Source organism: Erinaceus europaeus, chromosome 7 (genome assembly GCF_950295315.1).
Source record: "Erinaceus europaeus chromosome 7, mEriEur2.1, whole genome shotgun sequence".
NCBI classification, from domain to species: domain Eukaryota; kingdom Metazoa; phylum Chordata; class Mammalia; order Eulipotyphla; family Erinaceidae; genus Erinaceus; species Erinaceus europaeus.
Window position 1 is genome coordinate 7,141,417 of NC_080168.1, and position 72,089 is coordinate 7,213,505.

Below are 72,089 nucleotides of genomic sequence, written 5' to 3' on the forward strand. Positions count from 1 at the left end.
TCATTAATTATCGAAAATATATGTTTTTGCAAATAAGAGAGACTGAAGATTGACCTAAGGTAGAGTGTAAAAAACTTTCAATCATGAGGATAAAAGTATAGTAAGAATTTCAGGAGTATGGTGGATAGGGTTTGAATACCAGGGGAAGTGATCTTTCAACTCTTGTAAATGTGTCCATTTTTCTTTCTTTCTTTTTTTTTTTTTTTTTTTGGTGCCACTATGATTATCACTGTGACTCAGAGCCTGTCACCACCATATAATTTTCTTGTGGCCATTTTTCATTTCATTTCATTTCTCTTCTTTTTTCCCTTTGACAGAAGGTAAGAGATAGAGCAGGGAAAGAGAGGAAGAGAGACAGCTGCAGCACTGCTGTGCCACTTGGGAGCCTTCTCCTCTGCAGGTGGAGACTGGGAGCCTGATACAGGTCCTTGTACTTGGCGACATATACACTCCACCAGCTGCACCACCATCCAGCCCCTTCGTGATAGAATTTTAAACTGTCTGAAAAAGATAAAAAAAAAAAAAAAAAAACATTTACATATCCATCTGTCTGAAAAGTCAGAGGGATTCCTTGCTTTCTTTTTTTTCTTTTTGTTAATTTTTATTTACTTACTATTGGATAGAGACAGAGAGAAATTGAGAAGGGAGAGGAAGCTAGAGAGGGAAAGACACAGAGAGAAACACCTGCAGAGCTGCTTGACCATTTGTGAAGCTCCCCTCTGCGGGTGGGGACCAGGAGCTTGAACTTGTGTCCTTGCACACTATAATGTGAGTGCTTAACGAGATGCTGGTGCACCACTGTTTGGCTCCAAGCAGAGGGATTTCTGGAGCAGTGTAATTTCGCAGAACCCCTTATATATGATGTCCCTCCCCGTCTTCAGTTCTATTTTCCTTTGTGTTGGCTTCATCCTTGGGCAAGTTCTCCTAGCTTGTAGTGAGAGAAATGGTATTATGGCAGTGTAGGCCTTCCGTAAGGCGCCAGGTGGTGGCGCACTTGTTACAATGCACGAGGGCCATGGGTTGGAGCCACTGGACCCCACCTGCAGGGGGAAAGCTTTGCGAGTGGTGAGGCAGGGCTGCAGGTGTCTCTCTGTCTCTCCCCTCTCTATCAGCCCCTTCCCTCTTGATTTCTGGCTGTCTCTATCCAATCAATCAATCAATCAATCAATCAATAATAATTTAAAACAGACTATCGCAATGTAGGTCAGCTTTCACAACAGTTTTGATCAAGATACACAGGCCATGTCTCTTTGCATCATCATGGATCCTGGATTGTTGTAAATTAAGAATTGGTTTTACGGGGGAGACGGGCTACTGGGGTTTGCGGCGCATAGAAGCAGGGAGCTGGGAACTGGTTTAATCAATACCCGGTGTATTAGGGTGAAACAGGTAAAAGGCAAAATAAGCACTTATCATCAAGGGTTACGCGTACGCTAGGTCTATAAAGTCTGAGTATGGTTAGCAAAGTTTAGTCCCATAAGATAAACGATTATCAGCTCTGGTAAAGGTTGCTCATGGCTGTAGAGGGGTCTAAAACTTTACCGGCTAGCAGAGTCACACGTGTTCAGTTCCCGCAAGTAGACATGGCGGATGGATGCCTGCAGCATCTCCACCGAGTTGCATCCGACCAGGAGAAGAAGCCGCAGCCAGAGAGAGCCAGAGTTCCGGCTGCTGCCCTTTTAAGTCTAGTCAGCCTACCCACAATGCTTTGCACACCAGCAGTCTGGCTTCACCTACAGTCCACCGTGCGCCTGCGCAGATCACTGCACACTGTCGGCCTTCTGTCGCCAAGGCTGACGTCACCACTGTGTTGGGGCTTCCGTCCATGGCATATTGCGTCACCACACTGGATCTGTCCCTGAATCAGTAATTGTGGTATGGAAAATGGAGTACCCTTATTTACTAATGTGAATCCCATGCTCACTTTAAAATCAGGGATTGGTGGGGGATGGGATCACCTCATTGAGTCCTGTGAGAAAGAGTTGGGAAAAGGACCGCTGGAAGAGTGGCCATGAAAAGTTGGGCAAGAGATAGTTCCCTGAAAAGACCAGGTGTTGACTTACAGAAAGGGGATCTGTTATATTGAACCAGGACACAACAACTGACCTCACCTGCAAGATGGCAAAGTCAAATGGGTGTTGGGGCCAGATTTTTTTTTTTAATTTTTTAATATTTATTCATTTATTTTCCCTTTGGTTGCCTTTTTTTGTAGTTATTGATGTCGTTATTGGTTAGGATAAAGAGAGATGGAGAGAGGAGGGGAAGACAGAGAGGGGGAGAGAAAGATAGACACCTGCAGACCTGCTTCACCACCTGTGAAGTGACTCCCTTGCAGGCGGGGAGCTGGGGGCTGGAAACCAGATCCTTGCACTTTGCACCACATGCGCTTAACCCTCTGTGCCACCGCCCGACTCCCGGGGACTGCTTTTTTTAAAAGAAGGGAAAATTAAAGTAAGCCTTATCACACTTTACAGGTGCAAATTCAATCCCTTGAATGAACTTAAAAATACACAAAGACTTTTGCAAAGGCAAGATAAGATTATGAGATATTTCTCTCAAGTCTATATCAATGGGAAATTACTAAAGCACAAATCATGCCCAATCTTTTTTATTTATTTGTTTTTTTTAAGTATTTACTTATTTATTTATTGGATAGAAACAGAAAGAGATTGAGAGGGAAGGAAGAGATAGAGAGCCGCCTGCAGCTCTGCTTCACTGCTCTTGAAGTTTCCTCTCTGCAGGTGTGGACCTGGGGCCTTGCTCATTGTAATATGTGCATTCAACCCAGCCCTTAATTTTCTTTATCTACTAATAGAGGCTTCGAAATAATCTAGAAGGAGTTTGGGGGCCTATCTGTTTGAATCGCCAAAGCAGTCAGACATTGGTCATATGCTAATAACTTAAGCAGAATATTTCTTTAGCTTCATTGACAAGAAAGGTGCAATGCATGACTGCTGGTCCTTGCCTTATCAGCCAAGAAATGACTTTTTGTGTGTGTGAGTTTTCAGATTCAAGGTTACAAGAGAGTTCCTTGCAAAGTAAATACCTTAACTTTTCTTTACTCTTTGTTAGGAGTTAAGCTTTCAGCATCTAATATGCAAAGAAGATAATTTGCTTGGGGATAATGGTAGAAGACACTTATTCTAAGAATGGCCATTAGCCAGGTTCTGCTTGCTTTTTAATAGTGTTCTTTCTTTCTTTTTTCTTTTGTAAAGAGTGTCACATTATGGGAGGATGTGGGGAAATTTAATTAATAAGTTGAACAATAAACTCCTTAAATTACTTAATTTCTAAGGCATTCAGAAACCTTATTAGTTGAGGTATAAACAAGGAATTAAAAACCTTGAAGCAAATGAAAAACCTTTGTACCAAAAGCAAAAGATTAGAAAAGGCTTAGTACCCTGGGGCTCAGGCAAACAATTAAAGGATGCATGTAGAAAAATAAGCTGTCTTACAAAGAAGGAGAAAACACCAAGGCTGTTGTTCTGTTTCTAGAAGCTTTCTCACCCAGAATACACTAGTAGGATCTGCATAATCTATAAGATTTCTTATGTTTGAATATATAGAGAACATGCTAGATTATGAGTTGTTCTGAAAAGGGTAAAAACCAGTGCTCTTATTTAAATCTAATCTATACGTCAGAATCTGTAGTCAAGGTAGAAAGTAGACAGATTGTCAGAACTGTGGGACAGAATGGAATATAACTGCTACTTGTTATCGTTGATTGACGTTGATAAATGTGTTAAATATGCCATTGTGTTAAATATGTCACACACATGTATCTCCTTAAAGTGTCATTGTAAATCTGAGAGAAGAATAGTAGTAATGATTTGTGTCTTGTTGATTTGGGTCATTCAAGAATTCTTACACTGATGAGTGTAAGATGTTCCCTTAGGGGGAGCAGGGAGGGGCATGGAACTTTGGTGGTGGATGTGATGTGGAACTGTATCCTTCAATCTTATGATCTTGTAAACCATTATTAATCTCTTTCTCTCTCTCTCTCTCTTACACACACACACACACACACACACACACACACACACACACACACACAAACCAAACAAACAAAAAATCCCAACTTGCACTGAAATTCTAACCTTCTGTTCCTCAGAAGGTTATCCTATTTGGGAACAAGGTAGTTGCAGATGAAATTAGATAAAATGAAGTCATTGTAGAGCATGTCGACTTCTTATTCTTAAAGGCTGTTGTCTTTATAAAAGCAGGAATTTGGATGCAGACATTCAGATAGAAGCACATCAATTTGAAAGCCAAGATCTACAAGCTGAGGAGTGCCAGGGTTTGTTAGCAAAGAACCGGAAGCTAGGAGAGAGACATGGGACTTGGTGTCCCTCACTGTACTCAAGAGGACTTAAGCGTGCCCTCTCCTTGATCTAGGACTTGTAGAACAGTGAGACACTGTGTTCCTGCTTGGTAAGTCACGAAAATTGGTGAGACCTAGCTATTGGAGCTCTAGCACACTAAGATAGCACTGTAATCCTCCCCCCCCCAATAGATAAACATTCTGAGACTCAAGATGAAAACTCAAGAGAGGGAAAGTTTCCACAAAGCAAATAGTTAAGGGCAGAGCTGAGACTGGTTTCAGGTCTTTCAAAGACCATTGCTGGGACTGTGGAGGGTCTACTTGACACATCAACCCAAAACCCCAAATCTAAGTCAAATTTGCTTTGTTTCTTCCTTATGCCATTTTAAACTTTACTAGTGATTTAATATTGATTTACAGCTTTATAAGTAAGATAACAGTATAATTCCACATCTTTCCTGCTAAGAGGTTTGCATCTAAGTGACTTACTTAGGAAGCTATATTAAATATGCTCCTGTCCCTACTATATATTTAAGAAAGCAGTAACAAGGACCTTTTATGTGCTGATTTTGGATAGCAATCACTGCACTACATTACTCAAGAGGGCAGCTTTACAATAACTGGCACATTGAGCTTGTGAACATATGTAGAGCTCATCTTGCTCAAAGGCAAAACAAATACAATCTGACAGAAACCACCCAAACAGCATTATGATTTTGAAAGAGGCTTCATGACAGACAGCTGTTAGTATTCAGTTTTCTAAAAGCAAAGAATTTTGGCTTCCTCATACAAACAAAATGGTGCTGTTATACAGAGTTTGTGTGTGCGTGTTTCTTTGTAAATGATTATTACAGTGGAAGAGACTCATGACAGCCCCACATGTTCCTAGAACAATCATTTTTTAAAAATTTCTTTATTGGGGGATTAATGTTTTACAGCCAACAGTAAATACAATAGTTTTTACATGCATAACATTTTTTATTTTCCCACACAACAATACACCCCCCACTAGGTCCTCTGTCATACTTTTCCAGAACCTGTACTCTCCCCCCCCAGGCCCTCCAATAACCACCGTCTTTGACTTTGGTGCAATACATGAACTCCAGTCCAGGTTCTGCTTAGTGTTTCTCTTCTGATCTTATTTTTCAGCCTGAGAGTGAGATCATCCCATATTCATCCTTCTGTTTCTGACTTATTTCACTTAACATGATTTCTTCAAGCTCCATTCCAAGATGGGCTGAAAAGGGTGAAATCATCACATTTTTACTCTGAAAATGTCTAATAGTTCTAGCTTATCTATCTCTTCATTTAGCTCCCTTGTTTCTTTATTGATTTTCTGTCTGGATGATCTGTCAAGTTGAGACAGTGTGGTGTTTAAGTCCCCTACTATGACTATGTTGCTGTTAACATATTGCTGTAGCTCTTTCTGTTAACATATTGCTGTAGATGTTTGATGTATATAGATGGTCTCTCCTTGGGTGCATAGATGTTGATAATCATTAAATCCTCTTGATTGATTGATCCTCTGAGTACTAAGTAATGTCTGTCACTATCTTTTTAAATTTTATTTATTTTAAGGTCTGTCATGTCAGATATGAGCATAGCTGTTCCTGCCCCTTTTTTGTGGTCCATTGGCTTGTATGGTAGTTTTCCATCCTTTCACTTTGATTCTGTGTTTGTTTTGTTGAGTTAGGTGGATTCCTGCAGACAACATATGGTTGGGTTATGTTTTCTGATCCATCTTCCTACTCTGTGCCTTTTAATAGGTGAATCCAGGCCATTGACATTTATTGATATTATAGATTGAAGGTATTTTAATACCATTATTATAGATTTTCAGAGAGTTCTGATATATGGCATGATTATGATGATCTGACTATTTATAGGAGACCTTTCAGAACTTTCAGAGCAGGCTTGGTGATAGTTGATTCCTTCAACTCTTGCTTGTCTGAGAAGGTTTTGATGCTTCTGTCTAGTCTGAATGGCAGTATATCAGGATACACAACTGTGAACTCTTTAATTACCTTGCTTAGACACAAGTCAATCCAGGCAAGAGTGATCAGTGGACTGAAAAGTACTGAGAGAAGGACCACTGATCACTCTTGCCTGGATTGACTTGTGTCTAAGCAAGGTAATTAAAGAGTTCACAGTTGTGGAAATGAACAGTTGTTTCAATGTTATCTCAACCACTGAGTTGAAGCACAGTGGCTGTTAAAGCCTCTTTTGTTCTTTTTCTTTTGTAGAATGGTAGCCTGAGGGCTTTTTACCTTTAAGTAGGTTTTTTAGCTTAATCGCTCACTCAGTTGCATTTGGTGTATCTTAGGGGGAGTCCTCTCCTCCCTTCAGCAGTCTTTTTGTTGGTAAAACAGACTGGAGGTGGTTCCTCAACTGGCAAACTGCCAGACTGTTACCAGCTGTTCGGGAGTAGACATAGGCTTTATCCGGAGGAATCACTCCTTAGGTTCCTCTCTGTCCACGAGCCACATGCGTTTTCACTCACCAGTGACTTGGTGGGCCCCCAAAGTAGTCCCGGTCTCTCTCGTCTTGTTGCAGTCTCAGGTGATCTTTGATGTTCCTTGTTCTTTAGAGAACTTTGTCCGCTGGGTAGAGCTGGAGGTCTTGGCAGAGTTGTGGTCTCTGGATGCTGTGGTGGTTTGACTGGTTCCCAAAACAGTTCTGGTCCTCAGAACAATTACTGTGTAAAAAGAGAGAATTATAAATAAATAATATTGATAGTAAAGGCCAATTCTATAGAAAAAAATTTGAAAGGATTTTTGACAATCAGGGGATTAGCTTCCCTACTTTTGACAGCCATTTGCTCAGATTAGTGCTTAGCTTCCTAGAGATCACTGCAAGTTCCTGTGATGCTCATTATAAGTTTCAGTCCCAGCTCTCTCATGGGCTCATTATGTTTCACTCATCACTCAATTGTTTGCACTTTGCCACTCTTCTAATTTACAGTCCTTAGAATTCCACCAGCTCATATAGTTTGCTTTCACTCAACTCACCAGTAAAGTTTTAGAATTAATGTTTGATGATAACAGCAAGGGTTGGAAAGGTAGACTCTGGCTTTGTATGTACCACAGTGATGCTCTGGCTCTCTCTCTCTCCTTCTCTACCTCCTCCTTCTTCTCCTCTCTATCATTAATAAATAAATGCAATAGGGACCAGGCGGTGGAGCACCTGGTTAAGCACACATATTACAGTACACAAGGATCTGGGTTCAAGACACCTGCAGGGGGAAGTTTCATGGGTAGTGAAGCAGGGCTGCAGGTGTCTCTCTGTTTCTCTCCCTCTCTATCTCCCCCTCCTCTCTCAATTTCTGTCTCTATCTAGTAAATATGGTAAGGCCAGCAAGAATCCACGTTATGGCTGTGATGGGCAGGCTGGTACCACTTCTGCCCTGGCGCTTTGAGCTGGTCCTGAAGAAGTCATTCCAGAGCACCAGTGTAGCACTCTGATGTGTATGCTGTCAGGGGATTGGACTCCGGTTCCTGCCCATGAAGTCTTGCATTTTTCCACTGAGGAAAAAAATCTCTTGGGACACCCATAATTTTGACCTTCATTTCCTCAAGGTCATTTTGCATCCTACTTACAGCAGCAATAATGGGAAAATAGTTCCTATGGGTTTGGTAGTGGGAAAATGACCATGCACAGCAGAAACAGAAATCATTCTCCCACGGTCAGGTGGTGGCACATGATTGTGCTCACACATTACCTTGCATGTGCTGGGGTTCACATCTCTGTCCACCACCTGCAGGGGGGGAATCTTCTTGAGTGGTGAAGCAGTGCCACAGTTTTCTCTCTTTTTCTCCTATCTCCCTTCCCCCTCTAAATTTCTGTTTGTCATAACAAGTGATATAATAATAATAATAACAATAATGTCATCCTCCCTTTTTCTTGGATCCTCTTCTCCAATTTATTCAAAGGTGCGTCCAATCTCCTCCTTTGACATCCATTCCTCAAAGTTCTGTCTGATTGTTCTCCTTGATTTTTTTTGTTTATTATATTTATTTATTTGATAGAGACAGCCAGAAATTGAGAGGAAGGGGGAAATAGAAAGTGAGAGAGACAGAGAGACACCTGTTTCCCTGATTCACCACTCTCAAAGATATCCCCCTGCAGGTGAGGATTAGGGTCTTGAACCCAGATCCTTGTACATTGTAACATGTGCTCAACCAGGTGTGTCACCACCTGGCCACCTGATTGTTTTCTGTCAAGCTCTCAGTGGATCTTGCCAAAACTTATTACAAGTATTTTATGCATTTTTCTTTTTGATCATTTACTTGCTTGATTACCTCTCTGTCTGCTTACCCAACCTGCCAGGGTCCAGTCTGTCTAGCTTCCTCAGTAAGCCCAACACTGGTGATATGCAGTACTTGATCTACTGTGGGAGCTCTACTTGGAGGTCCTGAATGAATGAGTAGGTTATTTTGGAAGGGCAAGCTGACAGCCACAACACACTGTTGTAGAGACCAATCAATGATGACATATGACTTGAGGCTCCTGAAAATCAAGTTTCTTTGATCAGATTTGAAAATAATAGACAATGCAGGACATGAATCATCTCTTATTTTTTAATCCCATCCCTTTGAAGGACTGTCCCATACAAAAGGTGTTGACTTTTCCAATGTGCTCAGCTTAGAAGACGTTTTCCTAAGTGGGCTTACCCTGGGGAAATCAGGTATACTTTCTTTCTATTTTCTGGGTCATCCTATTAGATCTGAGATACCTCTGAGCTGCCTCACTGGCTGGTTGACCTAGAAGTGGACTGGAAATTCTGTGACTCATTGGATTTTGATTCCTTTGGATTGGAGTCTCTTCATTTGGATCTTTCATAGCATCTCAGGATATCACCAAGTCCAGAAAAGACTGTGCTCCTTGTCTGTGCACAGCCCCATGGACACAATGGAGAAGTAGACTTATTTAAGATGGACTCATCATGGCCATGAGCTCTGCAGCTTGGGAGGCTACAGCAGTGGGCAACAAATGGTACAAGTGGTGGCTATTTCTGTGGAATTCAGACTGCCTCGGTTCAAACTCCATCAGTATCACTGAGTGGTGGTGTGACTTTGGGGAGTGACTCGTATTATCTAAATAATTACTCACCCATATTGATGAGATGCCATTCTCATAGAAGTCCCATCTCTCTGTGAACTTCTGAAACCAAAAGGCATTTTCCACACTCAGACATGCTGAGAAGTCATCTGACATCAATGGTTTACATGAACGTTTTTCTTTCTTGGGAAATACTAATGTTCAGGTTTAATATTGTTTATAATCAGCCGAGAAGCAAGACTGCTTCTAGTGAAAGATATTTGGCACCATGTCCAGGCTTAGGGGCATGCTGGGATCCAGATGGCTCAGGTCTCTAACAAGGCAGCAGGTGTACAGGTAAGTAGGATTAGGCTGGACTGGGGCCAGACGCATGGCTTTTTCCTTTATGTTGTTTTCTTAGCTTAATCCACTCAGTTTTTCTTTTCTTAAGCAAATGTGATCATAAATACTAGCTGAGTAGTGCAAATGTAACTGAGCCCATACGGTGGAATATTTATTTTCTTATTAAGCAAATACTGTTATTTTAAACAGTGAGTATCTGTTGAAAATACATTTTAATGTGACTAAGGAAAGGGCAAATGTTCTTTTCAGAATAAGACTGGCACCATTCTTTTCCACCTGTTTCCACTATTTTACCACGGTCTAGTATTTCTACGTTAAAATATTCAGTTCCACACATTTTTGAACCAGTTGTAAATTTAAATAGTGAGATCTAAATAAAAATCTCCAGGATTAAGATAATGATTTAGTTCTTGGCTGGCTTATCTAACTCAGGTTCAAGTTAACTACAGACTAAATGAACCACATCACCAAATATTAGTTAATATTCTCTTGGGTGGAGCTGTCTAAGGGAATGGCACAAATGCAGATGAACTGGTTCTTAAATTCCCTTATTTTACATGTTCACGTGACACCTTATAAAGATCTCTTATGGCCTTCAACTAAGTCAAAACAGAAATTTCAGTGTATCCTTTGCTGATAGATGGGATTAATTATATATGTTAGTGTGACTACTAAGCTAAACATTTGAATTGATAATTTGGATTTTGTGGGCTTCTGTCTAAATCCTGATGAGTTGTATTATAAGACTGATATCATCAGGATTCTTATCAAGATTTCTGCTTGAACTTGGACTGGAGTTGGTGTGTTGCACCAAAGTAAAAGACACTGGGGTGGCGGGGGAGGGTTCAGGGCCTGGAACATGATGGCAGAGGAGCACCTAGTGGGGACTGAATTGTTATGTGGCAAACTGGGAAATGTCATGCATGTACAAACGATTGTGTGTTGTTGTCAACCATTAATACCCCAGTAAAGAAAAAAAAATTCTGTGCAACATTTTTTTTCCCTTCCTTGGGAAACTTAATTTTCTTTTCTTCTTTTGTAATTTTAAAAATTTTATTAGTGATTTACTATTGACTTACAAAATTACATGTCAACAGGGCTATAATTCCACAGCATTCCTATCGCCAGAGTTCTGAGAAGTCTCCCAACTGCAAGCCACCACAGTTCCCCCAAGGTTGTAGACATGGGCCGGCCATCATCTCTACAACTGTCTGTCTACATGTGTACATGATTTCTCTTTCTCTTTCAGGTCCAGTCCTCTCTCCCCCTCCAAGCCACACATAACCCTATGACTACATCCAGATAGCTTTTTCCTTTTTGTCTATTCTCTCTGGGACCTGATGGAGCTGGAGTTCAGAGCTCTCCTATCCTCTTCCTCTAATCACTTCTCCCCCACTGGGAGTATGGATCAGGATTGTTTTTGGGGTGCAGAAGGTAGGAGCTTTGGATTCCATAATTGCTTCTCTACTGGACATGGGCATTAGCAGGTTGATCCATACCCCCAGTCTGGAAAACTTAATTTTCCATTAAGATATACACAAGTAAGTGCACACATCTTAACAAGTGTGGTAGCTTTAAGTTCTTGTTTATTAAACAATTTGTCCTGCATTCCATCTTACCAACTTTCAGCCACCAGGTTACAGATGTTACTGTGACACCATCCTGACTTCAATGTCTGGGCTTGGTTTCTATCTGCCACCATACAGTTGTTCCCCTTCACTCAATTTACCTGCCCCCTTTTCTTTATACAGCCCACCCTCCCCCTCCCTCCATGGGTAACCATCATTTAAACTTTGTCCTTTTAAAAAATTGCTTATTTATTTTGGACAGAGACAGAAAGAAGTTGAGAGGGAAGAGGGTATAGAGAGGGAGAGACAGATACTTACAGCCCTGTTTCACTGCTTATGAAGCTGCCACCTTTGAGTGGAGGTTGGGCACTTGAACTCAGTTTCCTGTGCACTATAACATGCATGCTCTACTGGGTACAGCACCACCCAGCCCCTGTCACTTTAATATTTATTTATTCATTCCCTTTTGTTGCCCTTGTTGTTTTATTGTTGTAGTTATTATTGATGTTGTTGTTGTTGGATAGGACAGAGAGAAATGGAGAGAGGAGGGGAAGACAGAGAGGAGGAGAGAAAGATAGACACCTGCAGACTTGCTTCACTGCTTGTGAAGCGACTCCCTTGTAGGTGGGGAGCCAGGACTCGAACTGGGATCCTTACGCCGGTCCTTGCGCTCTGAGCCACCTGCACTTAACCCACTGCGCTACCGCTGGCTCCCACTGTCACTTCGTTCTTATAATCTCAGATCTCATTTCTGTTTTGTCTTGTTTATTCATCCATTTACTTCATTTTTATCTTATTTTTCTATTTTCTTAACCCTAGTTGACAATATTCCATGATTTTAGGAGGACAGTTTCATACACATATATCTGTTGGTTTGTTGGAGATGGCATGGTGTATATTTGCACAGAAAAAGTTGCAAGATTCATTACATCTCTGACAGCCTAATATACACAAGTATGTGTGCGCACACATGTGTGTCTGACCCATCGCACTCCATGGCCTTGTTTCTTTGCCTTCCGTTCATGAGTGAAATCACAGTACTTACCTTTCTCTGTCTGACTTATTTTACTACCTTTTAGGTTCATCGTCGTCGTTGCAAATGGCAAAACTCCATTCCTTTTTCTAGCTGGATATGTGGACTTGCCTTCTTGCTAACACTCATTTACAAGCCCCAAATCAATGGTTATGGCCATCTGCAGACATGTGCAGAGAGACATAAGCACTGAGTCCCCTGAGGCTCATGTCCCCAGTCACAGAAAACAAGTTGACACCCTATCTCTTTTCTCAGTGCTCCAGCTATATCAAGTGTCCTTTCTTGTGTCTATTGGTGCCATTGTTTTCCACATTTTTGTGCCTTTTATTGGTGGTTTTGATGTCTAAACCACCCCCCCCCCATTCAATGTGGTACAAAGTGTAGCACTGTGTTCCTAGGGTCACATCACGGCTGTGATATGCCTTCCAGAGAAAAGCTCAAGACAGAGATTCTTCCTTCCAGTATTAGTTAGGTTTCTTTCTTTTTTTTTTTTTAAATCTTGATTATTTATGATTTTTTTTGGGGGGGTAGAGACAGAGAGAAATTGAAAGGCAGGGGGAAATAGAGAGGGAGAGGGGACAGAGAGATACCCTCAGCACTGCTTCACTGCTTGTGAAGCTTTCCCCTGCAGGTGGGGACTGGAGGCTGGAACAAGGGTCTTTATGCATTGTAACATGCTCTCAACCAGGTGCACTGTCACCTGGCCCCACATCAGTTATATTTCTATTGGCTCTGACTATAGTGTATAGAATCACAAGATTTATTAAATTTGTCTTCAGTTTTTTTAAACAATTTTAAAAATATTTATTTATTTTCACTTTTGTTGCCTTTGTTGTTTTTCATTGTTGTAATTATTATTGTTGTTGTTGGATAGGACAGAGAGAAATGGAGAGAGGAGGGGAAGACAGAGAGTAGGAAACAAAGACAGACACCTGCTGACCTGCTTCACCGCCTGTGAAGCGACTCCCCTGCAGGTGGGGAGCCGGGGGCTCGAACAGGGATCATTGTGCTTTGCGCCATGCCATGTGCACTTAACCCGATGTGCCACCTCCCGACTCCCTTGTCTTCAGTTTTTAAACTGAACATATCAAATGGATTAGCTAATGAAAAATTCGAGATCAGAGGCTTACAGGAATACAACCCTCTATTTCTCCTAGAGTAAATATTTGCAAATTCAATGGCCATAGTGATTTTCTAGAACACAACTTGTCAACAATGACCTACTCTATATAGGATACAGATCCTTGATTTCACTGATATCCCCTAGAAATTTTTATTTTAATTTTTTCTATTATTCTTCTTTTTTAAATTTTTATTTGTCAAAAGGAAACACTGACAAAAACCATAGGTTAAGAGGGGTACAACTTTACACAATTCACATCACCAGAACTCTGTATCCCATCCCCTCCCCTGATAGCTTTCCTATTCTTTATCCCTTTGGGACTGTGGACCCAGGGTCATTGTGGGATGCAGAAGGTGGAAGGTCTGGCTTCTGTAATTGCTTCGCCGCTGAACATGGGCGTTGGCAGGTCGAGTCATACTCCCAGCCTGCCTCTCTCTTTCCCTACTGGGGCAGAGCTCTGGGGAAGCAGAGCTCCAGGACACACTGGTGGGGTCGTCTGCCCAGCGAAGTCCAGTTGACATCATGGTAGCATCTGGAACCTGGTGGCTGAAATTAGAGTTAACATATAAAGCCAAACAAATAATCTAATCATGAACCTAAAGGCTAGAATATTGCAGATGAAGATTTGGGGGTCTCTATTTTGAAGATAGCTAGTAGGCCTATTTTAGTCATATTACAAAGGCACTATAAATTTTTAATGATTAGTTGTACAAAGCTAACGTAGAAACAAAAGGAAACAGTGAGTTCTCATTGGCCTAATGAAAGAATGTCTATAGAGTTTCAGCCAAACTCCATCTAAAACCATTCTGAAGTTTTTCAGGCTCAGAGAATATGCCTTCATAGTTTCTCATATCTTCTTCCTTATTAAAATAGATAGTAAGTTATGTTGGTGATCAGAGAAGCAGAGAAATTCAGTGACTGCAAGCCCTTCAAACCCATCAGTCCGTCTTCTCTTTTATAGGTGAGAAATGTGAAGTCTAGCTAGGAGAAGGTATTGCCATGGCCCAGAATTCCATCTGTCCTGCTGCCTTCATTGAATAAATATGAGTCAAGTTGAGGAAAGGAGGACATAATATAGCACTATATAAGTTCAACCCTAAAATCAATATAATAAGATAAATTCTATGTTATCAGCAGTGTGTGTACTTCACTGATAGCCATGAGACACATTAGTTTCTAAGATACTTTAGAACTCTCACTGAAAGTACAGTTCTGGTGGCCGGGCAGTGGTATACTGGGTTAAGCGCACATAGTTCAAAATGCAGGAACTGGCTCAGGGATCCTGGTTTGAGTCCTCAGTGTCCCGCCTGCAGGGGGTGGGGGGTGCTTCACAAGCGGTGAAGCAGGTCTTCAGGTATCTATCTTTTTCTCCCCTCTCTGTCTTCCCTTCCTCTCTCAATTTCTCTCTATTCAAAAATAACAGCAACAACAACAAAACATGCAAAAAATGGCCGCCAGGAGCAGTGGATTTGTAGCACAGGCACCAAGCCCCAGGGATAACACTGGAGGCAAAAAAAAAAAAAGAGAAAAAACACAGTTCTAACTAATCAATAATGATATACCACAGAGAAATCATCTGAGTAGATGTTTGTCATATTGCTTTGCATCTGTATGAAGAACACGTCTGCATTCATGAAGAGTTATTGGATCCAGGTTAGCCCAGAAAATACTGCAGGAAGCTCAGATTATCATATCATGAGCAGAGAACTGAATTTTTTTCTTTACCATCTTAGAGTAAATCAGACTGACTAAAATGTTGCTTTTGACCTTCAGGACACAGACATTTGAACTATTATTTTTTTTAATTGTACATCCTGAAATATAATAATCCAGTATCTCAGTAGTTATTAAGCAGTTTAATCAAAGTCAATGCTGAAAATTTTTGTTATATTTGTGGATGAAATTACATGTAACTGTTTGTTAAAACTGAGAGAAAGATGTTGCCACAGTCTTGAGAGAAATAGAAAGTACTGGGATATTCGAGTAATGTCTCATTATTCATTTATAAACATGATGCCGCCCACTCACCCATCAACACTACTTCAGTTGTGAGTTGTTTTTATGTATAATCAATAGCATTTCTCCCCGGTCATAAACTTTATTTTCATGAAAAATAAAGTTTCACTGTTATTTTAACTTTGGAAAATAAAATGATTAGGAAGAAAATAACTTATTCATAATTCTACCACTTAGAGATGAGCATTTGGCATTTGAAGGTCTTTTTATCATTTGTGTCTGTATGGCAAATGTGTGACAAATATCTCCTTCTTGTAATCTGCACCAACTATCCTTAACCTTTATCCTGGAACCTGTGGAGGTACTACGCTTTATGGGTTAAAGGAACTCTGTGGGTATGATTAAATGAAGGTTGCATTAATATAGGAGCATTATGCTGGTATATCTGCGGGGGTGGGCAGGTGGGCAATATAATCACAAGAGTCTCTTACAAGGGGAAGAAGGTGGCAGGAGAGTCAGAGTTAGAGAAAGCAATATAATGACAGAAGCAAATGAGGATGGAAGAGTGTCACAGATATGCAAATAAAATTTGACTCAGTCTCGGTACTTCATGAGTAGCTGTGGATATGGCCATTACCTGAAAGGACTGTAATCTTCTTTGGAAAACTCTGAATGCAGACTTCCTTCTAAAATGACCAAAATGTACTCATTTGCCTGTAACTCATACTCTCTTGAAGATAGATTTTGCTCCATAAATAGATTTCATTGACCTCTTCCAACTATTAGCTTATTCAGTTAATTACATTCCATTTGGCTCTTGGACCCGCTGAGCAGGAGGCAGATGACTGGACTCCCTGGCAGCAGGTAGTCTGCTTGGAAATGTGACTCAGAATCTTCACAAGGGAGGCACAACAGCTTCATCAAGTTCTCTGAGCTGCTTGGAGGCTTTGTAATTGATGTCCCTGTGGGGAGGACGGCCTTTGTGGCAGGACTGCATCTGATGAGAGTGGCCTGGTGTTAATTGAAACCTTTTGAAGCTGCTTCCATCTCCTGACCAGAAATGCAGTTTAAGTGTGCTATTCAAAAGGGAGATTTACAGCATCATATTTCCTATGGTAGAGAACTTTGCAGTTAAGTTCGCCCCTATTTACAGCATAAATCCTAGGCTGCTTCTCAGCAGAGACAGGAGGGAGGAACTCACCCAGGACAGAAGTGTGATGCACTGTGGACAGGGTGTTTGGCTGTGAGAGAAGGGTTGAAATTTCTAGGTATAGCCTGACACTCCATGTGTGCTGTGGAGCATTCCTGTCAGATTTACTATCTAACCGAGCACCTGAAGACTGTTTCCGGTAAGCTGTCTGAATATTCCTCAAGCATAGCTGGGTTTTGGGCAACAGCCCACAGGTTGTCAAAGTTCCTGGATATTTAATGTCTTAACTTTTGATATGGAAGAGGCTATCAGTAAGCTATTGATAAACAACAAACATATGCTGAGTTTAAAACTACTATCTTCAGATTCAGTAACTGCACCATGTGTTTAAAGCTACTTAATCATTTATACCATTGCTTGTTCTGCTTCTTGCCAAAATCTATCCATTTGTATCTGCAGTTCTTGATGTTTTATAAACCTTGTTATTAAAAGGATCTTGGCCCCAAGGAGAGGGCCTTTAAATAGCCTACTCTCACTCCTCTCTGGTGGCGTGGGTTCCAGGAGGAACACGTCCAGGCTCTCTGTTAGACAGAACTCTAGTCTCTGAGTAATCTTTTGGTTATCCAGTATTTCTGGCCACAACACATGTGTAAGGGCAGGGAGTGAGAATGAACCTTAACACAACTTTTTCTTCCTTTTTAAAAAATATTAAATTTGGGAGTCTGGCGGCAGCGCAGAGGGTTAAGCGCAGGTAGTGCAAAAGTGTAAGGATGCCAGTTTGAGCCCCAGGCTCCCACCTGCAGGGGAGTCCCTTCACAAGCGGTGAAGCAGGTCTGCAGGTGTCTATCTTTCTCTCTCCCTCTCTGTCTTCCCCTCCTTTCTCCATTTCTCTCTGTCCTATGTAACAACAATGACATCAATAATAACTACAACAATAAAACAGCAAGGGCAACAAAAGGGAATAAATGAATATTTTAAAATATTAAATTTATTTTATTATGTATATTTTAAACACACACACAGAGAAAGAGAGAGAGAGAACTGAGCACTGCAGCACAGCTCAGCTCTGGCTTACAGTGGTGCTGGGGATTGAACTTGATTATCTCAGAGTCTCAGGCATAAAAGTCTTTTACATGACCATTTTACTGTCTCCCCTACAGATGGGGACTAGGAGCTTGTACCTGGGTCCTTGTACATTGTAATGTGTGTTCTCAACTGTTTGGGAATCTCAGGACTCCCTGAATAGGGCCGCAGCTGATGGGGTGGCCTGTTAGTGACTAAAGAGTCATCATTAAAGTATGCCAGTCTCTTGCCTGTATTCAGCTTTTGCAGCCCTTGCTTTGACAAGATTAGCTTTGGAGTGAGTGAGGGAAGTGTAATAGGAAGTAGGTGAGGAGGGTATCTAAGTCTAAGTAGACACTATTTCATTGTGAACTTTATACTGACTCACTGCAGACTATTGTGCACTTTTGCTTTCAGGTATATATTTTGCTCTAATTTATGGATACATGTGAACATATGTTCTATCTCATGGGACCTGGTCTATATCTCAGTTTTGGGACTTTGTTAGGAAGTGAACCACCTGGAATGGAATTAGAGAAGCCTATTAAAGGACAGATCTCACCCAAGTAATGAGGCTGAAGGGCTGGCATTCCATGCCTGATATCTCTGGACACAGTCAGAAGTGAAGCATGCTGAGGTGGTACTCATTGTATTGATTAGGTTGGGATTGGTGGATGTAATATCACTTGGTGTGAATTGAGAGAAGCATGCAGGAAAATGAGGCTCACCCCAGGGGTTCCAGGACTAGGGGAAATATAGGCTCTATAGAAAAAGCAGGAGGTTCCTGCTGTCTTAGGGTTTAAGAAGGCAATAGATAGTTATTGCTATAATCATATTATTTGGCAATTGGTTAACTTAGAAAAATCCATTTGTTAGAATTTGCTGTATCACACACAACATCACCATAATTTATATCCTTTGACATTCCTTTGACATTATTTGTATATAGCTGTGCAACCAGTTGCTTCTGTTCTCCCTGGTCTAAGCTTTTAAGAAAGTCAACATATCAAAGACTCAGCCTATGGTCTATGCATTAAAAAGTTTGAGACATTCAATCAATTTTCCCCTCTCATATTAATTAAATAGTGATTTATAGGACTACAAATTAATAGGAGTGTACATAATCACCATTCCTACCACCAAAAGACTATGTCCCATCCCCAACCGCCCCCCTCTCCCCCAGTGAAGCCAAACTTCTGCCCTCGCCCTTAACCCAGAGATTTTTTGCTTTGGTGTCCTACTCCAAGTTCAGTCAAATCCTGCTTTGAATTTTCCTTTCTATTCTTCTTTCTCAACTTCTGTTTAGCTCACACTTTCCCACACTATGCTTTAGTTCTGTGAGCAGAGGTGTCTTTTTACTATTAGACAACATTTTTGTGAAGAAACTGAACTTCAGCCTTGTCTAAATATCCCTATCTTTTTTTTTGCCATCAGGATTCTTGTTTAGACTCTGTGCCTATACTACCATTCACAGTGGAATTTTTTTTTTTAAGACAGAAAGTGAGAGGCATAGATGGAGAGAGAGAAAGAAGGAAACCGATAGAGCAGAGACACCATAGCACAACTTCATTAGTTCCCCTGTAGGTGCTCTAGTGTGACATGGCCAGGGTCTCAAACTCAGGCCCTGAAATGTAGGAAAGCATGCACTGTCTCTGGTGAACCATCTCTTCACCCCATCTTCACTTCTTAGACCATCTTATCCTATTTTCCCAATCTCAAACTTCCTTCTATCTGTCCCACCCCCGAATTATAGCTTTCCAGGTCTGCTTTCTTGTTTAGGGTCTTTGTTTAGGAAATTACATTTAAGTCAGAGGCTGAACTATGGTTTCCTTCATCTGGTTCTTAGACATATTGTGTTTTGTTTTCAACATTTACAAACAAAAATTGAGCACATTTCCAGTATTTATGAATCAGGATATTTTGCATTAAATGCAGATTAGAACCTCCTGGAAGATAGGGCATGTGGCAATGCAATGTCTCCTTTTTGTGCCTAGTGTCACATAGGCAATGGTTGTAGGAGGCTGGAACAGCAGTAGAGAGACCCTGTATTGACATCAGGGACACTAACTGGCCTTGTGATTCAGGACAAAATCTCCTCACCCCTATCAAGATATATAAACAAGGAAATTGAACACTTTAGCCACAGAACCTTCTGCTGGCACAACAACAAAAGAATATTTAATGTGGAAACTGAGAAATACACAGACATCAATGTCAGAAAACCCAAATGACTAGATAGACACATATCTAGAAAAAAATGACAGAGATAGAGTTAAGAAAACTCACCATGAAATCACTTCAAGAAGCTGACGTTAAGATTCAAGAACTCAGTGATCATTTTACAAACTCCAGAGTTTCAGGGCCTAAAGGACAGCATTAAGGCAGTTCAGGTTGAGATAAGAGGTTTCAGAAGTAGTCTTACTCAGGTGGAAGAGAGAATATCAACACTAGAAGACACAACTACCACACTCTATGAATTTAAAACTCTTGGAGAATAAAGGCCTAGGGAAAAATGAAGCACTTTTCTTTGAAATAGCAGACTCCATCGAAAGATGAACATCAGAGTTATTGGGATTCCTGAGGAGGAAGAGAGGAAGAGAACATATTCAAAGAAATTTTAGTGGTAATGGCTGTGGGTTTTTCTGGTTGAGGTAGGCAAATGTTTGTTATCCAGAAGCCCTACTCATTAAACTACTTGTCTGTTCTTGAAAGATAGTTCAACAGATGACTTAAAAAAAAAAAACAGATGTGTAGAAGTCAAATATAATTGGTCGATCAAAGCACCACTGAGAGACATTACACACTCTTTGTAGTTCAGTATATTTAAACATATGCTCTGGGGGCCTAGGTAGTGTTGTACCTGGTAGAACACACACATAACTATGTGCAAGGACCTGGGTCCAAGTCCCCAGTTCTCTACCTGCATAGAGGAATTTTCATGAATGATGAAGCATTGCTGCAGGTGTCTCTCTCTCTCTCTCTCTCTCACTCTATTTTCCCTTCCCTTCTCAATTTCTCTTTGTCCTTTCAAATCAAAGAAATAAAAGAGAACAAAAAGGAAGTAAAATGGCCTTAGACACAGTAAATTTGTAGTGTAGGAACTAGACTCTGTAATCTTACAATCTTGTAACCCACTATTAATCACAAGTATAATAATAAAAAAAAGGTAAAAAGGGTTATTGGTATTAGAATGTGACTGTTATAAACCAGGAAGCAGAAATGTTCTCTTGACTAGAAGTTCAGGAATTGAGGGAATTTTGAGATTTCCAACCCCTAAATAAATAATATCTGAACATATTCGCCCAAGTTTACTTGAGAGCCTAACACTTTATCCTCTGCGTGCCCCCCTCCTTTGCAACCAAATCTAGTGTCTCTGCACACAGCCCATCTTAACACTGAGCCTATGGTACTGACTAGGGGAGTCTGGGCTTTGTTCATGTTACTCTGCCACAGGATGGTAAAGACAAGACAACTCACTATCAGTGAAATATATCAACAGCAGTGGACACTGAAGACAGTCATGATCGCATCTGTGCCCGTAGCCAAAGCAGCTTTTTGTTCTAAACTTGTTACAGTTTCATCTGCAAAGCGATGACAATTATAATGTGAAAAACTGCATGTCTTGATGGTTTAACACAGTAACTAGATAGTTTGAGTAGAAGTTAATTGAATTAATTACATTTAATTGCTCAGACTCTTCATAAAGACACCACACCAGCCACTGCACACACATCAGTGTGATTATTCAACAACTAAGTAAAGTCACTGCTTCCATTTCTTGGCCAAGTCCACTGACCTGATGCAGAGTCTTTTGAGAGTCTTAATTGGGCATCTTGCCAGAGCTCTCCATTGGGAGGGAAGACTCAGTCTACGAAGGCCCTAGAGTTCTCATCTTTTGGGAGTCAAACAACTACTTCTTGAATTTATATCTCACACATTCTATTTTGCAATGGTATTAAGCTCATTTGTGGTCTGATTTGGTGAATATTTCAAAGAACTGGAATTTTCGGAATGTGAGGACATGTTCGCAGGTAACAGGAAACTCACAGCTTTTATCTTGCCCCTAAAGAGAGCAGAATAAGAAGATGAATGAGCCCTTATACAAAACATTTATGATTTTCCCAGTCACCAGAGTATGCCTAAAGTGTCAAAAACTCGATATATGTAATTGTTTAGTAATTGGTTCAACAATTACACAAGAATATGTTATCAGAATTGACCTTTAAATCAAGTTCAATGAATAGTGCTGATCAAACTAAAATTCAAGACTGTCTGAGGCAGATTCTGTACATCTGAAGTGTAGTTTGATATTGGAAGAATGCCTCAGGCATTTTCACACCAAAGCTTTTATAGCTGAAATGAAACAGACATTCAAGGCAATTAGTTTATAATCTAGACCAATCCACAGCCACTGATTACCCATCATTCCTGAACAATCAAGGACAGAAAGGAGGAGTTATTGACCCTACAGTGATAATAATAGCGCCATGTAGAATGCTGACATCAACCAGGATTAATAGTTCTCTAGAAGAAGTCCAAAGAAAAAATTTAATGCTATTGCTCCTCCCCCATTCCTCCCCTTTTGTCTTCACATTGTGGTTAGATAAGGCTATAATTTCACTGAACAGCATTTAGTGGCTTTCATTTGGGGAAATGCAGCTACTTCCTCTCTTGAGAGGAAGAACAGTAGCTCCATATGACCATACATTGGATTATATGGTTTTATAATGTAGAGCTAATTACAATTACTATGTTTCATTTTTTCTTTTTATGGAAGAGTAAACTCGGGCACAAGACACAAAAATAATGTTTCTAAAGCCATATCCTCTGAAAGAAACCCCTTATTTATTTAATTATTATTGGATAGAGACAGGGAAAAATTGAGAGGGGAGAGGGAGATAGATAAAGGGAAAGAAACAGAGGGACACTTGTAGCCCTGCTTCATCACTTGTCAAACTTTCCCCTGTAGGTGGGAACCAGGGGCTTGAACCCAGTTCCTTGCACACTGTAATGTAAACTCTTAACCAGGTGCATAACCACCTGCCCCCCTAAAGTTCAAATGCTTTGTGAAGAATGAAGTTAGGATATTAGTTGCCTGAGTCCAGGAATTGCCTTCTTAATCCCTTTGTTTGTTTGACATATGTTTATTTTAATAACATGTAGTTTTGGCTCTTGATAACTGAATTTTCCTGTCTGTAACATGAATAGAGTAACATTTCTAATACTAATTGTCTAATCACAGATCTAAGCATGAATGCTTAGAAATACTTGACACTGTCACTATTCTGTAAAATGCATGTTCACTATAATTAAAGTTTTTAAATAAATGATGTATTGTGTCTAGTTGGCTCAAAAGTCACTTCAAAAATTGGTTCTTGATAAGTTTTTGAAAGGAAAGTATCTGAATTCAGCAAAAACTCAAAGAAATAATATAGTGATATGTTAACTTATTAGTTACACTCTAAAAATATAAGAAAAAAAAGACTACACAGACTCACAGTAGACTTTTAGCAGGAACCATGGAGGTCAGGATAGAGTGGGGCAACATATACAAGGCTGGTAGTCGGTGGTAGTGCAGCGGGTTAAGTGCAGGTGGCACAAGGCTCAAGGATGAGCATAAGGATCCCAGTTCGAGCCCCCACTTCCCCACCTGTGGGGGAGTTGCTTCACAAACGGTGAAGCAGGTCTGCAGGTGTCTTTTTCTTCCCCTGTCTTCCCCTCCTCTCTCCATTTCTCTCAGTTCTCTCCAACAACGACAACAACAATAATAGCTACAACAATAAAACAAGGGCAACACAAGGCAATAAATAAATTTTTTTTAAAAAGGAAATAATTACTGTCATTCATGCATACTTCACCCTGCAAGACTAGCATTCAAATATAAAGAAGCAATAAAAACAGCACCGGAAACAACAAAGCTTATGTCATTACCAGGCTTGCCTTGCGAGAGTTATTGAGAATAGTGCTACATAAAGAAAAAGAAACAAGGAACATTTACTTTCAACAAGGTGATTTGCAATAAAGCAGACCCAGAAATACAAGCCATTGAAACACAAGAAAACTAATTTAAGTATGAAAGGGGAGGAAGAAATAAACAGATGCTGTTCAGACAGAGAACAATGAGTCAAGAACACTTTTTTAAATTGTTGTTGTTGATATCGTTGTTGTTGGATAGGACAGAGAAATGGAGAGAGGAGGGGAAGACAGAGAGGGGGAGAGCAAGACACCTGCAGCCCTATTTCACCACCTGTGAAGCAATTCCCCTGCATGTGGGGAGCCAGGGGCTCGAACCAGGATCCTTACGCGGGTTCTTGCTTTTCACCATGTGCGCTTAACCCACTGTGCTACCACCCGACTGCCAAGAACATTTTTTAAAAAGACTTTCTGGGGGGCCTGGATGGTGGCACATTTGGTAGAGGACACATGTTACCAGGTGCAAGGTCCTGAGTTCAAGTTCCCAGTTCTCCACCTACAGGGAAGAGCTTCACAAACAGTGAGGCAAAGCTACCCTTGTTTCTCTTTCTCTCTCCTTTGTTCTACCTCTCTATTTTTGTTTGTTTCTCTCCAAATAGAAAGAAAAAAAGGGGGAAATGGCTACTGGAAGCCATAGAGTTGGTACAGCTATGAATTCACTGCTCCCGGCGGGACATTCTTTGAGGGCGGGGGAGACAGAAATGGAGAGAGAAAGAGAGACAGCTGCAGACCTACTTCACTGTTTGTGAAGTGTCCCCCGTGCGGGTAGGGAACTCACGTCCTTGTACATGGTAACAATGTGTGCACTTAACCAGGTGTGCCATTACTCAGCCCTTGAGACAAACTATTTTAAGAATATGACCTGAAGGAATGGGTGGGAGACAGGTTACCCAGTAGATTTTACCATTTCTGAGTCTTGGGTTTGAGCCTTGGTACTACAGGGAAACACCATGGAAGGCAGCAGGGGAGCTCTGGGGATGGTGGAGCAGTGCTGTGGTATGTCTAGGGTCTCTCCCCTCTCTCCTTTTCACCTACTCTTACTAAATGAAAAAATAAAGAATTTGGGTCCAGGAGACATGTCAGATGTATCCCGTATGCAAGTGATGGCCTTGACTTCATTTTGTTAGGGGACAGCTAAGGGAAAGACTCCTCTGAAGGAAGGACTTTAGCACCCCCTCCCCTGCACCCTGCAGGTGGCCTGGAAGAGGGGCCAGAAGCCAAGGTGTCTAGAGCCTGCATCTCTCTCTACCTGACTGATAAAGCCATAAAATGCAGATGAATGTAGTTGTGAGCACCTGGAGACAACTGAAGTGAATCCCCTCAGGGCTCCTCATATCCCTGGAACCCATTATAAAACTTAGAAGACTAGGAAACTCAGGCCCCTTCTCTCTCTCTCTGTTTCTCTCTCTCTCTCTTCTCTCCCTGTCCACATGCCTCTGAAGTGTGCATTTCCTTCTTTTTTCTATCTATCCTTATTTTGTCTCAATAAATTCTCATCTCCCTGAAAAATGACTCTCTCATGATTCTTCCATGTGGATGTCAGTCTAGAACCCAACCAGTGGAGCTTAGAGGGGGCCTCTGTGTCCTTTGCTTTGCTCTGTCCTTCCCCGTTACAATCTGGGTTTTGTTTCTTGTTTCTGTTCTTTTCCCTCTTTCCTTCCTTTCCGCGCCCCCTTCCTTTTTTCTTCCCCCCTCCTCCCTTCCCCTACCCTTAAACTCCCCTCTCCTCCCTCCCTCCTCTTCTCCTTTCATAGGATCTTTTATCTTTAGCTTTTTGTATTCAAGCTTTTATTTTTTTAAATAGTTTTACTTATTTATTTATTCCCTTTTGTTGCCCTTGTTATTTTATTGTTGTAGTTATTAGTGTTGTCATCGTTGTTGGATAGGACAGAGAGAAATGGAGAGAGGAGGGGAAGACAGAGAGGGGAGAAAGACAGACACCTGCAGACCTGCTTCACTGCCTGTGAAGCGACTCCCCTGCAGGTGGGGAGCCGGGGGCTCGAACCGGGATCCTTATGCTGAACCGGGATCCTTATGCTGGTCCTTGAGCTTAATCTGCTGCACTACTGCCCTACTCCCTCAAGCTTTTATTTTATTTTTTTCTCCACTAGGGTTATCACTAAGGCATTGAGCCTGCACACAATCCACCACTCTTGATGAGACCATGTTTCTCTCTCCCTTTTTCTCTTTCTTTCCTTCATTTTATGTGATAGGACTGACAGAAATTATAGAGGAGGGGGAGGTAGAGAAGGAGGGAGAACAAGAGATACCTACAGTTCTGAATCACTGTTTATGAAGCTTCTTCCCTATAGGTGGGCACTAGAGGGTTTGAACCTAGGTCCTTGAATAGGGTAAGCTGTGTTCTCAACCGGGTAAGCCACCACCCAACTTCTCAAGCACTCTTATTGCTATAGTTTATATCTGTTAGCAAATGGCCTGCATTTCTCTGACAGGCAACTCTGGGATGGTTCCGTTCATATGTGGAATCTAAAGAGCTGAAACGTATAAACTTGTAAAAAAAAAAAAAGTAGTAACTGTGCCTATGACTTTGTGAAAACTGTGGTGGTTATTCTTCGTAGAGGGGAGCACAGAGATGTGATGCTGAGTGCCAATGTGGAACTACAGCTCCTGCAATCTTCTGGTTCACTAAACCATTCTTAAATCCCGAATGAAAACATTTTATATAAAAAGAAAAACAGGAAAAAAAATAGCATCACAGAAAATACATACTTAATTCCTACCCACTAATTCTCTGTATTTGTTGACTTTTGTGCCAGCCCAGCTGTTGATTTTAAAACATTAACATATATCTTGCTTTAATATACTTCTACAATGGATTTAACCTTGCACATTCAAGTAAGTTGTAAACTAGAACTGGAACGCATTCAAAAGAGTTCATTTGTTGGCAGCTTGGATGTTGGAAAACATTTTGCTCTAGGAAAACCATACATTGTAAATGTTGGTCAGCATTTCAAACTGTCAGAAAAAATATGAATTGATATAGGAAAGTTAATATGATTCTATTTCTAAGCTAGCATGTCAGGTCTGTGAGACTGTAATGCAAACATCTGCAATTTTAATATATGCACTGTGGGACTTCAAGTCATAGAGATACAAGCATGGAGAGCTCTCCATCACTCGGTGGCTACTTAGGCAGTGGATTAGGAAAGACTTTCCTGGTTACTTTTTATTGCATTTAGACTTTGTGACTTTAGTTATTCTTATAATTAATATTTACCACTTTTATATACCTACTTTATATACACACAGAACAAATCATTTGCACATATGTGCATATTGTCTATATAATGAATACGCTTTCTTTCTTTTGTTAAACAAAAGACACATTTCTTCCCCTCCCCCCTTTTTGTTTTTAAACAGTTTAAACACTGCGACCCAGTGGTAGGATTTCTGTACTCAATCTTCTTGGCAATAACATATCCAAAACTACATCTGCTGTTACTATCTTTGGTCATGAAACATCTTTTGCCCACATCATGGTGATGATGGTCATCATTTTCTTTATCATCATCATCTTAGATTTCAGCCTACTATCTTTATTTTCTGTTCTGCTTTCTTTCTTTCTTTCTTTCTTTCTTTCTTTCTTTCTTTCTTTCTTTCTTTCTTTCTTTCTTTCTTTTTTTTGGAGTCTCAGGCATGAGAGTCTTTTTGCATAACCATTATGCTATCTACCCTCACCCTGTTCTGCTTCCTTGTACTCTTGTCAAGATAGTGTTCATAACATAACAGGACATAACATAAAACATAACATAACATAACATAACATAACATAACATAACATATCATAACATAACCTATTCATACACACACACACACACACACACACACACACACATATTTGAAATGACAGGAGTGTTATATGCCTCAAAACACAGAGACTAAATCTAGATGCACTGGAAAGGAGTAGAAGGCCACCCTTTGGTGTGTGCCTCCAACTCTTTCTGTTCTCTCAAAGGCTTATTTCCTGGCAGCCAACTCACCAGCCTCCCCATGGGGCTTCCTGGGGCTCCCATTCTCAGATTACTTCTGACTCAACACCAGTATTGTATTTTGCAGAACACCATTAGTGAATTCTCTATCTTTGTCTCTTGACTCTTTTGTGAGATATATATATATATATTCCCAGAAGTCCATTAAAACATCCTTCTGGGGGTCAGGTGGTAGCGCAGCGGCTTAAGCATGTGGCTTAAATGCAAGAACAGGCATAAGCCCCCGACTCCCCACCTGCGGGGGGGTTACCTCACAAGCATGAAGCAGGTCTTCAGGTGTTTCTCTCCCCCTCTCTGTATCCCCTCCTCTCTCGATTTCTCTCTGTCCTATCCAACAACAACAACATCAATGACAACAATAAAAATAATGGCACCAAAGTAAGAAAGCAGAAGTACACTAGAGTTTGCATCACCAGGTTCCAGGTGTCATCAGGATGCCGGCCAGACTTCCCTGGATTGAAGACCCCACCAATATGTCCTGGAGCTCAGCTTCCCCAGAGACCCACCCTACTAGGGAAAGAGAGAGGCAGACTGGGAGTATGGACCAACCAGTCAACGCCCATGTTCAGCGGGGAAGCAATTACAGAAGCCAGACCTTCTACCTTCTGCAACCCACAATGACCCTGGGTCCATGCTCCCAGAGGGATAGAGAATGGGAAAGCTATCGGGGGAGGGGGTGGGATATGGAGATTGGGCGGTGGGAATTGTGTGGAGTTGTACCCCTCCTACCCTATGGTTTTGTTAATTAATCCTTTCTTAAATAAAAAAAAAATTAAAAAAAAAAAGAAAAATTACAAAAACAAAAAAAAAAGAAGTTTGAGACATTCAATCAATTTTCTTCTCTCATATTGATAGTGATTAATAAAAAAAAAACAATAAAAATAATGACAACAACAAGGGCAACAACAACAAGGCAACAAAAATGGGAAAAAATGGCCTCCAGGAGCAGTGGATTCATAGTGCCCCAGAGATAACCCTGGAGGCAAAAAAAAAAAAAAAAGTCCTCCTGCAGAAGCTGTTCTCTTTCAGTGCTAACTCCTAGGGTAACTCCCTGAGACACAGTTCGTTGGCATGGGTGGTTGACTTGTATGTCTTCACCACTGACTACATGTGTTGGGCATGCCATTTTGCTTTGGCTGACTCTTGTATCGCTAATGTCTAGCTCAGATTGTGACTATTATCGGCTGATGAGTAAGTAAAGTGAATTAAGTTGCCTACTAGTGGCATCTAGTAAGGCATGCCACTTAATTCTTATGTTTCCTGGAATGAAATTAAATGAGATTATTTTGGAGTAGCTTATTTGACCTTGTTTTCGCCACTAAATCAAACCTTGCCTAGCCAAGGGAATATCTTAACATAGTCCGTGCCTGTAGACCAGCTCGAGGTGTATTATACAGTACCTGCAACCAAGACCGTGCTCAGGAGAGACTGTTTTACTAGAAGAATTGCTGGTCATGGTCTCTGCAGCGAACACCTTTTTTTCATTGTCTTGATTGTTAATTGAAGAACAGGCTGGTGATCTAACTGCTTCCCAGGATTCAAGAACATCATCATTTACAGATCTTTTTCCAACTTTCCAGGGATCTTTTGCAGCAGATGAGTGAAATGGTAGGGAAGCTGAATAGCGCCTAATGATCATGACATCATCTATGACAGAAGACACAAAGTCAAAATAAGAAATTCCCTCAAGAGGTTAAAAAATAAACCTACCACATGAGCCAGCAACTCCTCTTCCAGGTACCCGTCCAAAGACACAAAGATATATATTCAAAGTGACATTTGCAAACCCACGTTTACTACAGCACTACTCACATAGTCAGGACATGAAAGCAGCCCAAGATGGATGACTGCACCGTGAAGCTGTGGTATATCCCGCATGAAGACGCCAAGTTCCATCTTCTCTATTCCTACTTTTGGGTTTCTGTTTATTAGACAATTTGTCCTGCTTCATATCTTATTGCCTTTCAGTAACGAAGTTGCAGATGCTACTATGATTCCATCCTGACTTTCCTAGGTAGACAACCTCATCAAGTGTGTCTTGGAACCTCAACTCTCCAAAGCCCTACCCCCTACCCCACTACGGGACGATAGAAACTAGGGTTGACGTGTTTCTTCATGCACAGTGGAGAAGCAATTACAGAAGCCAGAACTCCCACCTTCTGCACTCCGTAAAGAATTTTGATCCATACTCCCAGAGGAATAAAGAACAGGGAAGTTTCCAATAGAAGGGATGGGACATAAAACTCTGGTGCTGGAAATTGTATGGAATTGTACCCCTGTTATCTTACAATCTTGTTAAACATTATTAAATCACTAGTGTTCTTGCTAGGGATTTGGTACTTGCATAAGGAACTCACTGTTCCTAGAAGACATTTTTTACCCTTTCTTTAATTTGATAGGATAGAGAGAAATTGAGATGGGAGGTGGAGATAGGGAGAGAGAAAGAGAGACACCTGTAGACCTGCTTCACTGCTTGTGAGCTTGTGAATTTTCCCCCATGAGATTCTATCACGATCTCCATTTACAGAGGAGGAGAGTAATCATAAAAGTATGGTTCTTTCAAAGAGTCACTGAATTTGGGATGGATCTCAGAAGACAGCTAGTCCAATCCACTCATTTGTATGTAAGATAGTAAGATCAGGAGTTTTATATAACCTTTGCAATACTGACCCACTGTTACAACATAAAACTACAGAAGATGTCTTCAGGCTCAGAACAATGGTCTTTATACTTAATGTTTCCCACATCAATAATACCGTATCACATGCAGAACACACTCAATATATAATCTTCAAGTAACTTGACTAAGTTTCAAAGCAGAAATTACAATCATATTCCATTCTTTCATTCACTTTATTGCTGCGATTGGTAAGAATGTTTAAAAAATTGACTGTTTTCAAACTGAAAAATAATATTCTCATTGGTAGCTCATTGATTGTGTACTTGTGTTATTTTACTTATTTACTTTAATTTTTTAGTTTTTCTTTTTAAAATATTTTATTCATTTATTTTAATACACAAGAGATACATAAAGAAAGATACAGAAAGAAAGACATTATAGTATTGCTCAGCTCTGGCTTAAGGTGGTTCTGGGTATTGAACATGGGACCTTAGAGCCTCAGACATGAAAGTCTTTTGTATAAGCACTATGCTACCTCCTAACCTTCAGTGTCCTTATTTTTAGAATAGCACAAGATGTACAAAACCCTATTTTTTCTCTTTAAGATAAGTACCACTGAAAACAATTTTAAAAAATTAGTGATTTAATATTTATTTACAAAATTATAAGATAACAGGGGTATAATTCCATATCAGTCCCACTACCAGAGTTAAGTGTCCCCTTTCTCTTCATTGGAACCTATAGTAGTTCTTCCAAAGTTGCAGATATGGGTTGACATATTATATTATATTATATTACATTACATTACATTATATTATATTATATTATATTATATTATATTATATTATATTATATTATATATTTTTTTATCCAGGGTTATTGCTGGGGCTCAGTGCCTGCACTATGAATCCACTGCTCCTGGAGGCTATTTTTTCTCCTTTTGTTACCCTTGTTGTTTATGATTGTTGTTACTGTTATTGTTGTTCTTATTTTTGTCATTGTTGTTGGATAGGACAGAAAGAAATCGAGAGGGGCTGGGAAGACAGGGGAGAGAGAAAGATAGACACCTGCAGACCTACTTTACCACTTGTGAAGTGACCTCCCTGCAGGCCGGGGCTCGAACAGGGATCCTTGTGCCAGCTCTTGCACTGACTTTTATTTCTCTGTCTATATTTACATATATTTGACCTTTTTTTTTTCCTTTCCTATGTTCCTGCCCTCTCTTCCTTTCCAAGTCACATCTACACTTACTTCTTAGTGTCCTTCCTCTTTTCTTATTCTCTCTCCAGGTCTTGATTGAATTGTAGTTCAGAGTCCTCTGGTCATCTTTCCCAACACCTAACTCTCAAGGAGTATAGACCAGAACTCTTTCTGGGGTGTGGAATGTGAGAGTTCTGGCTTCTGTAATTGCTTCTCCCCTGGATGTGGGCATTGTTTGGTCTATCCATACTCTTAGCATCAGAAAACAATTTTGAAGGAGTATGGATTATCTTTATTTTTTGATGCAAAGATGGGGAACGAACCCACAATTCTTTCAGAGAGAAGAGGAGAAGCAACACAGCACTTCTTCAGCATCTGTGGCACTTCCTTGGTGCCCCTGTGTCATACTAGAGATCAAACTGGGGCCCCCACACATAGCAAGATATTTTATATAGCTTCTTTATTTTTTTATTGCCTTCAGAAGCAAGAAAAGTTGTTTTCTTGTTTAAAAATTTTAAAATTAATTTTATTTGATAGAGAAAGCCAGAAATCAAGAGGGAAGGGGGTTATAGAGAGAGGGAGAGAGTCAGATAAACATCTGCAACACTGCTTCACCACTTGCAAAGCTTTCCCCCTTATAGGTGGGGACCAGGAGCTCAAACCCAGGTCCTTGTGCACTGTAATCTTTGCACTCAACTAGGTGCGCCACCACCTGGCCCCTGTTTTTCTTTTAAATGTTTTATTTTTATTTTACTTTATAAGGTGGAAAGAAATTGAGAGGGGGAGGGGAAATAGGGAGGGAAATAACACTATCACCATGTGTGGAGCTTCCTTGCCTGCAGGTAGAAACTGGGGGCTTGAACCTGGGTTCTTGAACATGGTAATACATGTACTCAACCAGGCAAGCTGCTGCCTGGCCTCTGGATATATATATTACAGAATTACATGTTGACAGGGGTTTGAATCCACACCATTCCCACCACCAGAGTTCTGAATCTTCACTCTCCCCACTGCAATCCACCACAGTTCCTCTAAAGTTGTAGACATGGGCCGACCATCTTCTCTACAACTACCTGTCCACATTGATACATAGTTGCCCCCTTCATCTTCTGATTCAATCCTCTCTTCCCCTCCAAACCACTCATAACATTATAGCTACCTCCATATGTCCCCCTCCGTTCCTTCTCTCTCTCTGGGCGCTGATGGAGCTGGAGTGCAGAGTCCTCTTCATCCTATCACTTCTCCCCCGCTGGGAGTATGGATCAAGGTTGTTTATGGGGAGCAGAAGGTAGGAGTTCTGGCTTCTGTAGCTGCTTCTCTGCTGAGCATGGGTGTTGACAGGTCGGTCCATACTCCCTGCCTGTTTCTATCTTTCCCTAGTGGACCAGAGTTCTGGAGATTTGAGGGTCCAGAACACATTGATGAGGTCGTCTTCCCAGAGAAGTCGGGGTGGAGTCATGGTAGCATCTGTAACTTGGTGTCTGGAAGGTGGCATGACCTGAGGCTGTGGGTTTTTTTCAGTTGTAGATTCGGTGTCCAGTTCAATCGCTTATTGTGCACAGTAGTTGTGTTGGCAGAGTGAAGGTCTGATTGCAGCTACTTAATAAACCATACCTCCCCACCTCTGGTTTTCTTTGTTTTTTAAAAAATATTTATTTATTATATTTTAACTACAGAGAGACAGAGACAGAGATATGGAGAGAGACCAAAGCATTACTCAGCTCTGGTTTGTGGTGATAGAGGGGTATTAAATCTGAGATTTTGGAACCTCAGACATGAACATTTTTGTATAACTGTTATGCTGTCTCCTCCACAAAAAGTGATTTTCAACTGCGGGAATTTTGTCTCCAACTTGTATGTGGCACTGTCTAAAGACTCTCCTCTTTCTCCTCCTCTTCTTCCTTTTCTTTCTTCTTCCCTCCTCCCCTAGCCCCACTCCCTCCTCCTCCTCCTCCTTTTTATTTATTTATTTTTTTCCCAGGGCCACTTGCATGTGTGATTTCAACACTCTAGGATGACTTTTTCAGATAGCTCCATAGCTAGATAAAAAGAGACTGGAACAGGGAGAAACACTACAGCACTAAAGCTTCTCTGGTACAACGGCACTCCTCTGGAGTATGCTTAGGCTCACACCTGGGCCCCCTGCATGGCTAAAAAGGCACTCTACCAGGTGAGCTAGCTTGCCAGCCTCTGAGAACAGAGATCAGAGGTTGAGAAGCCCTGGAATAGGTATCTCTTAAAAATGACAAGGATTGCAACTAACCTTGTAGGCTGTACAGTTTTCTTGGGCAGAGCCACTCAGATTCAGAAAGGTACTCAGCAAATTGGTAAAAGGCTCTGAGTGAAGTTTGTCCCTAAATTTGAAATCTGGTGATTATATATATATATATATATATATATATATATATATATATATATCCTCTAAAACTGAGCATAACAGCTGGCAAATGTGACATGTTCTGCTCTCAAGCTGTTCAGAATGTCTGAATGGCAATGCCTAAAGACTGTGGCAGATAATATTAACAACTCTGAGCACTCCATTGTGTATACATATTTTATTTGACTACTGAATTATGGGCAAACTCTGACAATTTAAATACAGAGTGAATATTTCACTGCTGGTTTATGACTTAGTGAATTGACTTCAGAATGCTTTCTCCAAAAAGGTCAGGCTATATCAGACATTCACTCTGAGTCTTGAAGTCTTAAATCTGTATGATAGCTTGAATTATGTACAGCATATATTCATATGTGACAGTAAAATGTTTTTGAAATCCTTTTTGCCGCCAGTGTTATTACTGGGACAGACACAGTGCCTGCAAAATAATGCCACTGTTACTGATGTTTCTCCCATTCTTCCTTCCTTCCTTTTTTTCTTCCTTTCTTCTTCCCTCCCTCCTTCCCTCCCTTTCCTTTCCCTTTCCTTTCCCTTACCTTTCCTTCCCTTTCCTTCCTTCCTTCCTTCCTTCCTTCCTTCCTTCCTTCCTTCTACCTTTGTAATAGAGACAGAAATAGAGAGGGAGGGAGGGAGGGAGGGAGGGAGGGAGAGAGAGAGAGAGAGTGAGAGAGAGAAGAGGAGAAGAGGAGAAGAGGAGAGGAGAGGAGAGGAAGAGAGATACCTGCAGCACTGTTGCACTGCTTATAAAGCTTCCCCCCTGGGTGCACCACTGCTCAACCTGTACAACCAAGTTATTGACAATGTGTATAGGAAACAGTGATTGCCATTTGTTGTGTTGGACAGACGTTGTAGTTCATCTTCAGTCAAGTGAAATAAGCACTGTAACACTTTCAAAGGAATAGTGTTAATGATGTTTCATAGTTGCTCAGTATCAAGTGACTAATGAGTGGTAAACCACTGGCAACCGTGTTTATTTGACTCTGATCTCCATGCATTTAACTGTTGTACAATACTGTTGCAGCTTAGCAAAGTGAGTCAACTGTTTTATATCAACCCAGCTGGTGTTCTATGTAGCATTTACATGCTTGAAGTCAAGCAATAAGAAGCACATTGCATTTAATGTGACCGATGTCCATACACTTGCCATTCTAATGTTTCCAGGACTATCTGGGGCTTGGTGCCAGTACTACAAATCCTCTGATTGTGGCAGGCATGTTTTTCCATTTTATTGGCTAGAAGAGAGAGAAACTGAGAGAGGAAGGGGAGATAGAGAGGGAGAGAAAAAGATGAGCACATGCAGACCTGCTTCGCCACTTGTAATGTGTCTCGGCTGCAGGTGGGGAGCAGGGTGGTGGTGGGAGGGTGGTCTTCAAATCCAGATCCTTGCTTGAGTCTTTGCACTTAGTAGCATGTACTCTTAACCACGTGTGCCACTGCCTGGCCCCCCTTTCTTTCTGTTTGTATTAGATAGGAGAGATAGAGAAGGAGAAAGAGATACATCTGCAGATCTGCTTCACTACTCATGAAGTGTCCCAGCTGCAGGTGGGTACAAGGGCTTGAACCTGGGTCCTTGGGCATGCTATTGTGTCCACTTAAATGGGTACACTACCACCCGCCCCCCCCAGCAATATTTCTAATGCTGCTAAAATGCTTCTTATGGATGCTAAGAATTCTTTTTCCTATGGCCTCCATGCTAATTTACTAGGAGAAAAGTTAAGTATCAACTTCTGCAGTTATGTGATAGACAAAATAAACCTAGTGTTTAGGAGATATTTATGAACGTGGACAACACACAGTGGATGTTCGGTACCTTGGTGTCCTTGTATAGCTGGTGCTGAACCAGTAGAAACGCTGTAAGGATGGGATGCGGGAGCCTGTTCAGATGCGTCTCCTAGGGCCCCAAGCTTTGCACCCTCCTCTTCTTTTTCATCTCCTGATTCTTCCTCTGTACCTTGGGCTCCCTGACTAGCTGTGGTCACCTTCTTCCGGAGAGCTTGATTCTCTTTCTCCAATTTGGTGATCTCGGCCTGCATTTGCTGGATAATTCCCATTAGCTGGAAATGAGTTTCCATCGCTTCTTGTCAACTCTCTCTGGTTTGCTTCTCCAACAAGTCACCTTTTACTTATGAACCAAATACACAGTTGTTACAGCAGAGTCACTTGGCCCCACCCATAGACCTTCCTGAACAATAGATGCTGCTCTTCTCTGAACCATCTTTCAGCACCCGGGGACTTAGGCTGTTATAGGAGGTCAGGGATCTCTATGACTTATTCATCTTGGGTTTTGTTTTTCATGACGGAGCTCCTGTTGGCATCTTTCATTTCATATCCATCGACACTTCTAGGATATTGCTTTATACTTGCAGAGAACACTCCAAAAATTTCCAGCAAGGACAAATTTCCCGTTTCTGCCATGAACTCTCCACCATGTCAGTTTCTTTCTTGCTAATTCTAGCATGAAATGTTTTATAGGGTCAAAAATTGCCACAAGGATATTAAACTTGTCAGAGTTAGCACTATTATTATTACTATTATTATTATTTGTAAATAGCTGATCTTGACATCTGTTAATTAAGGATAATACCAACCACAGGCAACAATAATCACATAAACTACTTTGATACTTAAATCCAATGTTAATAGTTACAATTAAATCCTTCAAGGTAAGGACTCAGTAGGTTACTATCTCAAACAATTTTCTTTTTTTTTTAATTAAAAAATTTTTTAAAAAATATTTATTTTATTTATTTATTCCCTTTTGTTGCCCTTGTTGTTTTATTGTTGTAGTTATTACTGTTGTTGTCGTTGTTGGATAGGACAGAGAGAAATGGAGAGAGGAGGGGAAGACAGAGAGGAGGAGAGAAAGACAGACACCTGCACACCTGCTTCACCGCCTGTGAAGCGACTCCCCTGCAGGTGGGGAGCCGGGGTTTGAACCTGGATCCTTATGCCGGTCCTTGTGCTTTGCGCCACCTGCACTTAACCCGCTGCGCTACAGCCCGACTCCCTCAAACAATTTTCTATTATTTGATCTTAGAGTGTTTGTTTGGGCAAAGGCTGCCAAGGGATATTTTGGGAATGTAAGAAGAGACAGGTTGAACATTAATCTTGAATGAGAGGGAAATGTAATGGTCAAAAACTTTCCTGATCTATTTCCTGAAGAGGATTCTTTTTGAGGGAAAGAAAAATAGGAATCTTAAATATCTTAAGTTTTTACTCTTTTTTGCCTCCAGGGTTATCTCTGGGGCTCAGTGCCAGCACTGCAAATCCACTGTTCCTGATGGCCATTTTCCCCATATTTATTGGATAGGACAGAAAGAAATTGAGCTGAGTGCAGTAGATGGAGAAGTATGCTAAGAATTCAATCTAGTTGGTTGCAACAAGTATCTAAATATCATGACAACTGCGGATATGTCATCACTCTGACAAGAAATTATTTCGGAAATTCATCTAGAAATAACAAAATACAGGGGGTTGTTGACAAGTAAAAGAACTGTGAGAGGGCCCAGAGAGTGGCACACCTGGTGGAGTATGCATATCACAGTGCAGATGGACCTGGGTTCAAGCCCCTGGTTCCTACCTGCAGAGGGGAATCTTTACAAACAGTGAAGTAGTGCTACTGGTGTCTCTCTCTTCCTATCTTCCCCTTCCATCTCAACTTCTCTGTCTCCACCAAAAAGAAATAAATGAAATCTTTTCAACAAGAGAAACAGGGGGGCCGGGTGGTAGCGCAGACGGTTAAGTGCAAGGGACCAGCATAAGGATCCTGATTTGAGCCCTCGGCTCCCCACCTGCAGGGGAGTCGCTTCACAAGCAGTGTCTGTCTTTCTCTCCCACTCACTGTCTTCCCCTCCTCTCTCCATTTCTTTCTGTCTTATCCAACAATGGCAGCAAATCACAACAACAGTAGTAACAACAACGATAAACAACAAGGGTAACAAAAGGGAAAAAATAGCCTCCAGGAGCAGTGGATTCATAGTGCAGGCACTAAGCCCCATTGATAACCCTGGAGGCAAAAAAAAAAAGACAAACAGACTGGGTTGGTGTATTGCTCCAAAGTAAAGTGCTTTGGTGGTAGTTAAGGTCCGGGTACACAGTGGTGGAGGAGGACATTCGTGGAAAGCATTAAAGTGTTTTGCAAAAAACCAAAAATTTTTGCATATGTACCATCAACTGAATCTACTGTTGACTGTAAATTATTAATCCCCCAAGAAAAAAATATATGTGCATATATATGCTCTGAACATTGCTTCTGTGATTCCATACTGAGACATGGCTTCTTTTTATTTTCTTCTGAGCTAGAAAAATCAAGAATCTAGATCTTTCTACTCAAAGTGGGATCTTTGGACCCCTCGGAACCACCTGGGAGTGCTTACTGAAAAGGAAATTCTAATGACTCAACCTTAGACCTGCTGTGAACTCTCTTGCAGTAAATTTGGTAAGTGACATTATAAGAAGCTCCTTAGGTTATGTTTATGCCTGTTTCAGTTTTTTTTTATTTTGTTTTTTTTTAGTATTTATTTATTTGTTACTAATAAGTTGTTACACAATTATAATATTACAATGTGTAGTTGTTCCACTTTACACCCACCACCAAAATTCTTCTTTTTTGAATTTTTAAAAAATTTATTTATAAAAAGGAAACACTAACAAAACCATAGGATGAGAGGGGTACAACTCCACACAATTGCTACCACAACTCCCACCACCAAAATTCAAAATTCTGTATCTTCACCTTCCCACCTCCCAAAGATAAACACCATAGTTCTTATAAGTCTTTTTTTTTTTTTTTTTTTTTTTTTGCCTCCAGGGTTATTGCTGGGGCTCAGTGCCTGTATCATCAATCCACTGCTCCTGGAGGCCCTATTTTCCCCCATTTGTTGCAGCCTTGTTGTGGTTATTATTGTTGTTGTTGATGTTGTTTGACAGAGAAAAATCGAGAGAGGAGGGGAAGACAGAGGGGGAGAGAAAAACAGACACCCACAGACCTGCTTCATTGCCTGTGAAGCGACCCCCTGCAGGTGGGGAGCCAGGGACTCAGTCCTTGTGCTTTGCACCATGTGCCCTTAACCTGCAACACTACAGCCCAACCCCCAGTTCTTATAAGTCTTATAAACAATTTGCTTGCTTCTGTTTTGTTTGGATTTTTTTTTGGCAGCTTCATGTATATCAGATCTCTAGTTTCCACAAATGAGTGAAACCCTCTGGTAACTGTCTTGATACAGTTTTAAAATAATTGCTCTAGACTAGCCCAGTCCAACATAAATTTAATTCAAGTCATTTAGGCAGTTGTAATTTTTAGTAGCCACATTCCAAAACAAAAGAAACACATACATTTTAATGTTTTATTTAACACCACAGATAAAGGCTATTACTGTTTTGATTTAAGTCAATCTGAAAATTGCCAGTCAGATATATCTCACAGTTCCTTTCATGCTGAGTGTTTTAAAATCTAGCATGTATTTTAGACTTAAAGATTATCACACTTCAGACATATTATTGGGAATACTTGACCTGTATTTAGAGTTTGTAAAACTAACAGTTGACAAAGTCGATTTTCTCATCCAGGTGGCTCCCAACACACACACACACACACACACACACACACACACACACACACACCTTCAGGTATCAACTCATCCTCTGCAGAGCTGCCTTCATGGGTCTTCCAGCTCATCAGGGGTGTAGGCACCTCAGCACAGTGACCTGCAAACTCTGATAATATTCTTTCTTTATCTCTGATAATACTCTGTCTGCCACTCTGCCTTTGTTCCAACTTTCCTCTCTTCCCCACTCACCGTAGTCTTATCACTTCCATGGACATTCCAGCACACTCCAACTCTGGGAATTCTTATGTTCTTGGGCTTGAAAGTGTTTCCCTTTCGATATTTGCACAACTAATTTTCTTATCTTCTATCTGGGATATTCAACCTCAGGGCTATGAGTTAAATGTTTTGATTCTTCTCTTATCTAAGAGCTGAGCTTCACTCAGTGGTCTGATTTCCAGACAAGTGAAGGTTGGCACCAAGTGCCTTCATTCTTCCTCAAATGAATGATGACCCAGCATGCCGTTAGTCTGGACATCAAATTGGGCCTTGCTAGAATATAGTGTGCTGGATTGATTGACGTGTGGCTTCCATATCTGTCAGAACCTTCAGTTTTAGCCAGTGACCGTGGAAAAGCAAGGTCAGAATAGGACTCGGGGATTCTGACTGCATCATCACCACTCAACCATGTGCCTGGCTCCATGGAGACATCCCATTGCCTCAGCCTTTAGGCCATAACAGAAAAATGTCACTTACACGATACCTCATGCATGACATTTCCAGTGTGTCTGCATTCTGCTGTTATAAATCATTTAAACAGTAGCTGATAAATCCCACTTTTGCAGCATTTGTGGAGAGGTCACTTTGACCTTGAACTTGATCTGTAGCCATTGTTGGGGCAATTCCCCAAGTGATTGAAAGCATCTGCTGTTGCAATGAGCCCCCACTCTGGGGCAGATCTTGACAGCCTGCCATCTCACCATTGCTTTTTCACATTTGAGCACAACACAGTGGCAAAGCAGTCATGTGGAAAGGAAGAGAGAGATGAGAAGCTTTTGACGGACACAGGATCTAGGAAATGCTGAAAAGCCTATGAGAGAGATGCTTGAGGGTGCCTGGGGTCAAGATTAACTGCCTTCCTGTGTAGCCAGATGTTAGATGATCTTGGCTTGGCTAGTTTTGTGTTGACAGGGAGACCTTCCTAGATTCAAGTATGGGAAGGAACATCTGTGGTCTATTGGCCACCAGGCTTGTGAGTTTCCAATGAGAACAAAAATTCCCAGTCTTCCCTGCAATCAGTTTGTATGCAATAAACTTGAACTGGTAGAATAAACAAATTGAAGGATCCTAGGCTTTAAGGTTCTAACTTGTACTCATTATTTAATCGTGGTCATATAATTTGAGAGGCAGCAGGTTAAGTTAATGTCAGTAAAGACACTGAGTTGGGCATTCACTCAGCTGCAGCCAAGAGGTGCTGTAGGGTTGCCAAATTTAGCATCTTCGTTCATTTATATTATTAATAGATGATATCGGGCATTAAGCCAGCTCCCTCTACTCCACCCTACATTCCTGATACTATGGCCTATTTACATAATCATTGTTTTGCCTGAAAGATCCCCACCCATTCCATTCCTTTGATCCATCTTCTTTCTTCCCTTGGGACCCTTCCTGCCTCCAGGGTATTAATTAAGCCCACCAGTTAAAACCCTCACAACAGTTGCTAAGGAAGTTTCTACTCTTGCCTTTCTCTACCCCCTTCCTAGCCATTTCCATTTCTGACTTGCCACTTCCAGGTCTATATTATAAAAGCGTTGCCTCTCTGATCAATAAAGGCATTGCATTACCACTCCACAGCAAGTTCAAGACTCTCTCCTGCATCGCTGAGTGAGTAGCAGCCCAGGCTGGCTCCGGTTGAGTTCTCTCCAACCCAGAGAGTACGCACCTGGGAATAGGCACACCCATGGTAGCCTAGCAAGATGACATCACATGTTCAAAGATGGGTGATGCACTCTCTGAAGGGAGGTTAGGACATCCTTCCCTGACACTTAAGGAAGACTGGTTGTGAAGTGAGTGCATCTAGAATGTTCTCAACTGTGACTATGGGCTGCATAGACTGACATGGATTTGGAGGTTACATAGGCTCCTGTGCTACCTATGAGCTTTGAGTCAAATTGATGGGGTAAACAGTTAATTGTGTTTATATATTTTCTTCATGTTTGGGAGATACTCTCTGCTCTAGTCCAACTTTCTAGCCCTATTCTCAACTCTTACACCTTCTTCTCAGACAATATTTTTGCCTACCTTCATATTAGCTATCAAGCTCCAGCAAAAATTTACCAAAGTCATGGGCTCCTAAGAACATACCTAAAATAGACTTCTTAGCTTCTTTCCATCCTAAGATCTCTATTCTCATCTTTTCTATTCCTCCCTTTTGGTTCCTTATTATTAAACATTTTGTCCTGATTTATATCTTACCACCTTTCAGCCATCAGGTTGCAGATGTTACCATGATTCCATCCTGACTTCCCAGGTCAGACAACCTCACCAATATTTTCCAGAACCTCACCTTTCCAGAGCCTTGCCCCACTAGGGAAAGATAGAAACAGGCTGGCAGTATAGGCCAAACTGCCAATACCCATGTCTAGTGGAGAATCAATTACAAAAGCCAGAACTTCTATCTCCTGAACCCCATAAAAATTTTTGGTTCATACTCCCAGAGGGGAAGAAATGTTAGGGAAAGATGACTAGAGGGCTCTGAACTCCAGTTCCATCAGGACTCAGAGAAAAAGAAGAAAAGAGGAAGGATACTCAGAAGTAGTAATTGGTGTAGGTGTGACTTGGAAGGGAAGAGAAGGCAAGACTGTAGGAAAAAAAAGGGTGAATATATATAAATATAGATAGTTAAAAAATAACAGTCAGCTCAGATCTGTGACCTGGGGAGAACTACTGTAGCTTCCAGTGGAGGGAATGGGGACAAAGAACTCTGATTGTGGAAACAGTCTGAAATTATATCCCTGGTATCTTACAATTTTGTGAATCAATATTAAGATACTAATAAAATTTATAAAATGGGTAATGAATTCTACCTTTCAAATAGACTGTTTAATTCCAACAAAATGAGCTCAAAGAAGTGAATAGAGCTCCTTAGTTTCCAAAATGCATGAGATCTGAAAGGCGTCCTTCTCTCCCCATGAGAAACCAAGGTTTTATTGTTTGTTTGTTTATTTATTTATTTTTGCCTGAGCACTTCTCAGCTTTGGCTTATGAAGGTGCTGGAAATTAAACTTGGGACATTCAGTGCCTCAGGCATGCAAGATTTTTTGCATAACCATACTCCTATCTCCTCAGCTCCCCCATCCTTTTAAAGTTTTGTTTTTTCCCTTTATTTTTCAAGATTTTATTTTTTTACTAATGAGGAAGATAGGAGAGAGAGAGAGAGAGAGAGAGAGAGAGAGAGAGAGAGAAGAGAACCAGACATCATTCTGGTACATGTGTTGCTGGAACTGAACTCAGTACCTCATACTTGAGGAGCCACCTTCTAGACCACAATACAGCTTTTCAAGATGACATGTGTTTTAGTGAACACTTACTAAGGACCAAGTTTAAGTCTCCAGACAGGCTATTCTATAATTATAGAGACATCTATGAACTTTGAGCGATCAGACCAAATTCTTTTTTATTTATGAGACTGTGTCTTCATCTGTTAAGTGAGCATAAGCCTAGTTAATTTCATGGATCACTATGACAAGTCACTGAATTTGTAATGGCAAAGCTCCCATGAGCTTTGAAATTAGTAAGCTCCCAGTAAATGCTAGTGGGTGGATAAGTATCATGTTTTAAAATTAAAGGTTGCTTACTGATTGCTTTATCTTTGACTTAGTGTTAGACAAGAAAGATGAGGGTTTCAGAAGTGAGAACAGAAGAAAGACAGAAAGGTGTAGGCAGCTATAGGAGAAGAGGCTTGTGTGTATGGCTTGAACAATGCTTAAATGTTTAGTAGTCATCAACAGTGAGTAAGTCTGACCTCTGTACTAAATACAAATCAAGCTCATACCATACCAAAGTTGGGATAGACACTGAATAAGAAATATTCTTCACCTGAAAACTACAAAAACCTAACAGTTAAATATAATTTTGACATTTCTTCTTCTTTTTTTATTGAGGGAGAATTAATGGTTTACAGTCAGCAATAAATACATGTGTAAAATTTCTCAGTTTTCTGCATAACTTCAGCTTTAGGAAGCCAGAAACCTATCTGCTTCTGCTTTGTCTTCTCTGTATTATAGACCGAGGGTAATCTGTGTGTCTTCTCTTTGCTGAACTTTGGTTACTGTTATTTATTAATGAAGTAGGACTTGAGAATTCTCACTGAGTGTGTACGTTATGCAACCAGTGTTCTCACTTTGTTCTCGTTTACTTGAATAGCATTAAGCAGACCATAATGTCCATTATTTCTGAAAAAAAAATGTTTCTTCTTCTCCTAAGAGGGCCACTTTCCTTTGCTGTATGTAGCATGCTGTTATGAAATTTTCCTTTAAGACAAACTTCTGTCATTAGGATCACTGAGGAGGATAGTGTTGTCTCAGTGGTGTATTCCTGTGGCTAAGCTCTAGATACCATAGCTTAATAGCTTTATTTTATTTTTTTTTATTGAGGGAGATTAATGGTTCACAGCCAATAGTAGAATATAGTGGTTTGAACAACTGTAACATTTCTAAGATTTCCACATAATAATTCAATTCCCTCTAGCTTCTCCTCTGCCATCATGTTCCAGGACCTCAACCCTCTCCCGGCCCCAGAGTCTTTTACTTTGGTGCAGTACACCAAACCCAGTCCAAGTTTTGCTTTGTTTTTTTCTTATTTTTCAACTTCTTCATTATTATTATTATTATTATTATTATTATTATTATTATTATTAGTGATTTAATAGTGACCAGCAAGATTGTGGGATAAGAGAGGTACAATTCCATACAATTCCCACTACCAGAGTTCCATATTCCATCCCCATCCATTGGAAGCTTCCCTATTCTTTATTCCTCTTTGAGTATGGTCCAAAGATCTCTATGGGGGCAGAAGGTGGAAGGTCTGATTTTTGTAATTGCTTCTCTGCTGGACATGGGCATTGACAGGTTGATACATACCTCCAGCCTGTCTCTACCTTTTGTGCTGCTAAGAACATATGTGTACAGATATTTTTGGATGGGTGTATTGGGTTCCTTAGGGTATATCCCCAGGAGAGGAATTGCAGCATCATAGGGTAGGTCCATTTCTAGCCTTCCAAGAGTTCTCCAGACTGTTCTCCACAGAGGATGGACCAATTTACATTCCCACCAGCAGTGCAGGAGGATTCCTTTGGCCCCCAAACCTCTCCAGCATTTGCTGCTGTTACCTTTTCTGATGTATGACATTCTCACAGGAGCTGGCAGGAACCAAATTAGATCGGTGGATCAGACCCACCAGTTCTGGGTCCAAGTTTTAGGGACAAAAAGACTGTTGAAAAGAAAAAAAGATCACCCAAAACCTCACCAATTATAACTGTGACTTGTAGAGTCTCCATTTCTATTGCCCCACAGAGGCTGGAACAGCAGCAGGGAGACCGGATATTGGGCAGCTGAATATCAGTTGACTATCTGAGCCACACCTGTACTAGGGAAATGGAATATCCAGGACATCGTGCTTCTTTGTTTTGTTCAGGGCTCTGTTCCAATTGTCAGCTTTCCAGAGAGGTCTTCATTGTCTAGCAGAATTTTCCCTGTCATCCTCAATCTCATTATCCGGTTTTACTTTTCTCTCGAGGATATACTCACTTGACATTCTGTAATTATGCTTATTCTTTATTCATGGGGTGTCAGTTCCACTAGTGTATAGGCATCATGAGTAGAGGAACTTGATCTGCTTTGGCCTTTGCTGTATTGTCATACTCTAGAAGGATGACTAGTACATAGTAGGTATTGAAACTATTTGTTGATAGATCTATGAAGAGCTGATAGAATGGATATGTATTGCACTCTGGAGGTTGCCTCTGTTGTGCTGGTCCTTATTAAAGTATGACATGTTAACACAAACTTTATGCATGCATTTTATCAAAATGCATGCATTTAACTCCTTTTTACATGTTAATCAATAAAACTAGGACATGGACATAAGGTCAAAGTCACATAATTAGAGTATAACCTATGTATTACATCTCCATATTTGAATGGAAGCGATGAGTGACCACAGATAAATGGCATCCCTTTATCAGCAGATGCTTAGTTCTTCTTTTTTTTTTGAATATTTATTTCTTTATTTATTCCCTTTTGTTGCCTTTGTTGTTTTATTGTTGTAGTTACTATTGTAGGATAGGACAGAGAGAAATGGAGAGAGGAGGGGAAGACAGAGAGGGGGAGAGAAAGAAAGACACCTGCAGACCTGCTTCACCACTTGTGAAGCAACCCCCCTGCAGGTGGGGAGACTGGGGCTTGAACTGGGATCCTTATTCCAGTCTTTGTGCTTTGCACCATGTGCGCTTGACCCGCTGCGCTACTGCCTGACTCCCAGAAGCATAGTTCTTACTGGCACTTGTGACATGCTTTCAGTGAATCCTTCCACATGACCAATCAACAAACAGTGATTGAGAGAGAGAGAGAGAGAGAGAGATTGAGGCAGAGAAAGGAAAAAGGAGTTATAATTTAAGGGAAAATTTAAGGTGAAACTTGGGTGTGTTATATTACACCAAAGCAAAGGACTCTGGAGGAAGGAGGGAAAGGGACAGGATGGTATCCAAGCGTGTCTTCTAGACACCAGGGAGATGAGAGGTTGTGCATATGTATTAAAGGCTAGACTTTAACCATAAACCCCACCTCCAACCATAAAAAAAAAAGAAGTCAGGCTTAGAGAGAATGTAATTACTTCCCTGGTCAGAACTTTATCATGTGGTTGTACTTAATTGCAAGGGAAAGGTAATCTTTCTGTGAGTCATAAACAGAAAAATAAATGTGGGGGAATGCATAAATCTATAGCTTACTTCGATGGTCTTTTGTTTTGCCTTCTATATTATTCAGTTTCAGGACTGACCACCACCTCATCAAAGGAAGTTTCAGTGTTGTGGCCTCTTCCACTCTGCCTCTGTCTAAAAATAAATAAATAAATAAATAAATAAAATCTGGCTTCTGTAATTGCTTCTCCAATGGACATGGGCATTGACAGGTTGATCCATACTCCCAGCCTGCCCCTATCTTTCCCTAGTGGGGCAGGGCTCTGGAGAGGTGGGGTTACAGGGTAGACTGGTGAAGTCGTCTGTCCGGGCGAATCAGGTTGGCATCATGGTAGTATCTGGAACCTGGTGGCTGAAAAAAGCATTAAGATATAAAGCAGAACAAATTGGTAAATAATCAGGAACCTAAAAGCAAAAATATAGCAGATGAATATTTGGGGGTCTCCATTTTGGAAAAAGCTAGTAGGTCTATTTTAGGTCTATTCCAAGGGGCCCATGACTTTACTAGTTTTTGTCTGAGTCTGACAGCTAATATGCAGGTGGACCAAAGGTATTGTCTGGGGAGATGGTCTTCATAGTCATAAAAAGGACTAGAAAAAAAAAATCTCTGAAGATTGACATAATTAACACGTTAACCCCACAGAATTTCATTATTTTTTGATAGTTGTAATTGTATTCTAATTTCCTTTTTTGATAGTTGTAGCTGTAGTCTAATGTCCATTTTTGATAGTTGTAGCTGTAGTCTAATGTCCATTTTTGATAGTTATAGCTGTAGTCGAATGTCCCTTTTTGATAATTATAGCTGTAGTCTAATGTCCTTTTTTTGATAGTTGTAACTGTAGTCTAATGTATTTTTTTGATAGTTGTAGCTGTAGTCTAATGTCTTTTTTGATAGTTGTAGCTGTAGTCTAATGTCTTTTTTGATAGTTTTAGCTGTAGTCTAATGTCTTTTTTTGATAGCTGTAACTGTAGTCTAATGTTCTTTTTTGATAGTTGTAGCTGGAGTCTAATGTATTTTTTTGATAGTTGTAGCTGTAGTCTAATGTCCTTTTTTTGATAGTTGTAGCTGTAGTCTAATGTATTTTTTTGATAGTTGTAGCTGTAGTCTAATGTCCTTTTTTAAGCTATGGCTGCTTTTTAATGTAGAAAGCTGGATCAGGGAAGAGAGTAGCTCTCAAATATGGGAAAATTATATAAATATTGTTTACTGTAAACCCCACTGATTTTTATCTGGGGCCCATATTTGTCACAGGAGTCTTTGTGACCTCTGTATTCTGTGGTCATGGCTAAGAACATTCCCGGCTGCACTAATACCAGGACCCATCTTCTCGAGTGGTACAGTATGTTGTCCAGTCCTTACCATTGTTGATTCATATTGAGAGCAAGGCCTTATAGGGGCCCACAAAGGGGTCCATTATGTTGCTCCTGATGGAGATGACCAGTGACAGTGGAGAGAGGGATCTGTTAGAGGTCTAGGCCCATCATGTCTGTGTGGAAATCCCAGGACTCCCTGACTAGGGCCCCAGGTGATGAGGTGGCCTGATAGTGACCAAGAGCCATCATTAAAGTATGCCAGTCTCTTTCCCTTATCCAGCTTTTGTAGTCCTTACTTTGTCTGACAAGGTTAGCCTTGAAGTGATTGAGGGAAGTGAAATAGGAAATAGGTGAGGAGGGTGTCTAGCTCTACGTAGAAACTGTTTGATTATGTACTTTGTGGTGTCTTTTCTAGGTCTTTCTACTAGCTTGCTGCCTTTATTGACTCATTGCAAACTATTGTACCCTTTTGTTTTAAGGTAGATATTTTCCCTAACTTATGGATACACGTGCACATATGCTCTATCTCATGGGCCCTGGTCTATATCTAGGTTCTGAGACTTTGTTAGGAAATGCAGCACCCGAAATGGAATTAAGGAGTCCTATGAGCTAGGAAAGGTCTCACCAGAGTAATGAAGCTGGAAGGTTGATAGTCCACGCCTGACATCTCTGGACACAGTCTGAAGTGAAACATGCTGAGGTGGTACTGGTTGCACTGATTAGGTTGAGATCAGCACATGCAGTATTAATTGGTATGAATTGAGAGAAGCATGCAAGAAAGGGAGCCCCACCCTAGAGGTTCCAGGACTGGGAGAAATATGGATTGTCTAGAGAATGGGTAGTGTTCCTGCTGTCTTAGGGTTTAAGAAGGCAATAGATATTTATTATCATAACCAAACTATTTGACAACTGGGTTAACTTTGAAAATCCCATTGTTAGGATTCCCTGTATTATACAAGACCTCATCATAATTTATGTCCTTTAATGCTGTTTACATAAAGCTGTATCTTATAAAGTGACGTCACCAGTTTTTTTCTGTTCTCCTGGGTCTAAGATTATAGGTGATTTAATATTTCAAAAAACAAGTCATTATTAGAATTGTATTAACAATTTTTTTTCAAAATTTTTTATTACCTTTATTTATTTGATAGACATCCAGAAATTGAGAGGGGGGGGATAGAGAAAGAGAGAGACAGGGAGACACCTGTAGCACTGCTTCACCACTTGTAAAGCTTTCCCCCTGCAGATGGGGACCGGGGACTCAAACCTGGGTCCTTCTGCATTGTAACATGTGTGCTCAACCAGATGTGCCGCCACCTGGCCCCCAAAAATTCTTTTTTAAAAACGATTTTATTTATTTTTTAATGAGAAAGATAGGAGGAGAGAGAGAAATAACTGAACATCACTCTGGTACGTGTGCTGCCGGGGAATTGAACTTACAAAATCACACTTGAGAGTCTAACTGGTTTATCTACAGCATCACCTCTTGTGTCACTGTAGTAGTAATGTTTTCAACCCCAAGCTGGACAAGGATGATTTTGGTTTTTGTTTGTTTTCTTGTTTTTTTATTAGCGATTTAACAATGATTAACAAGATTGTAACTAACAAGGGTACAATTGCACACAGTTCCCCCCACCAGAGTTCTGTGTCCCCACCTCAAAATTCTTTATGGGGTGCAGAAGGTGGTAGGCCTGGTTTCTGTAATTGTATTTTCACTGGACATGGATAATGATCTAGTCTGGAGGCATCCTGCTTTCTAGGCAATTGCTTTTCTTGTGGATGAAAGCACAATTTCACTCTACACAAGAAACATTTTTTAATTTTTTGGTTATTTTAAGTTAGAAGGTATCCTTGAATTTATATGACAATGAAATGTCTTATTGAAATTTTTGTGGTGATGAGGAAAGTTTTACTCCAAAGAAGAGAATACATGAACTCCTCCTTTTTATTCTCTTACTAGTTTAAACTAGTGATTATTCAAAATAAGCTACCATTCTGACTAGTGTCATTGTATGAGGACAAAGACTGTTCTTTGTTCCTTGTATGATTAGGTCATGTTTGGTGAAGGAAGGAATGAGTCCTATTTTTTTTCTGAATATATTTTAAAAAGGGAGCTACCCTTTGTCCTAATCCAGCTTCCAGTCCTATTCTTAACTCTGACACCATCTTCTCAGACAGTATTTTTAGTCCACTGAATGCTAGTTATTGGGCTTAGGAAAAAATTATTAAAGTCATGGGGCCCTTGGAAAATACCTAAAATAGACTTCCTAGCTTCTTCCCACCCAAAGACTCCTAATTTCATCTGTTCCATCCCTGTTTGTCTCCTGCCTATTAAACAATTTAACCTGCCTTAATCTTACTGCCTTTCAGTCACCAAGTTGCAGATGTTACTATGATGCTATCTTGACATCCCTAGGCAGACAACCTGAGCAATGTGTCCTGGAACCCCACCTTCCCAGAGCCCTACTCCATTAGGGTAAGATAGGAACAGGCTGGGGGAATGGATGCACCTGCCAATATCCATGTCCAGCGGAAAAGCAATTACAGAAGTCAGACCTTCCACCTTCTGCACCCCATAAAGAATTTTGGCCCATACTCCCATAGAAATAAAGAGTAGGGAAGTTTCCAATGAAGGGGATGGGACACAGAACTCTAGTGGTGGGAACTGTATGGAATTTATCTTACAACCTTGTTTATCATTATTAATACAAACAAATAGAAACTATTCTGCCAAAATTAAATCTAAGACTCCTATTATTTTAGTCTTGCCCAAACAGATAATACCTTTTCAGTTGTTTTTTTTTTAAGTAAATGTGGATAATGTGAATGATGGAATCTCAGTCAAGCCACTGGCACACAAGATTTTTATGAAACCTGGCTGGGTTGGGAGGTCGTAAAATTCAGTTCCCATGCCTCATTTTGTACCTCAACAATCCATAAGCCAGCCCACGTGAACGGTGCCTTGAGCAGCAATCATTCTGTTCTAAGGCTATTAATATACAATGATGGTGAAGCACTGAATTCTCGCTCTGAATTTCCCAGGAATATGTCTAAGAGAAATGTGGATAGACTTTAATTTTTTGGGGGGGCCCACTTTTGATATGAGATTGATTTTAGATATGATTTATTTGGATTTACACTAGATTTGGCTCAATGAGTGTGGCTGAGGTTAAAAATAACACCATCAAGTCTTTGCATGTGTTTGTAATTTTTCTAAAAAATATTTTCCATCAAATATTAAATAGTTCACTCCAGCACTATGAGAAATTCATGCTCATTGCCTATATGTCACCCAGTTTATAGCATTTTGTTGTTGTTGTTGTTGTTGTTGTAACAGCCTGAACTGGATTTTGTGGAGCACAAAATATTTTAGATTAACATATTCATAAGTAGGTAGCAATAAGTAACTAACTTATTGTGTAATGCTAGCCTTTGAGCAATACTAGGGCAGAAAAGCAGTCTGGGAAATAGGAAATGATATGAAGGAAGGAAAAGGATGCTGTTTGGGATGGAATTTAGGCTATGGATTTTAGAAGAGTTCCCCTCTGAAGAGGTGGCGTGTGACAGGGACTTATATAAAGCAAGGAGGTAACATGTGCGTCTGTTGGATAATCTTTACAGTTGAACAGGATGTGCAAAAAAGCCTTGGTGGAAGCAGTGTTTTTGCCACGTCCAAGAAATAGAGACCTAGTGTGGCTACAACAGAGTAAACTGTAAGAAAGTGGTAATAGGGCAGGGCACAGGGAGTCGTGGACCTTATGGAGCTTGGAGCCCATAGTAAGGCTTCCAGTTCTATTCCAACTGCATTTCCAGCTACTGGTGCACTTTGGTGGAAATAACAAGGCCTGGCTGGTTACATTTTTCAGTGTGGGTGCTACTATTATAACACTCTCCTTTCCCTCTTGATTTCTCTTTGTTTCTATCCAATTAAAAAATAAACAAAGGTTATTTTAAGCTATCTGCACAAGGACCTCTGCTTAAAAAAATAAAAGAAACTGATTCTGGGGTCACATCTCATTGCTACTGAGTTAGGATCTTTAGGAGAGATGCTTGGAAACCTGGTGTTTTTGTTTTTTTGTAACTGTGCTACTCTCTTCTCACTACAAGGTAATTTTGTGAACCTTAAACACTAAAATGGGGCACAAGGATATTGCTAGAATGTGGATCTCCATAAGATTGGATACACCACAGACTTTGAGAAAAATCAGAGAATTCTAGAAAGTACAGTTTGAAATACAGTTTCACCTAAATAAAATTTCTCAGAAAAATCACCGGTAACTATTACAAATTGATCTATTGAGTTTCTTTTGGATTATTAGACAGTTGTCAATTACCTAAAAATTGCTATTTATGTAGAACTTTATGATGACCATTGCATATTCTCACTTGTTTTCTTCTTCAAAGGTAAGTAGGATGAAAATAAGTCACGTGCTTTCTTTTGCTGAATTTTCAAAACTGAGAATGATTGCATAAAATGTGAATGCATGAGGATCCAGGCTCCTCACCTGCAGGGGAGTCGCTTCACAAGCAGTGAAGCAGGTCTGCAGGGGTCTGTCTTTCTCTCCCCCTCTCTGTCTTCCCCTCCTCTCCCCATTTCTCTCTGTCCTGTCCAGCAACAATGACAACAATAACAACTACAACAATAAAACAACAAAGACAACAAAAGGGAATAATTTAAAAAAATGTGAACAAGTGTAAAAATGATCACTGTTAAGAGATTGAATCTCAGTTTCCATATCACTTAATTCCATTACTTCTCAATGAGGTGGAAATTTGTTACAAATTTTCAATGAGTTTTTACAAGATTTTCCTAGGTAGATTTTGTTTTGAAGCACAGAGATAGGATTGAATATTTCTGTAGCATCCTGCCAGACTAGCTTTGTGGGCAGGAGACAGATGACCAGAGATTCATGGCTGAGCTGTACGCAGTATCTCTTTATTCATGTGGAACACAGGATGATCTAAGCCAAGCTAAACTAAACTAAACTAAACTAAAACTATAATCACAATCCTGTATATATATATTTGCTAAGTAGGGTAGAAACAGGATGTGATGTAGAGAGGGTGGAGCGAAAAGTGACTGGTGGAAATCAGGGTGTACTACGAGAGAGGGCAGAGCAAAAAGACATCATGAACCAGTGGGGATTAAACCAATGCCCTGCAGGCAGGGCAGTGCTTCATTAACAGTGGTTAATACAATGTTAAGCAGGGGGGATTAAACCAATGAAACAGAAGGGGTTTTTAGAAGCAGAATTAGAAGCGTACCAATAGCATCCCTCCTCCAGATCTCTCTCAGAAATAAATATAAGCTTTATGGATATTGAAGGAGCAAAATGTAATTAAGAAAATGCCAATAAGACTAGCTGTAACTAAGCATCTAGCTTTACTCTTAATCTTCTCTCTATTATACATGAGGTTCTGGTGTAAACTGTGAAGATCATTTTGGCTCTTTATATTTGGCTTCAGTATTTAGTGACATCATTAAAAAGCAAAAGCAAAAGATACATCCACCAAAAAATTAACCATGAAAAGACTGATTTTGGGGGATTGGGAAGTGGTACACCTGGTTAAGTGCACAAGCTACCATTCACAAAGAACTGGGTTCAAGTTCCCATCCCTACTTGCAGAGTGAAAACTTCACAAGCAGTGAAGCAGGGCTGCAAGCGTCTCCCTCTCTCGATTTCTGTCCCACTCAATTTCTCTCTGTCTTATCAGATTAAATTTAACAAAAAGTTAAAAAAGACTGATAATGTAAACTGATGATAACTCAATGAAATATTAGTTTTAGTATGACTGATAATCCCCATGTGTAGGTGAGAATATGAACAGAAAGACTGTTGGTGGGAGTTTAAAGTAGAAATACATTTGGAAGAATTCTGCTATTCTATAAAAATAAAAGTGTACCCTTGCCATGTGGTCCACAAATTTCACTCCTATGTGCATGCATAAATTAATTGAAAGGATTTGTATGTATATGTCATGGCAGCTTCATTTACAGCAACCCTCACATATAAATAACTCAGGTGTTGTAAGCACTGATTAACAGGGAATAAATACATTTCTGTATATTTATATAGTGGAACACTACCCAGCATTAAAAGACTACTGATTTATGTGAAACATCAAAAGCATCCTTCCAGACAAAAAAATTCATTTATATGATACTCAAAAATAGCCAAAAATAATTTTATGGATTAAAAATATATTAGTGATTGCTTTCAAGGAAGATAAAGATTGCGTAACCAGGGGGCCAGGCAGTGGCACACAGGGTTAAACACACATATTACCATGCTGAAAAAAATCTGGGTTGGAGCCCCCTTCCATACCTGCAGGAGAACACTGCATGAGCCATGAAACATGTCTTCAGGTATCTATCTATCTATCTATCTATCTATCTATCTATCTATCTATCTATTTATCTATCTATCTCCCCTTCCCTCTCAATTTTTCTGTCCTGTCAAGTAAACCTAAAATAGAAAAAAAAAAAAAAAAAAGAAAGAAAGAAAAAAGACTGGGTAACCATAGGGCAGGGACTTGAAGGACTCTGGAGTGATGGTAATGTTATATGTCTTGAGGAAGCAAATATTTGCCAAAATACCAAAGAGTACACTTCATGTATCTGGGTGTGGGCCTTTACCATCCACTATCCCATCTCGCAAGGTCAACTCTAGTTGCAATTATCTTGACTTCTACTTCCTGCCTCCTGCTAAACTAGTGCCGCCATTTTCTCCCTCCAGCCGCCACTGTAGTTTTCTCCCAGGATCAGTTACAAGATCCAGGTGCTAGAGGTGAAGCTGTTTGTGGGCTAGGGGAAGAAGAGATGGTCAGTAGAACAGAGGATAACATTGATGACAGCTTAGTGGCAGAAATACCTCCTCTGAAGGCCCGAAGAACGGAGGTCCCAGAAAACATAGTATTCAGTGATGCTATCATGAATCATAACTTACAGGAAACTAGTTTTATTACAGAAGTCTACAAAAAGTACATCAAAGATTACACAGAATCAGTAAAAGGCAAACTTGAAGAGCAGAGACCAGAAAGAGTAAAATTGTTCATGACAGGGGCTACAAAGCAAATCAAATGCATCCTTGTTAATTTCAAAATCTACCAGTTCTTCACTGATGAAAACGTGATTGTTGTGATGGATTGTTGTGATGTGAGGATAATGTGACCTCAATGTAGATTCCCTTTAAGGAGGGCTTAGAAATAGAAAAACGGTTACAAATTTACCAATTACTTTGTACTTTCAGCATGTGATAACAAGTGATTGCTCTTCATACCCAACACTTGGACTCATAAGTGCAACTAATATTGTCTTGAGCTCTTCATTTACTTTGACCTTGATTTATTTGAAGTAGAGACATCACTTTTATTTTTATTTCCTTTTTTCTGCATATAAGTAGCAAGAATAAAGAAATATTGGGTGAAGCTTGGACGGGGTGAGATATATTGCAGAAAAACAAAAGACTCTGTGCTAGTGGGAAGCAGGGCAGGGAGAGGACATCAAGATATTGTTTTTAAGAAAAAAATCACCTTGCTAAGTTGTCTAATAATAACAGGTATTTAAACAAAAAAGTGCATATAAAATACCCCCCAGATAGGAACAAATATTAAATTTTAGTTATATAATGTCTAAGCTGAAGTCTTAGGGATGTTACAAATTGATGTTAGCAACTTCTTTTTAAAGATTTATTTATTTACTTATAGAGGCCAAAATACTATCAAAGCCTGTGTAGTATCAGGAATTGAACCTGCAGCATGCAAGTTCTGTATTTGAATACTGAACCATCATTTTAGCTGTTGATATTAACAATTTTCTTTAAAATACAGTTTTTAGCCAAGATAGACTGATGCATCATTTCGGGGGTTAGTAGACAGATGGGTGTGTCATAAAAGCAACTGTAGGAAATATTTATTGTAAAATGTAAAATCTAAGTGAAATGTTACAGATGGTCTGTTTCTGCATACCAAATGCTATCTTAAAAAGTTCACTTTGAACACTATCAAGCTCATGAATCCCTTCTCAACATACTAGATCACCTTGATCTTTCTTTTAATAAATGTAGTAGCAGACATTCCAAATTTGCTCACTTGATTATATGCAGTAATGCATTTCCTGGAATTACATAAATAAGACATCTCCTTGACTAAGGTATAAATTTCTTGAAATCAGAGACTGTTGATACAGATTTTTTTTCTTTCCTTTTTCTTGCTTTTTTCTCTCTGTTTTCTTTCTCATGCCCTCTACCAATATGAGACAATGCTCTCTGAGTTCAAATGAGTACTGTCACATCACGATCGTGTTTGTTGGAGTAGTGAGGCTTCAAGAGGCAGTGCTGATGCCTTCATAATTTTCAGACAAATCTTAGTTTTTATTTTCAGGATGGATGATCCCTGGAGTGCTAGACTAATCTGTTTCATGGATACATTCCAGTTTCCATTTCACATTTTCTATTTAAAGCTCAAAAGTATCCTTATGGAAATTTCTTCAGTGAACCAAACTCAGCCTATTGAGTTTCATCTGAAATAATCCGCAGATATAAGGTGAGGTGAATTCTTCTTCGGCAGTCTTTTATTTTTAAAATAATTTTATTGGGTGGGGCATGAATAGTTTACAGTACAGTTGTTGACACATGGGTATGACTGCTCATCTCCCCGTGACAAGTGTCTGCAAAATGTTACCACCCCTGCAACTTTGTTTCTTTTCCACCAACATGCCCCGGACCCCAATGTCCCTCTATCCCTTCCCTTCCTTCCTTTCTCCAAGGACCTTTGCTTTGGTTCAATGGAGATACCAATACTGTAAAAGATGGTGAGACATGGTGGTAGATGACAGATGGTTTTATTGATCAGAAAAAATTAGACCAATACTCAGAAAACTATCAACAAATTTGTGTTTGGACTATTTTTTTGGCTGATAACCCTAGGGATGTGGATAATTATAAAATGAGCAGGAAATATAGTCTATGAATTCCAGTAACAAAGATTTTTGGAATCAAAGAATAGTCTATACAAAGAAGAGGATTAAAATCCCAAAGTAGCAATCCATTATTAATCCCCAAATAAGAATGGGATAGCTAAATATAAAGACATATTTTTTCTAATCTTTATTTCGGTACATAATATTTGTAAATATTAATTCTGTAACTGTCACTAATTAAAAAAGTTGAATTTACCAACTTTCAACACACTTTGAAAAAATCTGAGGTTTTCAGTGTAGAATGAAAAACTGGGTCAAAGAACTGAATAAGCAGTTTTGTAAAGAAGAGATACACAAAGTTCACAGACATATGAAGAAATGCTGCACTTCACTCATGATTAGAGAAATGCAAATCAAAACTACACTGAAGCTTTACCTCATACCTGTGAAAATGACCAACATCAACAAATTAGGAAATGATAGATGTTGGGGGGGATTGTGGAGAAATAAGGACTCCTAAACTGCTGGTGGGAATGCAAAGTGGTATACCCCCTTGGGAAGACTGTATGGAGAGTCCTTAAAACAAAACAAAGAAAACAAAACCCTTATGATCTAGCAATACCACTCTTAGGTATTTATCCAAAAGACAAACACTTACATGAAGGGACATATACAACCCTATGTTCATAGCTGCACTATTCACAATAGCCAAAATTGTGGAAGCAGCCTAAATGCCCATCAACAGGTGACTGGCTAAAGAAGTTATGGAATATATACTCTGTGGAATACTATTCTACAATAAAAAATGGTGTTGTGTCCTTTGAGACAAAAGAAATGGAACTAGAGATAATTATACTTAGGAAAATAAGCAAAGGGATGAAAGATGGTTTCATTCAGATGTGGAATATTAGGAACGGAAACATAGGAACTTGAAAATAAGAACAGATGGTTTCTAAGACCTTGTAAAAGCTATGGTAGTTATTGTTGGGAGGGTGGGGGCACAAAATTCCGTTGGTGGGTGTAATGGGGAACTGTAACCCTACAATCTTGTAACGTTCTATTAATTGCAAATAAAGATGACAGGAAACATTAGGGCCAAAGATATAACTTGCCTGTCAGGGCATGTTGTCAAGGTTTGAGCCCCAGTACCAACATGGGAGTGCCATGATGCTGGGGAAAACTCCCTTCCTTCCTTCCTTCCTTCCTTCCTTCCTTCCTTCCTTCCTTCCTTCCTTCTTTCTTTCTTTCTTTCTTTCTTTCCTTCCTTCCTTCCTACCTTCTTTCCTTTTCTTTCTTTCTTTCTTCTTCTTCTTCTTCTTCTTCTTCTTCTTCTTTTTAAACATTTACTTATTTATGTATTTGTTTATGATAGAAATTGAGTAAGGACAGAGAGAGAGAGAGAGAGCTGCACACTGCATCACAGCTTGTGAAGCTTCTCACCTGCAGGTGGGGACCAGGGATTTGAACTGGGGTTCATGAGCAGGGTAATGTGTTGCACTCAATGTGCATCACTGCCCAGACACTCTCTCTTCCTTTCTCCTCCGTCGTTCTGTCTGAACTAGAAAGTTAGCCTTTGGTCCACGAAACCAGACCTGCATAGGGTCCTAAATTCTCAGCAACAACGAACACTCTAAAAAACATACATATGCAAGACAAATTGAAATCACTTCCACTGGAGTGTAGCCCATTATCTGGTGGTTTGCCATAGATGGGTTAGATGCTCTTCAAAGTCGTGTAGGTTCTTAAATTCTTTGATTTCCAGATCTCAAGAGCAGATGAAATAGTATCCATTTTTAGGGTTTATGACTATTTTGCATCTTGAATTACTGAAAACTCTAGGTTGCATGTCTTGGTTTCACTAGAAAGAATTATAATCCTCAATTGTTTGATGTATAGACACTGTCTCCTTAAGCACTGTATTTATCTTCACTGAATTGTTTGAAGAGAGATTTGTGTGACAACTTCTATCACACTTGAAATGATACATGGCTGTCTGCAGCAGACACTGCTGTCTTTGATTTAATTCCTCAAATTTGTATTGAATTCCAGCAAAACTGAAGAGATGTAAAGATCCGTTTATGTCTCAATCAATTTCATGAACCAAGAGACAAATGACATTTCCTTCTTTTGCTCCAGATTTCTTGGTCTCTGAAGAATTATTCGTGAGTATAGGAGGTAGTCCAATCTTTTCCATCAAAACTTTTTTCGCCTTCTTCTAATAACAATCCATCAGTGATTGGCATTTGTTTCCTGCCTAGTGTCTGGTGTCCTTCTTCTTTTGTTAATAGAATGTCAATTTCCCATTACACACTCCTGTGGCACTTAGCTTAAAAGAGAAGTGGAGTCTTCAAAGTATATTTTCAGACTAGCAGCTTCTGGGGATTTCTTAGACATGCTTTCTCAGGCCCTGTCCTGTTGACTTCCAATCATTCTCATGTAGCTCATCCAGCCCACAGTTCCAGCCCTCACTGTGAGGTGAGATTTGTTTAAGGATGAACATAAATATCATCTAGGACAGTGGTCTTCAAACTTATAATGTATCCTTTACAAGAAGGGCTTGCCAGAGCGTGAAAAAGTCAGTTTCTCCAATTAGAATTTATGGTTCTGTAGGTCTGAATGGGACCTAAGCATTTTTAATAAGTTCCAGATAATTGTAATTCTTCTCCTAGGATTAGTGATGATTAATATTATTTTTACCAGAGCACCATACAGATCTGGCTTATGGTAGTGTGGGGGGATTGAACCTAGGGCCTCTGTTGTCTCAGGCATGGAAATCCTTTGCATAACCATTATGCTGTGTCCCCAGCCCACTGGTTGAAATCTCTGCCACACATGCACATGTAAGAACTAAATAAGAAGGGAACATCTCTGATGGCAAATAAACAGAAATCATGTGATCAGTGGGAAACCATCTAAAACAGCTATAGAAATAAGAGTATATCTCCAAAGAGAACTGGAAAATGCAATTCAAGTTGTGTTGCATTGAGAATGGAAATCAGCATGCTTCCTAGAATGCCAGCAAAAGGACTGATGGAAGGATCTCCCCCCCCCCTCACGATTTAATATACATAGGCCTTGGAATCAAAGTGGATAGTGTAAATAGTTTATAGAAAGGTGCACCTGCGAGAGAAAAGGATATTTTTTCAGATGAAGAAACTCTAGATGTTTTTCAACAGGCTCTATCAGGCTTGGCTTGAATGAACTTCTTTGAAAAGATAGATTTCAGTGATGAATTTGCTCTTGGAAATAGACTCTCTCACCTAGCAGGGGTATATACTAAAGGCAGTGTGAACACTTGGGATTACCCAGAAAATATATTCTTTCTCTTTTTTAAATTATCTGTATTTATTTACTGGAGACAGCCAGAAACTGAGAGGGAAAGGGGTGGTAGAGAAGAGAGTGAGACATAGAGACACCTGCAGCCCTGCTTCACTGTTCACAAAGCTTTCCCCCTGCAGATGAGGGCTGGGGGCTCGAACCTGGGTCCTTGTGCATTGCAACACGTATGCTCAACCAGGTGTGCCACCACCCTTCCCACCCCCAAATACTTCTTTTTATAAAAAAAACACTGTTAGTCATATATATATATATATATATATATATATATATATATATATATATATATATATATTTTGCCTCCAGGGTTATTGCTGGGGCTTCATGCCTGCACCATGAATCCACTGCTCCTGGAGGCCATTTTCCCCCCTTTGTTGCCCTTGTTGTTGTAGCCTTGTTGTGGTTATTATTGTTATTGTTGATGTCGTTTGTTGTTGGATAGGACAGAGAGAAATGGAGAGAGGAGGGGAAGACAGAGAGAGGGAGAGAAAGATAGACACCTGCAGACCTGCTTCACCGCCTGTGAAGTGACTCCCCTGCAGGTGGGGAGCCAGGGGCTCCAACCGGGATCCTTATGCTGGTCCTTGTGCTTTGTGCCACATGCACATAACCTGCTGCGCTACTGCTCGATCCCCTGTTAATCAGATTTAAGACATTGTTACCTGGATGTCCTTTGAACTAGAGGGGATAGACAATAATCTTTCTTTATCCTCCTAGGGTACTAAAGGCAGTAATCCTTCATGAGAAAGGACATTTGAGGACATGGTGAGCGGTGACAAAGGGTGGTCAATGCAGGGATTGCCACTGGCCAGAATTTTAGTTTCAGGTCAGCCAAATGCAAGTAAGAAGGTGGTGATGGAGCATGATAGGCCAAGAGGGCAGTGGTGAAACAAGACAGGCTGGCAGAGAGGTGGGATTACACTCTCATCCGCCAGTGGTTACATTGTGACGTTGAGCCAAGTTCTTATTTGTTTATTTTTTATTTGCCTCCAGGGTTATTGCTGGTGCTTGGCGCTGGCACTACGAACGAATCCACTGCTCCTAGAGGCCATTTTTTCCATTTTTATTGGATAGGACAGTGTTGGTAGGCATGAGACCCCTTCTGTTTCATTTGGTTTAAATCCCCCCTGCTTCACACTATTCTATTTACATAACCACTTCATTCTATTTACATAACCGCTGTTAAGAAGCACCACCCTCCCGCCAGGGCATTGGTTCAATCCCCACTGTTTCATAATATGTTTTTGCTCCACCCCCTCTCCTTGTCACACCCTGATCCTCTCCTTGTCACACTCTGATTGTCACCAGTCACTTTTCTCTCCACCCTCTCTCTATGTCACATCCTGTTTCCACCCTACTTGGCAAGTATATATAAAGACAGCATTGTGAGTTTTAAGGTACCTTGAGTTTAGCTTAGCTCGGCTTAGATTGTGCTGCATCCTGCATGAATAAAGAGATACTGCCTACAGCTCAACCATGAGTCCCAGGTTGTCTGTTACCTGCCCGTGAAGCCAACCCGGCGAAAACAACATAACCCGTCAAAAAGAACAGGGCAGAGAGACATCGAGACAGGAGGGGAAGATAGAGAGAGGGAGAGAAAGATAGTTACAACAAACCTGTTTCACTGCTTGTGAAGAGTTCCCCCTACAGGTCGGGAGTGGGGGCTGCAGCCCAAATCCTTGTGCTTGTACTATGTGCCCTTAACTTGGTGCACTACCACGTGGCCCCAATTCATGTTCTTTACCTTCTAGACTTGCTTTTTTTTTTTTTTTTTTTTCGTTCGGGAAATGACAAGGATTTCTTTTCACAGTGGGGCTAAGAGGATGCATGAGTTCCTGTAGGTTAAGTTGCTTCGTATAATGTGCACAGTGGACCCTGTAAATTCGACCCCCACCTCTTCCCTTGGCTCTGCCCTTCTTCTCTGATTCATTTGCTCTTTCTCTGCTTTCTTCAAACACTTCACCTCCCCTACCCCCGCCCCACATCATAGCAAGAAGGTGTGTAGAATTGATCAGTAAATAAACTTAAACTTAGTTCTTTTTCTGCTAATGAGCATGACATTTGAGACTCTGATGTTAAGAAAGTGGCTAAAATTTCAATCATGGCATGATTTTCTCTTTTTTACTTGTTGTATCATTGTATTGGGGGTTAATGGTTCATAGTAAAGCTATTAACACAGGGGCGCAATTTCTCATCTTCCAGTGGTAGGTATTCACAGAACACTCACCCCAACTTGGGTCTTTCCCGCCACCAGACACCGCCATATCTCAACACCCTCTCCATCCCCTCTCTTCCCATTCTCCTCCAGGGCTCTTTTGCTTTGGTGAAATACACCACACTCTGTCCAAGTTCTTTCTTTTTCTTAATTTTACTTTAATGAAAGAAAGACACAAAAAGGAAAGACACAAAGAGTGACAGATCAAAGCCCTGCTCAGCTTTGACTTTTGGTCGTACGAAGAGTTGAACCAAGGGCCCCAGAGCCTTTCTTTTTTTTTTTTTTTTGCATAACCATAATGTTGCTTCTCCAGCCCAATCCAAGTTTATTTCCTTTGTTTAATTTTTTTTTTTTTTTTTTTGCTTCCAGGGTTATTGCTGGGGCTCCGTGCCTGCACCATGAATCCACCGCTCCTGGAAGCTATTTTTTATTTCCCCCTTTTTGTTGCCCTTGTTGTTGTTGCCTTGTTGTGGTTATTATTGCTGTTGTTGATGTCGTTCGTTGTCAGATAGGACAGAGAGAAATTGGGAGAGGAGAAGACAGAGAGGGGGAGAGAAAGATAGACACCTGCAGACCTGTTTCACCGCCTGTGAAGTGACCCCCCTGCAGGTGGGGAGCCGGGGGCTCAAACCAGGATCCTTACACCGGTCCTTACGCTTTGCACCATGTGCACTTAACCCACTGTGCTACCACCTAAACCCCAATTTTTTTATTTTTTATTTTGCCTCCAGAGTTATTGCTGGGACTCAGTGTCTGCACCACGAATCCACTGCTCCTGGAGGCCATTTTTCCCATTTTGTTGCACTCGTTGTTGTCATTATTGTTAATGTTGCCATTGATCTTGTTGTTGGATAGGACAGAGAGAAATGGAGGGAGGAGGGGAAGACACAGAGGGGAAGAGAAAGACAGACACATGCAGACCTGCTTCACCGCCTGTGAAGTGACCCCTCTGCAGGTGGAATGCCAGTCCTTGTGCTTTGTGCCACATGTGCTTAACCCGCTGCACTACCGCCTGACCCCTCTCCCCAAAGTTTATTTCTGTCTTTCTCCAGAAGTCGGAATGGAGTTCAGGCTTCTCAGTCCTCTGATGGCCCTGCACTTTTGTCTATGGCAAACTGTCTGTTGGAAGGTGTAGGAGAGCTGCCTATTCAATGAGAGTGGAAGCCTCTACAGTGAACAAATATCCAAACTCAATATTAAAACCCACTATTTAATTTTCCTCCACTATTTAAATTTAAGGTACCTTGTTATCTTAATAACAACTTGATGTGAAAACCCAGCTTGGAATGATGTACTTATGAAGAAGCTGTTTTGAGGAGTATCAAATAATGTTCCCTCAATAACCTGCAGCAAGGGACAAATTCTTCCTTGCTGGGGAGGTATGAACCTTAACCTCCCTGGGCTGCAGATGTGCATGGGTGTCACGGAGGTGTTGGCTTCCTTTACTGGATTGCATTCTTGGTGGCCTTATGCATTTCTTTCTTTTTTTTCTGTTGGAAAATTCCATTTCATCCTTTCCAAGCATATGGTGGTAGTATACCCCAATTCTTGGGGTGTAGTACCTGTTCATCTCTTTGGGTTTCTAACTCCTCCCAAATAAGAGTAAGACAGGAAAGAGAAGAAGCAACAAAGCTCTGCTTTTAAAAATATTTTTCTTCATATTTCCTTATCAATATTTTATTGACTGTATAGAGGTGGAGAGTGATTGAGAGGGAGGGGGAGATAGAGAGTGGGTGAGAAAGAAAGACACCTGCAGTGCTGTTTCATTCTTAGTGAAGCTTTCCCCCTCCAGGTGCAAAGCTCTGCTTCTTTTATTAGTCTCCAAGTTAGCCTGGTAACACACTCAGGCTACATTCTAGAAGGCAGTGAATATTGGCTTAGAAATGGCTGTTACTGTTCATTCTTTACTTTATAAAAATCACATTATCTGGGGAGTCAGGTGGTAGCGCAGTGAGTTAAGCACAGGTGGCTCAAAGCGCAAGAACCTGTGTAAGGATCCCAGTTTGAGTCCCTGGCTTCCCACCCGCAGGGGGTCACTTCACAGGGGAGTCACTTCACAGGTTTGCAGGTGTCTATCTTTCTCTCCCCCTCTGTCTTCCCCTCCTCTCTCCATTTCTCTCTGTGCTATCTAACAATAACATCATAACAACAATAATAATATCATCATCAACAACAATAACTACAACAACAATGAAATACAACAAGGGCAACAAAAGGGAAAATAAATAAATATGAAAAAAAGTTATAAAAAAATCACATTATCTGAGGGAGGTTCCTTAGGAAAAAAAATGTAATGATGGTCTTCTATCATCATCACCTGCAACTCTTAGCCTAAAATTCTAATGGAAACTGCTTCTTTTTTGGAAAGAGCTTTTATTTTGAGTCTTTCTAAATGTTAAAGGGGAAATAAGGGACCAGACTCTTGCTGGATATTTCTTCTGCTTTTTCTTTTCTTTTTGCCTCCAGGGTTATCACTGGGGCTCTGTGGCTATACTACGAAGCCAGTGCTCTTAGTGGCCACTTTTTTTCAGCTTTGTTGGATGGCACAGAGAGAAATTGAGAAGGAAAGGGGAGGCAAAGATGGGGGAGAGAAAGATAGACACCTGCAGACCTGCTTCACTGGCCTGTGAAGCAACTCCCTGCAGGTGGGGAGCCGGGGGCTCGAACTAGGATTCTTACGCCAGTCCTTGCGCTTTGCTCCATGTGTGCTTAACCCGCTGTGCTGCCTCCCGACTCCCAACAGTTGTATTCTAAATCAGTACCCCTCCCCCCAATAAAGAGATTTGGAAGATAGGAATAACATGATAGGTTTATTTGGCTTTGGGGATCCAAGGGATTGTTTTTGGGTTGAGTTGATGAAAGGTTCTCAGGGGATGGGGCTGACTGGGCTTTAAATCTGTGCCTCAAAGTGCCACATGTCACTGATATCCACATTTTTTTTTCCTTTTAAAAAATACTTTATTTATTGGATAGGGACAGAAATAAATAGATAAGGAAGTGAAGGACAGAGAGTGAGAAAGACACCTGCATCACTGCTTTGCCACTTGTGAAGCGGCCCTCCTGTAGGCGCTAGAATCTGGGTCTTTGCACATCATGACGTGTGTGCCTTCCTGAGTGCACCACTGTCCACAAGGTCAGGTCCACCTATATCGAAGGGCAGTCCACAAATTTATGGAATGTTGGGGTGATATATCTGGGAACAGTACTCTTAATTATCACAGAGTCACAGGGTTCCAACTCACTAGATTGTCTCTAGACCATCCTGTGACTCTTGTAGACTTGAGACCCCCTGCCTTGCTGATTTGCTCTTAAGAGGAATGACCCAAATGGAACTTGAGTCCTTGACATCTCTGTCCCTCACAAGTAGCAAGGGCAACATTTAAAAGTAGGTGTCGGGGAAGCAATTACGGAAGCTAGACCTTCCAGCTTCTGCACCCCATAATAACCCTGGGTCCATGTTCTCAGAGGGTTAAAGAATAGAAAAGCTATTAGGGGAGTGAATAGGATATGGAGTTCCAGTGGCAGGGATTGTGTGGAATTGTACCTGTCTTATCCTATGGTTTTGTCATTGTTTCCATTTTATAAATAAAAACTTAAAAAGAAAAACAAAAAACAAACAAACAAACAAAAGTAGGTGTCCAGTCTCGTGAACCACGCTTAGAAGCAATTCTTTCACTTTCTAAGAGATGACCCAGTGCAAAGTAACAGTATCTTTTTATTTCTATTAACAGCGATAAAATACTTTGATAATTTCATATCCCATTGCTTTTTTAAGAGCACATATATTACAAATAAAGGCAACTCCACAAACTTTAAAGATTAGTCTTTATCAACACCTTTGTACACGTACACAAATATTTTAATATATGGCATCTGAAATGTTATTCATAGAATTTTAGCACTGTCATAAGTACTAACTAAAAAGGTTTTTCAATTTCTTAAAAACCACATATTTTACAGCCCTCTATTTACATTGGAGATAGACTTAAATGTTACATAAAAAATTTCTCTCTGACCTTTAAAAGACTTGGACTGGGACTTGGTGCTGGGGATGCTGTAACTAACAGAAAACTTGGGGTTTGCTTTTGAGCTACATACTCACTGAACTTTCATGACAAATATTTAACACTGTTCAAATAAAAAGAAAATATCAGAAATGTGCAAAGCTGGAGGCTGGCAGAATTCTCAAGCTAGCGAGGTAACAAAAGAACTATAAACACCATAAAAAATTCAAATAAATTAAAACAATCTTTCTCTCCCCTAGAGCAGCTGCAAACCTAGAAGAGTCTCTGGAGCTGTGGCCCTCAGGCTTCTGCACTAGGTGAAACCAAAACGCTGGGCACAGCTGGGGGGCCCCTGTTAATGGCCAGAGTGCAGGGGCGCTCCACACCGCACTTTGCCGGGTCGTCCTTGTATGTGATCTGCAAACAGAGGGGGAGGTGAAGCCACACAGGACAAGCATTCCATACCAAAAGCTTCCAACACAAAACCTAGAACAGACTTTCTTTTGCTGCTTCTTCTTCTTTATTTCCCAGGGGCAGCTTGCAAGATTTGAAAATAAGCTGAGCATAGCAGACCGGAAGAAGTTTTGCTGAGGACAGGTGTTAGCCATTTCGACAAGACTAGAGAGTTAAGGAGAGCACAGCACTGAAAAGCTTTGTTCAATGCTATGGGGGCCAGGCTCGGATCTGGGTCATTCATATACGTGGCAAAGCAGCACAACTCAGCAAACTGAGTTATTTTTCCAGTCCAATTTTCTTTTAAAAATATTTTATTTATTTCCATAATAGAGGGACAGAGAGATACAGATAGAAAGAGAGATGGAGATAGAGATAGTTCTGAGAGGGGCAGACTAGGGTACTGCTCAGCTCTGACATAGGGTGGTGCTGAGGATTAACTCTGAGACCTCTGGGGCCTCAGGCATTCAAGTAAGGCGACTACCTCTGACTATCTCATTGGCTTCATCATATTCTTCAGTTACCCTTCGACAGTCAGATATAAGTTCATAAGCAACGGGTCAGTCGCATGCCTGTATCTAAACAAACCCAGAACTTTATCTCATTTTGTAAGTTTATGATTTACATTGTCAAAATTGACTCCCAGAAGTGAAAGACTTGAAATTGCATCTAAATATTGATGGAGACACAAAAGTTGTGTACCTTGATTTGATTTTACTTTTGGAAATTACATTAATATCTATCACTACCCTATTAGATGTACTCAAATGAGAATATATAAACACAATGAGGATAACAATAACAGCAACAACAACAGCAACAAAATATCCCAGACACCTCGAAAATGTATCTTTGTGTGAGGCAGATTTCATGAATATTTTAAATGTCTAGTTATAAGGATTTTCCCACCAGCTCTCCACACCACCATGATTTAAGCTCAGTTCATATTCAAGAGAGAATCATTATTTCAGTCTCCACAGAATGCCCCATATCCAAGAATTCTCTAATGCCAATCAGTTCTCCTTTGGATTAATGTAACAGGTTCTGCATAAATAAATGAAGACAGAATGTGTCCAGATCACGTAGAACTGTGAGAGCAGTGTGCCTCTGAATTTGGTTTTCTGGGCATCATAGCTTAGAAGATGCATATTTTTTTGTTTGCCACCAGGGTTATCAGTGGGGCTCGGTACCTGCACTACAAATTCACTGTTCCCAGTGGCCATTTTTTTTCTTTCTATTTTTATTTGACAGGACAGAGAGAAATTGAGAGAGGAGGGGAGATAGAGAAAGACAGAAAGACACCTGCAGACCTGCTTCACCACTCATGAAGCATTTCCCCTGCAGGTGGGAAGCGGGAGCTCGAACCCAGGCGAAGCACATAGTGATAGGTACATTTAATCAGGTGTGCCACCGCCCGGCCCTTGACCCATTCCTTTCTCTGCATTTTGCATTTGACACCCACTGCCACCACTGACCCCACTCTGCTGTCCTCCTTCTTAATGTGCAAAGATCTATGAGCCTCTCATATTTGTTTTGTGCCAGTGCTTATGTGTATTGCTTCGGCCCATGCAAAATTAGCTTTTATGTTTTCTGCGGCATAAAGTAGTGTGACCTTCTGGCTGTCCGGAAAGCTAACTGGAGCCTGCCTAGCTGTTTAACAATGCAGACAGACTACACCTCAAACTATTCCCTTAGACTTTAGTGCCTGATCTATTTCATCTCTTCCCTTATAGGCACTGAAGGTTTTCTTGTAAAAATGACAGCTTCAGAAAGCCCTCTGAGCAAAGACGTTCTGCACATTCTTGGAGTGAATTGTACGCTGAGTTAGGCTTCTCTTCTTGATTTCTATGTCGGCCTATCAACTTCAACTCTGCTGCTGTTTACGACATTCAACCAGGGACTGGCTGAAAACTTCGTGAGTGGTGAAGCAGGGCTGCAGGTGTCTCTCTGTCTCTCTCCCTCTCTATCTCCCGTCTCAATTTCTGGCTGTCTCTATCCAATCAATGAAGAAAGAAAGAAAAATATTCAACCTTAGACCCCTCACTGTATTCATTTTCATGCCTGTTGCCTGAATCTGTGCATGAAGGTCCGTGTCTTCAAAGATTTTTGTGTATCATATGGCACAGAAAGCGCTAATACTGGGCTGGCTACTCTTCCCACCACTAGTGCTTAAATCTAAATATTATGGTAATCTGTCTTTCCATTAAACAAGCTGAGTAAAGAAGTAAGCAAAACTTTGACTGCTGTAAATCTGAACTGAGATAAACACCTACTTTTTTTCCTTTTTTTTTTTTGCCCCCAGGGTTATTGGTAGTGCCTGCACTACCAATCCACTGCTCCTGGAGGCCATTTTTCTCATTTTTGTTGCCCTTATTATTGTTATTGCTGTTGTAGTTGCTGGATAGGACAGAGAGAAATCAAGAGAGGAAAGGAAGACAGAGAGGGGGAGAGACAGACACCTGCAGACCAGCTTCACTGCTTGTGAAGCGACCCCCTTGCAGGTGGGGAGTTATGGGCTCCAACTAGGAGCCTCACTCTAGTCCTTGTGCTTTGTGCCAGGTGCACTTACCCTGCTGTGTTACTGCCCGAACCCCCAAACACCTACTTTATTAATACTATAAAATGTATAAGTCCCTGTCTTCTGCTAGTTGTCCACGATATCAGAAAACTATTCATTACATCCACTTGTAAACAAACAAACAGACAAGTAAAACAACTGTGTCAGTGTTTACTGTGGAAGTAGCTTCTCTGGCTATTAGTAGTATAGATTTTCTGTGGATAAACTATATGTATGGTGGATATTTAAGGAATATTTAAGAAAAGAAATATTTATTTCTCTAGATACTCATCTACAGGGTTAGAAGTACATCTCCTTGTTTTAATCTAGAGTAGAAATATGGACTGGTCATACTGTTAACAGGATGCTTTATTTATTTTTTTATAGAAAAACACTGCTACACTCTGGCTTCCGGTTGTACTGGGGACCTTTGGTGTCTCAGGCATGAAGGTTTTTCTGCATAAACTCTATACTGTCTTCCCAGCCTGAGTTAATAATTTTTGAAAAAAGCCTTTTAAAAATCTCAATTGTTATGTGGAAAACTGGGAAATGTCACAAATGTATTTTACTGTCGACTGTAAGCCATTATTCCCTTAATAAAGAAATTAAAAAAAAAAGTCCTAGAGTTTGTGACCATTATATCATATATAAAGGCTGACGTAACAAATGTCATAGAATCTTGAGAACTAGGAGAAAGTTGGCCTCACAGATCTGTTTCTTTTGCTGAAGAAAATTACAGTTTCTTTTAAGAACAGACCTGAGTGATCCATTAGTTTCTTTTCTTTGCATTCCTTTCCAGGAAACACAGAATCAAAGTTTTCTCTTAGCAATGGTTTTCTGGGAAAGAAAATCTTCTCTTCTATTCATCAGCTTCCGTGGCTCTTGTCTTCATCTGTTTTGCTCAGGCACTCCAGAGTCTATAGTGATTCTTTGTTGTCATACAAATGAGCTCTAATATATTTGAAAAGTGGCTAGAGTATGAGTTTTCTTTTCAAAAGTTAAGTTGTTGGTTTTAGCTTTAATTGAGAGACCCCCCCCCTAATTTTTTCTGCCTGAAAATGGTAAATTTTTTCTAATTAAATAAAAATGTAGAGCACATGAAACTCTTTTGGAACTATTGGGGGTGATGTAAGAAACACAAGACATTTGGAAGCTAGGAAGAGCTAGGTATACCAGAAGGTCACAAAGGTCATAGTAGACATAAGAAAAGCAAAACGTACCACTTTTGCTTACAGTACTGAGGGAAATACTAGACACAGAGGAACAGAAGCTGTATAAACATGGACCTCGACAGAGCTGCCAGGAAAAAAAAAAGAGAGAGAAACTTTTTTTTTTTTTGCTCAAAGTTTCAAGATCAGATGAGATTCACAGTTAGAAAAAAACATTTTTTTTACTACCTTTGACAAGTTTCAAATCCACTGTTTCTTCTTACTGTTTCACTCTCAGATTTATGACCTCCCCCTCCCCACGTCATGAAGGCATCTCTCTTGAATATTCAATTGTCATCATTCCTTAAAAACTCCAAACCAATACTCTTCTACTAACAACTCTAGCCAGGGAGATTAATTCTATTCAACCCAAGTCAACTCCCCATCTCTTCTCATCTAACTACTGTGGAGATTTGAAGGTGTGGGTGGAGGGAGACGAAAATGAAAAAAATGAAAGAGAAATGTATTTGGGAAATGTAGTTAGAATAAAGTTATCTATTCACCTGACACTTCATGTTGAAAGCAATAAAGCTTTGGAGGAAAGGAAGGGAAATCTTATTTAGGAGTGCCTGCTGCCTAGGAAGCAGTATTAGTAGCAGGGTTCAAACACTTCCTCTCCCTATTAGTCTGTGAAGAACACATCTGACTCCTGGAAGGGAACACCAGTGATGGGATATGAGGCTGATGGATGTTAATAACTAACTAGGTCAACAAAAAGCAGCATTTGGCTTTTGACTACTTGCTTCTCAACAACTCCTTCTGCATATAGAACCATGGACCAGTGCCAGAAATCACAAGTGACTTGCTTATGGGCTGGAGGCTGAGTTTTTTTTTTTTTTTTTAATATTTATTTATTCCCTTTTGTTGCCCTTTGTTGTTTTACTGTTGTAGTGACTGTTGTTACTGATGTTGTCATTGTTGGATAGGACAGAGAGAAATGGAGAGAGGAGGGGAAGACAGAGAGGGGGAGAGAAAGATAGACACCTGCAGACCTGCTTCACCGCCTGTGAAGTGACTCCCCTGCAGGTGGGGAGCTGGGGGCTGGAATTGGGATCCTTATACTTTGCACCATGTGTGCTTAACCTGCTGTGCTACCGCCCGACTCCCATGGAGGCTGAGTTTTAATCCAATTCTGCACATCTTTATATAGGTCCAGCCTAGGATTTCAACAGCCAAGACCCCAGTCCTGAGTTAGATGCAGACCCCCCTAGTGGTAAGATGGGGCACCTTTACATCCTGGAAACTCCAAAGGGCATGTCCAATGCTCCTTGGTATCTAACAGCAAAACTCTGTGTTCTAGAGAATCAACAGCTCTCATGACTTTGCATAACTCACTTGAAAATTGTAGAAAGTGCCTGAGTTCTAGCCTTGCCTTAAAAAAACAACAACAATGTATATCTAATTAAAACGTAAATATATTCTCCACCCCCCACCCCCGCCCCCGATCTCTACTTTGGGGCCAGGAGAGTTGAGCATGGACAGAAAGAACAGCTCATCCACTTCCCCAGAGCCCCACCCTACTAGGGAAAGAGAGAGGCAGACTGGGAGTATGGACCGACCTGTCAACGTCCATGTCCAGCGGGGAAGCAATTACAGAAGCCAGACCTTCCACCTTCTGCATCCCACAATGACCTTGGGTCCATGCTCCCAGAGGGATAAAGAATAGGCAAGCTATCAGGGGAGGGGATGGGATACGGAGATCTGGTGGTGGGAATTGTGTGGAGTTGTACCCCTCCTATCCTACGG

General features: G+C 40.5%; 3 protein-coding genes across 5 annotated transcripts in view; 1 reads left to right on the top strand and 2 right to left on the bottom strand.

The window, feature by feature from the left end:
• Positions 1-21,552: 21,552 nt before the first annotated feature.
• On the bottom strand, positions 21,553-35,886 carry CCDC195 (coiled-coil domain containing 195). Its single transcript, XM_060193412.1, has 3 exons — positions 35,625-35,886; positions 28,997-29,243; positions 21,553-21,676 (listed from the first exon to the last, which is right to left on the bottom strand). The coding sequence occupies exons 1-3, from the start codon at positions 35,884-35,886 to the stop codon at positions 21,553-21,555; spliced, it is 633 nt and encodes a 210-aa protein (XP_060049395.1).
• Positions 35,887-52,015: 16,129 nt separating this feature from the next.
• LOC107522966 (translationally-controlled tumor protein-like) lies at positions 52,016-54,821 on the top strand. Its single transcript, XM_060193390.1, has 2 exons — positions 52,016-52,054; positions 54,366-54,821. Exons 1-2 carry the CDS (start codon positions 52,016-52,018, stop codon positions 54,819-54,821), a joined length of 495 nt encoding a protein of 164 aa, XP_060049373.1.
• Positions 54,822-65,816: 10,995 nt separating this feature from the next.
• Positions 65,817-72,089, bottom strand: part of DOCK10 (dedicator of cytokinesis 10) — a 309,226-nt gene continuing 302,953 nt past the window's right edge. For all 3 annotated transcript variants that reach the window (XM_060193683.1, XM_060193682.1, XM_060193684.1), the window contains exon 56: positions 65,817-66,542. In XM_060193683.1, coding sequence (XP_060049666.1) covers positions 66,426-66,542 — 117 coding nt within the window. In that variant the 3' untranslated portion in view covers positions 65,817-66,425. The remainder of the gene's footprint in view (positions 66,543-72,089) is intronic.

What these genes read in the sequence shown, in the direction of transcription:
- LOC107522966 (XM_060193390.1), top strand. Translation starts at nt 52,016, where the DNA reads ATGACCATTGCATATTCTCACTTGTTTTCTTCTTCAAAG. An exon ending in ACTTGTTTTCTTCTTCAAAG is followed by an intron (nt 52,055 to 54,365) that starts GTAAGTAGGATG and finishes CTGCTAAACTAG; the next exon opens with TGCCGCCATTTTCTCCCTCC.
- CCDC195 (XM_060193412.1), bottom strand. Translation starts at nt 35,886, where the DNA reads ATGGAAACTCATTTCCAGCTAATGGGAATTATCCAGCAAATGCAGGCC. An exon ending in AGCTATACAAGGACACCAAG is followed by an intron (nt 29,244 to 35,624) that starts GTACCGAACATC and finishes CTTCTGTCATAG; the next exon opens with ATGATGTCATGATCATTAGG. An exon ending in GAGCACGGTCTTGGTTGCAG is followed by an intron (nt 21,677 to 28,996) that starts GTACTGTATAAT and finishes TGCTCTCTTTAG; the next exon opens with GGGCAAGATAAAAGCTGTGA.